General features: G+C 37.9%; 3 protein-coding genes and 1 long non-coding RNA gene across 12 annotated transcripts; 3 read left to right on the top strand and 1 right to left on the bottom strand.

Annotated features, from left to right (window-relative positions):
* Positions 1-10,198: 10,198 nt before the first annotated feature.
* Positions 10,199-17,729, top strand: LOC130745771 (uncharacterized). Of its 5 annotated transcripts, none has more exons than XR_009021874.1 (10): positions 10,199-10,446; positions 10,573-10,635; positions 11,671-11,866; positions 12,298-12,441; positions 12,693-14,965; positions 15,055-15,367; positions 15,448-15,553; positions 15,635-16,363; positions 16,528-16,564; positions 17,327-17,729. XR_009021874.1 is itself a non-coding variant. In XM_057598162.1 (9 exons), the coding sequence occupies exons 5-7, from the start codon at positions 15,132-15,134 to the stop codon at positions 16,358-16,360; spliced, it is 1,068 nt and encodes a 355-aa protein (XP_057454145.1). In that variant the 5' UTR covers positions 10,238-10,635; positions 11,788-11,866; positions 12,298-12,441; positions 14,846-14,965; positions 15,055-15,131; the 3' UTR covers positions 16,361-16,363; positions 16,528-16,564; positions 17,327-17,729. The 5 variants fall into 5 exon arrangements, 2 of the variants coding, with proteins under 2 accessions (XP_057454145.1, XP_057454141.1); XR_009021873.1 differs by having other exon boundaries at positions 10,201-10,446; positions 11,788-11,866; XR_009021872.1 differs by having other exon boundaries at positions 10,213-10,635; positions 11,788-11,866; positions 16,126-16,363.
* A 27,104-nt stretch (positions 17,730-44,833) lies between these two features.
* On the top strand, positions 44,834-45,934 carry LOC130745746 (glutathione S-transferase T3-like; the record flags this gene model as incomplete). Its single annotated transcript, XM_057598118.1, has 1 exon — positions 44,834-45,934. A coding segment is annotated over one exon (1,101 nt), but the record flags the coding sequence as incomplete, so codon positions are not given.
* A 541-nt stretch (positions 45,935-46,475) lies between these two features.
* On the top strand, positions 46,476-47,975 carry LOC130745736 (uncharacterized). The gene has a single exon (XM_057598107.1). The coding sequence runs from the start codon at positions 46,533-46,535 to the stop codon at positions 47,823-47,825; it is 1,293 nt and encodes a 430-aa protein (XP_057454090.1). The 5' UTR covers positions 46,476-46,532; the 3' UTR covers positions 47,826-47,975.
* Positions 47,976-58,674: 10,699 nt separating this feature from the next.
* Positions 58,675-61,635, bottom strand: LOC130745709 (uncharacterized). 5 transcript variants are annotated; one of them, XR_009021852.1, is made up of 4 exons: positions 61,155-61,635; positions 61,029-61,069; positions 60,560-60,700; positions 58,675-60,465 (listed from the first exon to the last, which is right to left on the bottom strand). It is a non-coding gene; the product is annotated as an uncharacterized LOC130745709 (long non-coding RNA). The 5 variants fall into 5 exon arrangements; XR_009021850.1 differs by having other exon boundaries at positions 58,676-60,039; positions 60,398-60,465; positions 60,560-61,069; positions 61,155-61,632; XR_009021848.1 differs by having other exon boundaries at positions 58,675-60,457; positions 60,560-61,069; positions 61,155-61,632.
* Between the last annotated feature and the right edge of the window lie 10,454 nt (positions 61,636-72,089).

Raw genomic sequence — 72,089 nt, 5'->3', positions numbered from 1 at the left:
AGCTCTCATGCTTCGATCTCGGTGTCTTGTGGACTTGTGGACTGGGCGAGACCCCTGGGTCCCTCGCCCAGGGGACTTGGCCTTGGGCGGGGGACGCACCATGACCTTGGGCTTCCTTTCCCGAGGCCCAACTGGCCCATTTATGCAGGTTAAAGGCGCCAAAGCCCAACCCCACTTCTATAAATAGGGGAAATACCAATTGTAAGGGACTCTTAGCTCATTTGAACATTTATAGCAGTGAAATTCAGTTACACTTTCTCTCTCTAAGCTTTCTCATCACCTTCCTCATACTTTGGGTACTACCTTCCCTTTCTATGTTCTAGCACGGAACAGGATCAACCCCTGAGGCCGTGACCTTAGTCGAGTGACCTTCATCCAAATACAGAGAAGTAGGGCCTATAACATAACTGTGTTTTCAAAAGAAAAGAAAAAAACTATTTTGCTTCCTTGGCCTACATATTATAAGTCGAATGGGCTCCATTATTATCTGCCGCTGTTCAATTGCATGTTATCGTTGTGAGGTTTAATTTCATGTTTCACAAAAAAATAAATGAATATGTGATGTTACTTTTATCTTCCTTTGAAGGTTTTAAAGGAAAAAACTCGACAATTCATCGGTGGCCTGTGGAAATCAAGCATTAGTGGAAATAAAGCATTATTTTCCTTTAGTCTGATGTTAATTTTCAAAACAGATATATATGGAAATGGAAAAATGAATATTATCAACTATTTCAAGGAACACAATAAAAGGTAAAAATGACAACACATAAAATTAGAAAAGCTTGGGGAGCCATGCTTCCCCAATCATAATTATGCCCAATCTTTGGTTTAGAAAAAAATACCCTGTCTTTGGTTTTGGGTAAAGGAAGGTGTTAGGGTTTTTAAAGCTTTTTCTTTGAGTAATTTTTTTTTGTTGAAAATATGAATGCCAATTAGCAATAGTTAACCATATTTTCCATTAGTAATTGGGCGGAGTATTACAATACCAATAGAAGAAGAGGGACTCCACTCGCACAATCACAACATATGAATGACAAAACATGTCATTAAACATGTTTTATTTTAAACAGAGACATTGACGTACAGACTCATAGGCTCATAACTTATTTTTCATGAATATACTTTCTAAATAATGAATTTTTCTAGTGTTAATGGGTTATTCCCTAACGCTTCTAGCTATAAGTATGCATCTGCTAGTCTCCTCAATATGACATTCATGATTCATGTCATGCTTATAGTTTAAGAGTGCTTTCTTTCTGTTGTACCAATTTTTTAATAAAAAAGTTTTTTGATACTTGATAAGCTTCATTTCCTGCATTATCACCGTACTGTCTTTTTTTTTGGTCAAGGGTTAAATATATTTCATTAAAACCAATAGGTAGGAAAATGGAGCTATGTGTCTCCAGACTGTACAAAGACAATAGTAAGCAAGCAAAAGAGCTAGACATGTCTAAAGAAAGCTAAGCCAAAGCAAATAGATCAATACAGTGCAGATCGGCTAGCACTAGACAAAGCAAATAAAAACTACGCTCTGTGCCTTACATGGCCAGGCAAGATGGTTAGAGAAGAAAGGAGCTAGGGTGGTACAAAAAACAAAAGCCACCTAGCTGCAAGAAAGCCTTCTAACCCATCACTAATAAATGGTAATGAAAGCTGGTTGGTGACATAAAAACAAAAGTCGACCAACCCCCATTAAGGCATACTTACAAGGCTCAAAGAGGAGACTAAAGCTACACAACAGTGAGATGGGAAAACTATCCATGGCTAGCATGATCTCCTGGTCTGGGAGGGGGACGAGTGCTAGGATGAATCGAAGAGGGTCGCTGCTCATCCTGGGGCAAGGGCTGTAAGGAAGGGATTAACAAGCATGGATCAGACAAGGATATACATCTATCTCTCTCCAGAGCTTCCCTAACCAGAGGCGGTGGGTTCCAAGGCCATGAATGGTGAAGCCTGTTATCGTTGCTCAACTTTGCCATAAGGTGAGCTACCTCATTCCCTTCCCTCGCGGTCCACGTGAGTCCAGTAACTCCTAGCTTGCGTTTCATCTCCAAGATGTCTTGCACAAGGTTCTTGATCTCTCCTTGTTCATAAATACCTCTGCAGGCTTGCACCAGTTGTAGAGAGTCGGACTCAAAGATTACTTTGGAGCATCCCAAGTTACCAACACAGGAAATCGCATCACGCAAGATGAGGGTTTCAGCCATAAGAGGAGATTTCGCAAAAAAGTGCTTAGTTTCTCCTGTCAACAAGTACCCTCTCTCATTTCTTAAAATAATACTGCCTGTAGCTTTTAAATCAGGACCCTTGAAGGCAGCATCCATGTTGCATTTAGTGAAACCTGCTGGAGGCCTTCTCCAGTGAAGGTTAGGATTCCTTTCTCTTCTTGGGTTAGGCATGGTATAAGAGTTACGCTTGGTTGTGGAGGCAAGGAGATATTCCTGTTGGGCATTGGCGGCAGAGGTAATGACCTGTAGGGGGTGCCAGAGGTGTACTAGAGAAGACTTCACTGTTTCTTGATTTCCAAATTCCCCCCAGTAAGAATCCCATCGAGGAGAAGGCATGGACCATGTTCTCTTTCTCTGGGCCAAAACGATCAATGACTTGGGAGAGCCAGGAGTGGATGCAGTGTGAGGGATTAGCAACTGGATCAAGAGGGAGTGAGCTACCAAAACAAACCGCTCTTGTCCAATCACACTGCAAGAGAGCATGAGCTATTGTTTCTTCATCAGAAAGACAGAGAAGGCAAACCGGGTCACGCACCATATTTCTCCTAAACAAGTTCCTCTTCACAGCAATAGCATTATTGGCTATAGACCACAGGAAATGATTACTTTTCTGTGGTAGTTTAGCTCCCCAAATTTGTTTCCAGAAAGAGGGGTCAGGGTAGGTAGAGGAAGGGCCTGCTGTATTGGCAAGAAGATATTCTTTTGCCACAAAATAGCCAAAATTTACAACATACATACCTTAGCTTTATAGGGCCAAAAAAGTTGGTCACCCTGCTGGGTCCAACTGATTGGTGTTCTTAGAATATTCATGATCCTATGCGAGAGGATGACATGTCTGATCTTGTCATAGTCCCATTCTTTCGTGTTGGGTTTCAATAAGTCTTTGACCATGAGCTTCTCATGAGTTTGGCTGTCTCCTAGTAGGCCACCATGGCTTACCCAATTATGGTTCCATACCTCAATGTTGCTTCCATCCCCCACAAGTCAAGAACCATGTTGCAATAGAAAGTCCCTGCCTAGTAGGATGCTCCCCCACACCCATGAGGAGTTTCTTCTGCGTTTGGCAGCAAAGAAAGACCCTCTGGGGAAGTAAAGTGCCTTTAGAGTTCTAACCCAAATTATTCCCGGGTTTTTTAAGGCCCTCCAGGCCTGTTTGGCTAACAGAGAAACATTCATCAGTTCAAAGTCGCGAAAACCCATTCCGCCAATAGACTTAGCTCTGGTCATCACTTCCCACTTTCTCCAATGTACACCTCTAACTTTGTTGTTCTTGCTCCACCAAAATTGGGCCACCTTAGCACAGAGGTTCTTGCAAAATCCTTTGGGGAAACGAACGATAGACATTGCGTACGAAGGGATGGCTTGTAAAACAACCTTGATTAAGACTTCTCTTCCCGCTGGGTTCAAGAGCTTTCCTTTCCACCCTGTTATCTTATGGAGCACTCTCTCCTTGATCCATTGTTGCGCTCCATTCTTGGATCTACCCCATTATGCAGGAAGGCCCAGGTATCTACCTAGTGTGCTCCAAACTTGCATGTGTAGAATCTCTGCTAGCCGAGAGAGAAGAGCTGGGTTCAGATTTTTTGCTCATAATTCACAGCGACTAACCCACATGAATAAAAGTATGATCTAAGCGTCATTATTGTTGCAGGCACCGTTTTTGAAATTCAAATCTCTCACTCTCTGATTGTTTACTAGCATCGTTTAGTATTTAGTCAAATAATGTCTTAATTAGACCCTTACCACCACTATGATCAGGGCAACAATTTTATGTTTTGCTGCAACTCTTTGTTTCTGCATCTTTTATCTGTAGTGTTGCTCTCTACATGACTGTTTTTGCATACTTAAGATCTAACCTTCTATTTTCATATTGCAGATTATCTCTTGCAGCTTATATTGAGCATATTTCCTATAGCTAAAAAGAAGAACTTAAGTTGAAAGTCTTGCATGAATGAATAGTTGAGAAGTATCTTTGTTCCCACAGTCAAATGTCAAATATAGCTGAAATCAAGGAACATTTAGAGAAGAGAGAACTAAGAGCAGACATCAAGTGAGTAAAGGTTGCAATTGATCTTAAAGTTGTTGTTAAAAAATATCAGTTGGAGGCGAAAGAGGAATTAATATCATATTAGGCTTTTTAAAATCTAAAACTTTTTTTCGAATGATGGCAAGTTAAATAATTATTAAGGTTAAATAATTAAACAATTATTAAAAGTTGAATTTTAAAATATATATAAGCATATCCAAGGGGTTATTGAACTCCACCAAATATTTTAACTCTCTAATGTTTAACAATTAAACCTATTAATGTTTTATTTCTTTTATATCTTCTCTTTTCAAATAGAATTTTTAGTTGTGAAATAATTAAAATATTTTGGAACGTGTTTCTTTTATATCTTCATCCTTATTATGATAGAGTTCTTTTTTTTTTTATAAGCATTGATTTTTTGATATCAGCAACACAATAAAAATCCTCGTCGTTGGGCAAAAAACTCTAACCAGCTATTCTATGATACCTAACTCACAAAGAGGGAATGAGAAGTTTGGCACCAAATGACATAACCATAATTCCGTCCATAAATTGACATCATTTTTTATCCAAATTTTCCTAGTGAAACCTTCAATTAGCTGACTTTCTTTCAAAGGAATTACTTAAAGATCATCATGGCTAACAATCTTGGTCAAATGTGTTATCAAACCCAGATAGTAGTCTATAGTGGTCAATGCAACATTAAGTAGTTTATGAAGTAACATATTATCTTACATGATAAGGATTATACCCTTCTTGCATCTTAGGATAACTACGATGACTTTTTGTGTTAGCAAATCCATCTGGCCTATATTTGCAAATGGGAGTGACAGGAAAGCTGGGAAAAAATTAGGAAATAAAGTAATTAGAAAGAAGAGAAGAACTCTTGAAGACTGCTTTTCCAAGGTAATGTCTCAGATTTGATCAAGTAAAGAAGTCATAAAGTAAATGTTGCAACGAATAAATTTTCAACACATAAATTGGGGTAAAAAACAGATCAGAAGTAACAAAAGGGAGTGCATAATAGACAAAGGGGAAGCCAATTTATAGCACACCAACAAAGGGAAGAGAGGATTAAAAGGTCATTACTTCACCTATAACCAACATCCACATGAAGAGTTCAAGAAGCTTCAATTGGACCTAGGCTTACACAGCAGCGCACAATCACAATAGTAATGACCTCCTTATTGAAAATCATGAACCCGACATCCAGCAAAGGGAATAAAACTGTAGTGTAATCTCAGAGAAAAAAAAGCCTAGAAATTTACAAAGCTCTAATTAAATGCATCATATCAACACAAAAACCATAGCAAGAATCATATATTCAAACTCACCAACACAATACCTAGTCGAAATAAGAACTGCATATTCATGAAGAGTCACCCTTCAAGCTCGAAATGTTTAAAATAGAATCCTCCAATGGAAGCATTGGTCCACCACGCAACCACGCCTAAGCAGGCAATCAAAGAAGATGCATGAGCCTCGAAAGTCTTTAATCATAGAAGGATTGATACATGTGTGTGGAATATCCTGCAAGTCTTTTTAACGCAATTTGACCTTAGATACATGCACTATGCCTAAGACATGTACATATGTACTTATGTTAAAATTGTGTATAATCAGAATAATTATTGGTGACACAAACTGCAAGATCACCGTGTGAAAAGTTAACAAAGAATTTAAGTAAAAAGGGAAAATCTAGAGTCAATTTATTACTAAGGAAATGATTAAAGTTCATACTGATTTTTCAGGGTCAATATCTGCCATGTTGGAGACCTTTTCAAACGATTGTCGATAAACTTTGTAAACAAACGGCCTTGGACGCCCAATATCAGGATCAGCCCTGCAAATGTATTCTCTTATGTGAGATCTACATGAGAACACCTCACAACACTATCAAAATTAGAGTTGCACATGACTGCGAAATGAGATGCAAAGATGCGTTTAAAAGAGAGTTCTTACCATTAATCTAGATCCCGATGATGAGTAGGACTTGTCTGTTGAAGACACAGGAAGGGAAAATGTGAGATAAAACAATATGTGGAAGTCAGAACATTGCCCATATCAGACAGCCGTTTTCGAATAAGAAATTCCAGAGAAATTCGTGTTTTCCAGATTTTACTAATTCACAGTTAAAGCATCGAGGAAGAGTTCCAGGGAGTGGTTGACATTAGAGCTTGTTGTCGTGGTCGCAGAGCCTCATCAGATAAGGTTGCCGCCGTCGCTGGTGAGACTGGGTCGCTAATCACGGTGGCCTGAGAACCGTTTTCTAATCGGGAATTCCAGAGAAACAATGGGGGAATCATCGCCGTTCTTATCTTCTCCATCTCGTACTTGCTTTTCCTTCTTTCCCTCTATTCTTCTTTCTTCGTTTCTTTTTCCTTTTATCTGGTGTGTGCGGCCCCCTATTTGTCTAATGAGAAACAGGACAGTTGCAAAGGAAGCTAACGGAAAACAAAATGGACGGAAAAAAATGAAAGAAAAGAAACGTAAGAAAGGAAGGGGAAAGGGCTGAAGGAAAATGGGATTAGATGTACGGCTGTGATGGATTCTTTAGGAAATAATTTGTACTTTTACTAAAATGTCCATGATAAAAATTAGATGGTAGTGCATGAATTGTTGAAGGACAAAGTTGCCCTTCAGGCTGCAAAAACTCTGCTTTTATATATATTATAGATAGATTATAGATGAGCTGGTCCCCACTCCCCAAAATCATTGACTGTTGTACATCGCCCCGGTTGGTTCAAAGGGGACGAAATTGCCTGAGCACATTAGACCTGTGCTGTGCACTCTTGTCATCGTTGTTGCTGCTTGTTTCCTGCTGTTTTTTGTAGCAACCACTCTAGCAGCATATCATTTTTATGCATAAGACCATTTACAATGGTTCAACACCCTCAACACCAGTTTTTCTCTTCCCAACACTCTATATCATTTTCTCTTTCTAATTCAACACTCATTCAACTTTTACCCACTCAAATGATTTTTCATTCAACACCAACACCCTACCCACCACTTTTTATTTAATTTTATATTTTTGTTTTTATGATTTACATAAAATTAGAATTATCGATTAAATTAAATTAAAACAATAAACACTTAACAATTTAATTTTTTTTTTAAATATAGACAATAATTTATTTTATTTCCTTAACTTATTTTATTTTATTGTTGTGATTCATTTCAAAACAAAGGCTAATAGAAAGATAATAAAAATAGTGAAAAACTTGGTTTTTTTTTTCTGTGTCCAAATCAAACGAACCAAGTCTCTATTTATAGAGGAAAAAAATCATGAATTTTGATTAAAAAAAATTTCCAGATAATTTTTTTTATAATGAAATAATTGAGTTCAAAATATTAAAATGACAAAAATCCAGACAACAAACCAGAACGCGCCACGTGGCACCGGTTACCCCCTCTCAACATGTTGAGAACTCTCAACACCTTGTCCTCTCCATCTTATCTTCAACACAACTCTCAACACCACTACACCCTCTCAACTACCCTCAACTCCTCACTCAACACCACCATTGCACTTGGTCTAACAGATAAATCCACTATTAGTGTGTTTGGTTTAATATTAATTATTGTAAAACGCTAAAGTGGTTTCAGGTATCTCTCAAAGTTCAAATAGAGAAATTAGAATTTGCAAGATTGAGTTTAATGCATGTGATTTGAAGATACAGTATTTTCCAAAGTCGAGTCATTCCTTCACGGTCATGCCCCAAAAAGCCACAATGAAAAGTGGTATATCATGTAGCCAAAATTGTTTTTTGATGCTGTTTAATTTCTTTCTTTTTCCCAATTTTTTTCTGCATGAATCAGATTTTCAATCACTCCCTGTCCCTGGCATTCCATATATCCACTCATTGTGCATTGTGCACCTGCTCCCTCCATCCACGCGAACTGCATGTGACAGCTGTAGCCTTGGTCTTCTTCAAATGAAATGATATATAGCTATAAAATCACCATCTTAGTGCTCAATGAAATCACCATCAATCCTTTGCAATCTCTCCTCAACTCTCTCTCAACCTCAGATTCAACCTACCTCTGCCCAAATCCCCTTCCTCAAATCGCACGAAGCAGCATAGCATATTAATTGTAGTGCTTATGGCCTGGACATCTGAGAAAGATCGTCGAAAGCATGTTAGAGCCAATGACATTATTAAGGGTCATCTTCACACCATCGCTTTTGGCTATCTTTTTCACCTCTCTAGGCTAACTAGGAAGCACTTGTTTAAACTGGATCATCTCACCTACATTCCTAAGGGGGCGTTTGTTAGAGGTTTTAGAAAATGATACCCAGGAATCTTAATCCTAGGAATATTTTGATGGGAATGTTATTCCCGGGCATCTTCTTAAAAAAGTGTTTGGTTAATAAATTTCATTCCCGGGTATGTTCTTAATAATTTCTTAATTAAAATATTCAAAAATATAAAATTTGAAGTAAAAAGAAAAGTTAGTGGGAAATAACTTCCATTCTCATGGAAATGTAAGATACCCATCCTTGAACTTGGGAATGAAGTTTGGAGAAAAACAATGTAAATGGCATGCCTGGGATTCTTTAATACCCGGGAATAATTTTTCTGAAACCTGTACCAAACATGGGAATGTTACATTCCCAACCTTAATTACCCGGGAATGTTTAAATTTCCCTTCTACCAAACGCCCCCTAATGTTTCTTCCCCATCCCTTTATGATTATTTTCCCCAGAATTTGATTGTTCTTACAGATTTTATATACTTGCAGCTTGTTGCATTAATTTATCATAATTTTGTGTCAATTGTTCAATATTCACTTGTGGTTTTGTTATCCCTTGACTTTACCACTTTAAATTAACCAGTATTTTTTTTACAAAAGGAAAGGTAAACCTAATTTAGCAAGCCATACTTAATTTTGATTAAATATCGGCACACACACACACATATATATATATATATGATTTATTACAATACTCTCACTACATTTTTAGAAGGAGTATTATAGCACTCTACACCTTTTTATTTTAGACAAACATATCTTCACTTATTCTTTTTAAAATAGTAAAGTTACGGTGGGGTTTTGGTAATTTTACTCAAACTTTATTTAAATTTAAAACTCATATTTCTCTCTCTTCACATTTATGATATTCTTTCTTTCTCTCTCCATGGGTGACCAGTCTTCTTCTCACTTTACTTTACCATTCTTCATCATCTGTATCTCAAACATCCGCTCTCCTCTCCTTTATCTCTCGTTCCTTTGAATCGTTTCATTGATTACCAAACCTTATGTTTTTTTAAGATAAGTAAAAGATTTACATTCAAAATTAGCACAAGGGATGCTAGACCCGAATAAAAAAGAAAAGGAAAAAAAAGAAACAGAAACAAAAGAGAACCAAACCTTATGTAACATTTTTTTTGTCAAATATGTAATATCTTTTACATTATTTATAGTTCATATTCATATATAATTCACAGGGCTATGACCTTCCAATTATATTGGTACGCAATTTGCCTGAATAAATTTTTTTTTTTCTAAAAATCATAGGTGAGTTTAATAAGAACTAGGACATGATTTAATTACAAAATATTTTAATTTTTTACGCCTTGTGCAGTTGTGCCTTACCCTAAGTGCATCAACTTCATATCAGTTTATATGCAACTTTGATTCAATTCACTTTCACTTAATTTTGTGTCTATAATATCTTTTTTTCCCATTTAATTTCTCTCTTTTTCTTCTTATCTCTCTCCACTCTCCACATCGTTTTTACTCTAAATGAGTTGTAAAGAAAACACTCTTACATGTTGTTTATACCAAACACTTCTAATTAAAATATGAAAATCAGGATAACTATCATATAATTTTTTTTAATAAAATGATATTCTAGTTATTATCACTACAAGAAAAAACACTTTTAGCGACACTTTTTTTTGAGGCAATAACACTATTGCCGCTACTTTAATAAAAAAATAAAAAAATTTGTGCTTAACAATGAGTAGTCGGTAATAATCTCATGTTTAACGGTAATTGGGGACTAAAGCCACCAATGAAAGACCCACTCTCACGAGCAGAATGAATAGCTCACATTTCCACTCGAAGCCACCACTGTCCCCTCTCACCGAAGCCACCACCGTCCCCTCTCTCACCGAAGCCACCACCGTCCCCTGAAACCTGTTCGTGTGAAGGCGAGAACGACAAGGAGATCGCACGAAGGTTCTCTCCCTTTCTCGATCTGGAATCTCCACTCGAAGCTTTGATTCTCTCCACAACATTGTTAGGCTGTGATTTTTCTTCTCATTCTGAGCTAGGGTTTTGAGTTTTGAACTGAATCTGAAACAGTGTGAAGTGAAGCTGTGGGATTATATGTTCAAGCTATGTTGATCAACGATTTGGGGATTATCGGTGAGAAATTTAACATGTTTTTTGATCCATTGCTTTTACTTGATTATCTGTGAGAAATTTAACATGTGTAGAAGCTTAATGCGTTTTGATTCTCATGAATTTGTTCATAGCAAATGCTCTTCTACTGATTTGTCTGATTTGAATTCTAGTTATTCGTTCATAATGGGTCATCAGAAGTATGCATCTCTTTTAGCCTCTGCAAGCTTGGGTGGTAATTCCTCTTTTATAAATTTGGGCTAAGGGTTCCTTTTAGTGATTTCAAGACTAACATTTTAGCCTTTGTCTGCATTTTAGCCTTTTTACTAGCCTTTGTCTGGCGCGGTTTGCATTATTTTTGTTAAGCTAGCTAGGGTAATATAGGTTGGTGTGAACTGTACTGAGATCAACAGTTCAGATACCGTTAAGTAACCTTTTTGCTGCATAGAGCTTTTTGGTAATGAAAGCTGAGTACTAAAAGTCATTTGAAGCCAACTGCTGAGTGTGCCATCATAGATATTAGCATATTTCAATTCATTCTGTTTGGTTGGCAAGCATATGAAAACTACATATTGAATTGCACAACCCCACTAGAAATACCAAATGGAAAGCAAAGTTTTCAAGGCCATGTTAACTTGCATGATGTCAAATTTATGGCCAACCCAACTAAAAAAATTTAAGTCAATTCAAAAGGTATGTAAAGCATTATCAATGTTATCTGCTTCCATAATGCAACTTGGCCTAAAATTTAAGCCATTCCAAAAAGAAAGACAGTGGCACTATTGAATGCAAAAGTGTAGTAAGTAAATATTGCTGAATATTAAAATAGTGAACTGCACTTTTGGTACAGTCTTTGAGTTCTAAAAATCGTTTGTAAGAGTGGTATACTGAACTTTACATACTAACTTTGACAGATATTAAGACTAACGAGTTTCATGAAAGAAATGGAGGTTGCTGGCAAGATAAAAATGCTAATTTAATCGCTTTCCGACCACTAATTGTTCTCCTAATTATAACTGCTTTGTGGTTGGCTGCAAGTTAAACCTTTAACTTTGGCAGGATACTTTCAGGGAGGAAATTTGTGGTTGGCTGCAAGTTTGTGAGGGCCCTGTCATGCTACATCATATATTTTCTAGTCACTCTTCTAAGTTCTAACTACATACTCTTGTTATGTAGGTCCTTAATGATAAAGGCTATGATGAGGCCACTGCATACTTGTGGTCTTGTAGGGTGATTCTCTTTGTATTGGTTGCAGGTTAGTTGTCTAATCTTTGTAAATGGAATTGTCTTGCAGATAATGATTAATGTGAGTACTGACCTTATAGTGTAAGCTACTGCTTAATCATGGTTGCAACTCTGATAAATTATGTATGATGTATGTTCAACCTCAGTTCTTACTTCTTACTAGGCATGGTTCTTTTAAATGCATTTTTTTAAACCAATCGCCAAATGATATTGTCCATGCTTGGATCTTTGTGAACGGGGCAAAAAAGGAGTGGGGTGTGATGGTTTCATATAACAACTTGCCATGCTTAGAAATGGCACTGTAAACAGGATAGGAATAGTAGGAAGCTTATAATCAATTTTCCTAAGTTGTTGCTGCTTTATTCCATTTATTCAATTTCAATGCTATCATTTTAGGTGCATTTTTATGTTCATTACTGCCTGACAGAATATGATCTGCAGGTGATTCGCTAGATAGAACACCATCAGGAACAGTCCATTAGAGCTTAATCTTAATACACCACAACCAAGTCTATTGCTTCCTATTCTTTCCCACAGCCAGATAAAAGTAGTAATTTGGAATCTTCTGGACTTTTAGAAGAGAAGGTTAGTTCTATACCCCTAAGCATGATGTTTGATTAATGATGAATGTGAACTTGAATGATGGGCTATGCAATAGTCAAGCTAATCTAAAACTTATTGATACTTGGTTTGTTTGTTCATGACCCAATATAGTTAAATATGTATGTATAACTTGAATGCTCTCTTGCTTGACTCAAGTTTAATTTAGTATTTTACATGTAATTTCTCTTGTAATATAAACTTTAGAACATGAATGCTCCCTTGCTTCTTGACAGACATATCATGGACAATCCTAGAAGTAGAATGTGGATGGGCTATGATAGAGTTAGTAAAGAATATTTAGATGGAGTGGAATCATTTTTAGACCATGCATTTCGGGAGAGCAATGGAGAAACAATTCCATGCCCTTGTAAGAAATGTGTGCTACACTATGTAGTTAATCGAGCAATGGCTTATGAACACCTAGTGGTTAATGGTATTATACCATCATATGACACTTGGTTTTGTCATGGGGAGTCAATTAATGTGCTAAATCGCAAAGAGGAAACTAATTGTAGAGAAGAAGCTTTTAGAGGTGATGATATGGTAGGGTTGATACATGATGCTTTTGAAGGCTTTAATCAATCCATGGGTAATAACATTAGTGATGGAGGTGATATTGAGTCAAACTTGGATGAAAATCTTACTCATACATCAAGAAATCAATCTCATCCAGAGGTGGAGAAGTTTGAACAGTTAATGAAAGATGCAAATGAAGAACTGTACAGTGGTTGCAAGAAATTCAGCAAACTTTCTTTTGTTTTACATCTTTACCATATAAAAAGATTGTTCAAATGGACAAATGAGTCTTTTGATGCTTTGCTTGGGCTATTGAAAGATGCATTGCCTGAGGGAGAAAAGTTACCTTCTTCTCATTATGAGACCAAAAAAATAGTTGGGAGGTTGGGCTTAAAGTATGAAAAAATCCATGCTTGTCCAAATGATTGCATGCTTTTCAGGAATGAATTGGCGGATAAGAATGTTAATAAATGCATAAAATGTGGGGCTTCTAGATGGAAAAATGATGAGAAAAAAGTTCCTGCCAAGGTCCTAAGATATTTCCCTCTAAAGTCAAGGTTGCAGAGATTGTTTATGTCTTCAGAAACTTCTAGACTGATGAGATGGCATGATAAGGGGCGCAATAAAGATGGGGATTTACGGCATCCTGCAGATTCTGAAGCCTGGAAAAAATTTGATGACCAACATCAGGAATTTGCTAAGGATTCTCGTAATGTCCGCTTGGGATTAGCTAGTGATGGCTTTAATCCATATAGTTCAATGAAAGTTTTTCATAGTACATGGCCAGTTATTTTAGTTCCGTATAATCTTCCACCATGGTTGTGCATGAAGCAAGACAATTTCATTCTGTCATTACTCATTCCGGGACCAGAGGGACCTGGAAATAACATTGATGTATTTTTGGAGCCTTTGATAGAAGAGTTGAAAGAATTGTGGGATGTGGGGATGGAAACTTATGATGCCTTCACTAAGGAAACCTTCCAAATGCGAGCAGCTCTTTTATGGACTATAAATGATTTTCCAGCATATAGTAATTTATCTGGATGGTCCACACATGGTCGATTTGCATGTCCTTCTTGCAACATAAACACTCAATCTAGATGGCTCAAACATGGTCAAAAGTTTTGCTATATGGGACATCGGCGTTTCCTAAAGCCAAGTCATAAGTTTCGAACTGATGCAAAGTCATTTGATGGGACAAAAGAATCAAGAGTTGCACCTTCTCCAACATCAGGGTCATTGGTCTTACATCAAGTTAGAAACATAAAGTTCACACTTACTAAGCTGCGTCGTCCCAAAGTGACTGGGTGATAAAAGGCACATGGAAAAAGAGGAGTATTTTTTTCAATTTGCCTTATTGGAAGTATAACTTGGTGCGCCATAACATCGATGTGATGCACACAGAAAAAAATGTGTGTGATAATGTTATTTCTACATTGTTGGGTCTTGGTAGAAAGTCAAAGGACAACTTGGAGGCACGAAAAGACTTGAAAGATATGAACATAAGGTCAAGCTTATGGCCTAAAAAACGTACTAATGGGAAGACATATCTACCTCCTACTTTATTTACAATGTCCTCAATGGAAAAAAAGTTGGTATATGAAGTATTAGAAAATGCCAAGTTTCCCCATGGTTATGCTTCTAATATTTCACGTTGCATTCGTAAAGGCAAAATGTCAGGGTTAAAAACTCATGATTTCCATGTTATAATGCAAGAACTGCTGCCTATTGCTTTGCGAGGAACATTAGATAAAAAGGCCAGTTCTGTTTTACTTGAACTATGCATGTTCTTTCGAATGCTTTGTAGCAAAGTGCTTAAAATGAAAGAGTTAGAGTTACTTGAAGAAAAAATTGCAATAACATTATGCAGTTTGGAGAAAGTCTTCCTCCCATCATTTTTTACAGTCATGGTACATTTGGTTTTCCACCTAGCAACTGAGGCTAAAACTGCAGGGCCGGTACATTATCGTTGGATGTACCCTATTGAGAGGTATGAAGAATCACATTAGTCTTTTTGAATATCATAAGTTGTATTTAATTAATGAAATAGTATATTAGTAACCTTAATTTATGTCGCAGGTACTTAGGTACTTTAAAATCATGGATTGGTAATCGTGCATGCCCAGAAGGTTCAATTGCAGAAGGATATCTTGCAAATGAGTGTGACATTTTGCTCTCGTTATATGGAAGGTGGACATTCAAGGTCTTATTGGTCAAGAAAAAATGAGAGTGAGATTGATTATTCCTTTGATAAAGAAGGAAGTCTTTTCCCTAATGTAGGGAATCCATATGGAAAAGTAGAAGCATTTTTAATGGATGATAAAACATGGGTGCAAGCACATCGATATGTGCTTTTCAACTGTGAATCTAATGTGGTTGAAAATTATAAAAGGTAAATGGTCAATCTTTATTTTACTGACTATATATAACTCAATTAAAATCATTATTAATTCATATTATTTACATGTGCAGGGAACACATTAATGACATCAAGAGATCATATCGTAAGCGTCGCCTTACACAACATCAACTTGATCGCTTGCATTTTGATTCATTTCATGAATGGTTCAAAGATCAAGTAAGTACTAGGAAGTATCTAATGTTAAACATATATAGTGCTTAGATTGTCTTTGATAATTGTTTAATCCTTAATGTTTAGGTTAATGATTTAGAGTCTACATTTGATATCTCAAAAGACCTAAAAGCCCTTGCACAAGGACCAAGCTACATAGCAAGAAGATTCAAAGCATTTGATGTAAATAATGGGTATCGATTTAGAACAAAAAAATATGAAGAGTTCAGGAAGACGCAAAATAGTGGCGTCATGGTTGTTTCTAAGACAGAAAGTTATGCAAGTACAAGTGATAATGCTCCAAAGTCAGCAAATGTAGTCTATTATGGAAGATTGAGTGATATAATAGAGTTAGATTACTTTGAAGAATTTAAGGTTGTCTTATTTAAATGTGATTGGGTTGATGTAACCCGAGGTAGAGGTCTTAAAGTAGATGAATGGGGTTTTACACTTGTGAACTTCTCTCACCTAATACATTCTGGAGATCGTGAAAGTCATGAACCTTTTGTATTTGCAAACCAAGCCCAACAAGTGATATTTGTGCAAGATCCTCATGATCATCATTGGTTTGTACCTAGGCTAATGAAACCTCGAGATACTTTTGATATGGGAGAAGTACACAAGATGCAATTTTCGGCATCATTGCAAAATGATACTATGATGGTAGAAAATATTTGTCAATCAGAAGATGACCACATTGATTGGGTAAGAAATGATGTGGATGGTGTAGAAATTGAAAACTCTTCTTCTAGTGGAGATGAAGCTGACAATGATGAAGGAAATGAAAATGAATATGGTAGTGATTCCGAATAACAGGTAATACTTAAAAAAAAGTGTACCTTTTCATTGCTTTATTCATTTTAACTAGTATGCTAGTACTATAAGCATTTTCTGAAGGTGTTCATAGTCGCTGGTGATTTGTGGCCTCATGATAAGTGTGACTACTGACTACATTTATTTCCTCTGGAATTGTTTTTCAGGACTTGTCTAATCCTTTCCTTGCCAAGGCAATCCAAGGTCTGTAATTAGACTTTGCATGTTCATATGATTTTAAATTAGTCAAGCTGATAGTACTCAACTGTTCTGTAAGCAGCAATTCATTTTTATTAGCAATATCACTTGTAGCAAGCCTGATGTTATTTTTCTGTTACAAATTATACTGTTTCAAAGGGATATAAAATTGATTCATGGGGTTTTGGTAAGACAGAAGACATAGCTATTTGCCAGGTTTATTTTTGATTCAGTGGAACTTATTCATGCATTGGTAATGAGTCGAGGTAACTCATGGCTATAATGCAATCTCTGAGCTGATCCATGTCCAAGTATTGAGGGGCATGTTGGTCTGGCAAGTTGACAAGTTCTATTTGCTGCCATATGCACAGGGGCCTCATGAACACACTGTTTAGTTACTGATGTGAAGGTAGCGAGTTTCGTTTTTCTATTAAGTAGAGATTTGACATTAGTGGGGTGGGGATAGTGGCCTTCCCCGTTTGATATTTTAGGAAATTTCTGAAACAAATTTGTTGTGTTGGGTCTGATGTATAAAAATGACTGCTGCAATTTACTGGTATGATCCACCAGAACCTTTTCTAAAAAAACAAGGTTATTTATTTGATATGGGGAAGACTCTAATTCTCTTTAAATAAGAGTTGTCCGTACATAAACCCCCGCTGCTATTCCTGATATTTAAGGGTGTTTTGATTGAGTGTTAAATTTCTGATTTGGTTGTGTCGTTACGCTGACTGATAACTCATTATTTCTGGTTCTTGGCTTGTGCAGGTGCTGATTTTTGTGATGTGTGTTGATTTGCTTTTAGGCTTGTTTGATGTTGCTGGAGTGGAATCTCACAAGATGAGGACGGGTCATGATCCTGATTTCTATGATGTGTGCTGCTTTGTTTTGCTTAATTTTTGCCTCTGAACTTATTGTTTCCCTTTGTATCCTCCTTGTTTTTCTTGTATGTTTCCTTTTTTTACCTATCTCTGAGTAGGTTGTTCTCAGACTAGTCTTTTTAAATACATTCTTCTCTTTTCGGGGAAAAAAAACTCATGAGCTGTATCACTTAGATGTACTTGATATTTTAGTAGGGATTTAAGACCTACAATGGTTTATTTGTAAAAAAATTCAATTAAAATTTTATTTCCATAATAATAGAAAATGCCAATGAAATGAGATCTTGATATATTGTATGTTGTCTATCTATAAGAAATCAAGCTTGTGATAACTATAAGAACCTTAGAAAACTGTGTGAAATTTGTCAAATGGGACAAATATCCAACATACCTTTAGCGGCAATAACTACAGCCAGTGAAGTGGGTTGAATGAGACAATAAAATTATGTCATAGTGGCAATAACTAAAGCCGGCAATTATTGCTGCTAAAAACTGATAATATTTCCCGGCAATTCTTATGGTCTTTACCGGCGCCCGTAACAAAGGCTGGTAAAGCTTTTACCGACCCCCGATATAGCAGCTCAAGTGTGACAGCCGGTAATACCTTTAGCGGTCATTTTTATTGCCGCTAAAGATAATATTTATTGCCGGTAAAAACGCTTTTTCCTGTAGTGTATTAAATTCACGATGGTCGACATTTACTATTGTAGAAACTTGATTGTGTAGTAGTATAATAGGAAGGCCAAAGACCGTGTATGTAAATAATGTAGAGGAAGTCATACCAGCAACTTGCTCCACATTATTCACATTACACGATCTATGACCTTCCAATTAAACTGGTATGCAATTTGCAAGGATAAATATCAACCATACCCGATTTCAATAATAACTAGACTATGATTTAATTACAATAGATTTTATTTTTTTATCTAATAGTTATTTTAATTTTCATATTTTAATTAGCTTAGTAGTTATTCTTATAAGAAGTTGTCTGAATAGAGTAATATGAGAATGATGAATGGTTTCTTCTTTTGATTGTTCCTCTTTGGAAGGACTTCATCTTCTTATGTTCTAACAATTAGGTGGCATCGGGGATGAGCACCTACAAATGTACTTTGATGCTCAAGTCAATAAATTGAAGAAGAAATAATTATTAGAGTTAGTAGAAAGTGCAAACCATATTGTTTTAGGGCCGTTTTGTTTTTTGGGTCAATAAGGCTGTTAAACAATACTTTAGATTATTTCAATTTTTTGTCAACATGACACTACAAACAATAAAAAGAGCAAAGTTCAACAACGAAAGACCAAGTCTATTTCAACAAATTAAAAAAAAGACCAAGTCTAATGGTCATGGCAACAACGTTTATAATTGTACTGGCCCAATCAATCTCGGCCCTTTGCAATCTTTAATATTATAAATGACCAAAAAACAAAAACAAAAAATGGAGAGGTTTGCTTGCCACTCACACTTGATTTTATGAAAGAATGAGTTAAAATTTAACACGTTTTTACTAGAATTAAAAACTCCTAACTCCCTTTTACTGCCAAATTATAAGGTTTACTAGTACTTTTACCCGTGCGATGCACGGGGATATTCATAATTTTTTGTGTCATATTTTTAAATATATTTTATGGATTAAAAGAAAAAGTTATATATAAGAAATTATAAATTTTTAAGTTTTTTGTATTGAATGTTTGCTTTTAGTTTTTTGAGTTGCTATTTTTTGTTTATTGTCATTGTTTTCCTAAATGCTTGATTGATAGTTATTTTTTATGTATTAAATAGTTTATTGTAGAGAGTTGAAGTAACATGTATGTGCTAGACACTAAATTAATTTTTCTTTTTTTCAATTGGAATAATTGAGAATAAAACTAAGAACGGATCAGTCCACATTTCATGTAAAAAGACTACATTTGTAGTACTATGAGAATTGTTGTAATTACTATCACAAATGAGGATTTTTTTATCCTTTACGATGCGTGACTCTAGAGAATGCTACATATAGTTGACAATGTGAAAACACTGATTTTGCAAATATAACCACACATTATAATGATTGTCCTTGTCTTATATTTATTGTCATGGCAAAATAGAGTGCTATAGGAAATTGTCTCCTTTGAAATTTGAAAGGAATTCTCCTATCTGATGGAGTTGATGTTAATTTTGTCATCGGCACTCTTTGTCCGACATTTGTTCCAAATATAACCTTTACTTCCAAAATATATGTCCTCATTCGAGTAATAATCAGATGTGTACCATTACACAATCCAGTTGATTGGTCGAGGTTTCTTAGAAGCATTATTGGAGCTCCAATTTTGAGCCTTAATTGATGATTAGGTAATCCTGAAGAGTTTATTGTGTTAAAAATTCTACTGTATGGATATCATCTGGCTGTCAAATTTGATGTCTAATGAACATATGTCATCTGCAATGCAATAAATTTTATCTTCTCCGAGAAACAATGACATCATTTATTCATTCAATTATCAACAATCTCATCAGTATGAGCAAAAATAGCACGTTATTGTAAAAATTGTGGATCTTTTTAATTTTGAAGGAAAGATGGATAAGTAGACTGGACTATAGAAATCATTGGATCACCTGAATCTGGGATCAAAAATTCACGAGGGATGTCCAGAGTAGTCTCATCTTCTTTTTGCTTACCTGTTTTCATCTCCTATGTTTAATATCCACTATGAAAAAAAAAATTAGCTCAACAATCAACAAACTCTGCATCTGATGTTTCAGTTTGTAGCCTCATATTTTTAACTTGGTTATTTTTTTTTTGTGATGCATGTGTGATATTTATAATTATTAAGTTGTGTTATTTTTTTCTTGGTTTATTTGAATAGTGTATTTTTTAATTTGATTTTTTCTAGTTTAGTGACTCGTACACGGGGAGTTATTCTATATAATTTTGAGTATACAATATAAATATTTATTATTAAAATTACTTAAAATATTATAAATTTTTACAATTTAAAAATTATCAATAACAATTTCATAAAATTGTAAATTTCCATGTAGCAATTTAAATTTAAATGTTTTGCACGAAAATAATTGAAATGTTTAAACAATTTACAGTAAAATGTTTATTCACTTGTTATTTGTTAGGTTTTTAATAAACTTAGAAGTTAATAAAATTTTCAAACGTGTGTGAAATATTTCAACTATAAGTCTATAAGTGCAAATATTATAAAAACATAAAATATAACAAAATAATATTAATATATTGTTCTAAATTGAAGTTAATTTTAATAATTTTAGAAATAATAAAAGGAATTGTAAAAAATATTAGGAAACAATCCTCTTTCCACCATTTCATCACACAGCCTGATTGCAGACATCCTTCAAACTCCCCCACCTAGCATATTCATATATTAAAGTAGCATATGACGTATCACTTGCTCAAAACCCTCCTTAACCATTTCACCAACCACTCCTTCTGCAACCAATAATCTTTCTTTCTTACAGAACCCATTTATAGAGTTGTAACATATAGAATTAGGCCAAACAAAATTTCCATTAAGAATGTTTATATTAAGTTGTGTTATTTTTTGTTTATCATTAGAATGGAGCATCATTTTATTTGATTCTTAATTGAATAATTTGATAGTATATTGCAAAGTTGAAGAAACATATATAAGTTTAAAAAAAAAGACACTTTGAAAGTATACATACAAAATGATGAAAATCAAATACAACATATAAGAATTTATAATTGAGAATAAATTTTAAAATCACTACAACTCTTCTAGTTTCCTTCCCATCCCGATTCCTTGCCATAAAACCTTGTAAGCATGACTTGTAAATTATCATTGAGCATAACAAAGTTGAGTGGATTGGCGGAGCAATTGCTATCTAACGCAGACAAAAGGATAATGAAAACTCAATAAAGGAAGACCCAGATACTAATTGGTAGGATTGAGTTTGTAGAGCAAATTATGTCTTCTAAGTGAGCGATGAGAGCCAAGGAAACGTAAAGCAAGTGAAATAAATGGATGAAAGGTAGTGAAAGAATTATGAACATCATACCTCAGTACTAACATTTAACATCTAAAGGAGGTAATGTTAATTTAAAGAGAGAAATAAAAAGATGTCAGCAAGCCTACCTGGCAGGAGCCCATTTTTCTTATTGAATAGAGACTCCCTCATCTCCTTAATTTCATCTTCGGTTCTGTAAGATCAAGTTTTGATCTAGTAGTACAACTCTATGTTTTGATGATTACAAGTTAACCTTTTGATGTGAACAATTGTGGTACTCTAACGTGTTTTTCTGAGTGTGCTATTTACAGGCTCTGACCTCAACTCAATCTCACACAAATCAGAAGCACTGTGTATAAAGGGTAACCCAAGCAACGCTTTCGCATTCACCATGTTCAGTATGAACAGTGGAAAAGCTTCAGAAGTTCTGAAGCAATACAAACTCTGATGTGGACTCAGTTGCTAGAAGCTCTGAAGATCCAGAAGTTCTGATAACCAAGAAACACTGAAGGTTCAGATGTTCTGATGGTGTAGAAGACTCTGAAGATCCAGAAGCTGAATAGTGGAAACTCTGAAGTCCAGAAGCAAGAAACTCTGAAGGCCATGTTCTTCCCTCTGAGTTCAGAATCAGAAGATACAATGGTCAGAGGATCTGTGCTTTCCCTCTGACTCTGATCAACCGGCTTCACAAGTTCCAATATGAAGTATTCCCCTGATCAGAAGTCTCCTAGGTTAAAAGGTCAAGTCGCTATCCAAGTACAAAAGCAAGTGTACCTTCCTGACGACCTACCTAACGTTCTCAGCCACAGCAGAAGCTGGATTTTCCAGAACTGCCCTCCAACGGTAGCATTTCCCATGCAACGCTCAACCCTAATCCTTGGAGTATATATAGAGGCTGAAGATTGAAAGAAGCGGCTAGACAAGAAAAAAAAGAAAGAAACACATATACGCGCAAGACATATTCAAAATATTCTAAGCTTTCTTTCATCTGAAATTCATTGTGTTTACTATTAGCTTTTTAGAAGCAAATCTCTTGTAAACAATCCTTTGATAAACAGTTTGTTTAGTTCCTTTAGGAGATCAAGGTTGATCGGATCCTAGAGAAGACTAAGAGAGTGAATCTTAGTGTGAGCTAAGTCAGTGTAATTGTTAGTCACTTGTAGGTTTCAAGTGCAGTTGTAACTCTTACCTGATTAGTGGATTGCCTTCATTCTAAGAAGGAAGAAATCACCTTAACGGGTGGACTGGAGTAGCTTGAGTGATTTATCAAGTGAACCAGGATAAAATCCTTGTGTGCTTTTCTATCTCTTATCTTTAGCACTTAAGTTCTCGAAAGATTTGTCAAAATCTTTAAGGTGGAAGTTTTGTTCTGAAAACGTTATTCAAACCCCCCCTTTCTACCGTTTTTCATACCTTCAATTGGTATCAGAGCGCAAGTTCTGATTACCACACCTAACAGTGTTCAGTGATCCGGGCCGGTGTGAAAAACAATGGCTGCCACCACCAGTGAAACTCAAAGAGATGGTTACAACGCAAAGCCTCCTATGTTCGATGGTCAAAGGTTCGAATATTGGAAAGATAGACTGGAAAGTTTCTTTCTGGGTTTCGATGCAGATCTCTGGGATATTATTGTGGATGGCTATGAGCATCCAGTTGATGCAGATGGCAAGAAGATCCCAAGGTCAGAGATGACTGCAGATCAAAAGAAGCTATACTCACAACATCACAAAGCAAGAGCAATTCTTCTAAGTGCTATTTCCTATGAGGAGTACCAGAAGATTACAGATCGTGAGTTTGCTAAAGACATTTTTGAATCTCTGAAGATGTCTCATGAAGGAAACAAGAAAGTCAAAGAATCAAAGGCATTGTCTTTGATCCAAAAGTATGAATCCTTCATCATGGAGCCAAATGAGTCCATTGAAGAAATGTTCTCCAGATTTCAATTGCTTGTAGCTGGCATACGACCTCTCAACAAGAGCTACACAATAAAAGATCATGTCATAAGGGTCATCAGGTGTCTTCCTGAAAGTTGGATGCCTTTGGTGACTTCAATAGAGCTCACAAGAGACGTTGAGAATATGAGTTTAGAAGAACTCATCAGGATTTTGAAATGCCATGAGCTGAAGCGCTCAGAGATGCAAGATCTGAGGAAAAAGTCCATAGCCTTGAAATCCAAATCTGAAAAGGCTAAGGTTGAGAAGTCAAAAGCTCTTCAAGCTGAAGAAGAAGAATCTGAAGAAGCATCAGAAGATTCTGATGAAGATGAGCTGACTCTGATCTCCAAGAGACTCAATCGCATCTGGAAGCACAGGCAGAGCAAGTTCAAAGGCTCTGGAAAGGCAAAAGGAAAGTATGAGTCCTCAGGCCAGAAGAAGTCTTCAATCAAGGAAGTCACATGTTTTGAGTGCAAAGAATCTGGGCACTACAAAAGTGATTGTCCAAAGTTGAAGAAAGACAAGAAGCCAAAGAAGCACTTCAAGACGAAGAAGAGTCTGATGGTGACATTTGATGAATCAGAGTCAGAGGATGTTGACTCTGATGGTGAAGTCCAAGGACTCATGGCCATTGTCAAAGACAAAGGAGCAGAGTCAAAGGAAGCTGTTGACTCTGACTCAGAATCAGAAAGAGATCCTAACTCAGACGATGAAAATGAGGTATTCTCTTCTTTCTCTACCTCTGAACTGAAACATGCTTTGTCTGATATCATGGATAAGTATAACTCTTTATTGTCTAAGCATAAAAAGTTGAAAAAGAACTTATCTGTTGTTTCCAAGACTCCTTCTGAACATGAGAAAATTATTTCTGATTTGAAAAATGAAAATCATGCTTTGGTAAATTCTAACTCTGTGCTTAAGAACCAGATTGCTAAGTTAGAAGAAATTGTTGCCTGTGATGCCTCTGATTGTAGAAATGAATCTAAGTATGAAAAGTCTTTTCAAAGATTCCTAGCTAAAAGCGTGGATAGAAGCTTAATGGCTTCAATGATCTATGGCGTAAGCAGAAATGGAATGCATGGCATTGGCTATTCTAAACCAATTAGAAATGAGCCTTCTGTGTCTAAAGCTAAATCCTTGTATGAATGCTTTGTTCCCTCTGGTACCATATTGCCTGATCCTGTACCTGCTAAAGTTGCTAAAAACCCTCTTAAAAAGGGATCTTTCTCTATGACTAAATATCATGCAAACATTCCTTTAAAATATTATGTTGAGACACCCAAGGTGATCAGAACCTCTGGGGTAACTAACAAAAGAGGACCCAGAAAGTGGGTACCTAAGGACAAGATTATCTATGTTGCAGATATCCTTGATAGCTCCACTGAAACACCAATCATGGTATCTGGACAGTGGATGCTCGCGTCACATGACGGGAGAAAAGCGTATGTTCCGAGAGCTGAAACTTAAGCCTGGAGGCGAAGTTGGCTTCGGAGGAAATGAAAAGGGTAAAATTATTGGTACTGGCACTATTTGTGTAGATAGTAGTCCATGCATTGATAATGTTTTATTGGTAGACGGCTTAACACATAACTTATTGTCTATAAGTCAATTAGCTGACAAGGGTTATGATGTTATATTCAATCAAAAGTCCTGCCGGGCTGTAAGTCAGATCGATGGCTCTGTTCTGTTTAACAGCAAGAGGAAGAACAACATTTATAAGATCAGATTATCTGAGTTGGAGGCTCAGAATGTGAAGTGCCTTCTGTCTGTTAATGAAGAGCAGTGGGTATGGCATAGACGGTTAGGGCATGCCAGTATGAGAAAGATTTCTCAGCTGAGCAAGCTAAACCTTGTCAGGGGCTTACCCAATCTGATGTTCGCTTCAGACGCTCTTTGTGAAGCATGTCAGAAAGGCAAATTCACAAAAGTCCATTTCAAGGCAAAGAATGTTGTCTCAACCTCAAGGCCGTTGGAACTTCTGCATATAGACCTTTTTGGACCAGTGAAAACTGAGTCTATAGGTGGCAAGAGATATGGGATGGTTATCGTTGATGACTATAGCCGCTGGACATGGGTAAAGTTTCTAACCCGCAAGGATGAGTCTCATGCTGTGTTCTCTACCTTCATTGCTCAAGTGCAAAACGAGAAGGCTTGTAGGATTGTGCGTGTCCGAAGTGACCATGGTGGAGAGTTTGAGAATGACAAGTTTGAGAGTCTGTTTGATTCCTATGGAATTGCACATGATTTCTCTTGTCCCAGAACTCCTCAACAAAATGGTGTTGTTGAGAGGAAGAACAGAACTCTTCAGGAGATGGCTAGAACCATGCTCCAAGAAACTGGCATGGCTAAGCACTTTTGGGCAGAGGCAGTAAATACAGCATGTTACATTCAGAACAGAATCTCTGTGAGACCAATTCTGAATAAGACTCCTTATGAATTGTGGAAGAACATAAAACCCAACATTTCTTATTTTCATCCTTTTGGCTGTGTTTGTTATGTTCTCAATACTAAGGATAAATTGCATAAATTTGATGCTAAGTCTTCTAAGTGTCTATTACTTGGTTATTCTGATAGATCTAAAGGTTTTAGATTTTATAATACTGATGCCAAGACTATTGAAGAATCTATTCATGTTAGATTTGATGATAAGCTTGACTCTGACCAGTCAAAGCTAGTTGAAAAGTTTGCAGATTTAAGCATTAATGTTTCTGACAAAGGCAAAGCTCCAGAGGAAGTTGAGCCAGAGGAAGATGAACCAGAGGAAGAAGCTGGTCCCTCTAACTCACAAACTCTGAAGAAGAGCAGAATCACTGCAGCTCACCCTAAGGAATTGATTCTGGGCAACAAAGATGAACCAGTCAGAACCAGATCTGCCTTCAGACCCTCTGAAGAGACCTTGCTGAGTCTGAAAGGATTGGTGTCCTTAATTGAACCCAAGTCCATAGATGAAGCTCTTCAGGACAAGGATTGGATTCTGGCCATGGAAGAAGAATTAAATCAATTCTCCAAGAACGATGTTTGGAGCTTAGTGAAGAAGCCTGAGAATGTCCATGTTATTGGAACGAAATGGGTATTCAGAAACAAGCTAAATGAGAAAGGAGATGTAGTCAGAAACAAGGCAAGGCTAGTTGCTCAAGGCTACAGCCAGCAGGAAGGAATAGACTACACTGAAACATTTGCTCCGGTAGCAAGACTGGAGGCAATCAGACTGTTGATCTCCTTCTCAGTAAATCACAACATAGTTCTACATCAGATGGACGTAAAGAGTGCCTTCCTAAATGGTTATATTTCAGAGGAAGTCTATGTTCATCAACCCCCAGGTTTTGAAGATGAGAAGAAACCAGACCATGTGTTCAAATTGAAGAAATCACTCTACGGTCTGAAGCAAGCTCCCAGAGCATGGTATGAGAGACTTAGCTCATTCCTTCTGGAAAATGAGTTTGTAAGGGGTAAAGTAGATACAACTCTCTTTTGCAAGACTTATAAAGATGATATCTTAATTGTGCAAATTTATGTTGATGATATTATATTTGGTTCTGCTAATCAATCTCTATGCAAAGAATTTTCTGAGATGATGCAGGCTGAATTTGAGATGAGTATGATGGGAGAATTAAAGTACTTTATGGGAATACAAGTTGATCAAACACCAGAAGGAACATATATCCATCAGAGCAAGTACACTAAAGAACTTCTGAAGAAGTTCAATATGCTGGAATCTACAGTGGCCAAGACTCCAATGCATCCTACATGCATTTTGGAGAAAGAAGATAAAAGTGGTAAAGTATGTCAGAAGCTCTATCGTGGAATGATAGGTTCACTTCTATACTTAACTGCATCTAGGCCAGACATATTATTTAGTGTTCACTTATGTGCTCGTTTCCAATCAGATCCAAGGGAAACCCACTTAACTGCTGTTAAGAGGATCCTAAGGTATCTGAAAGGCACCACTAACCTTGGCTTGATGTATAAGAAAACATCAGAGTATAAGCTTTCAGGTTATTGTGATGCTGATTATGCTGGAGATAGAACAGAGAGAAAAAGTACTTCTGGAAATTGTCAATTTCTGGGAAGCAATCTAGTCTCATGGGCAAGCAAGAGGCAATCAACCATTGCACTATCAACTGCAGAGGCAGAATATATCTCAGCAGCAATATGCAGCACTCAGATGCTCTGGATGAAACATCAGCTGGAGGATTATCAGATCCTTGAGAGCAATATCCCAATCTATTGTGATAACACTGCTGCAATCTCATTGAGTAAGAATCCTATCTTGCATTCAAGGGCAAAGCACATTGAGGTAAAGTATCACTTTATTAGAGATTATGCACAGAAGGGCGTACTTCTTCTGAAGTTTGTTGATACTGACCATCAATGGGCAGATATCTTTACAAAGCCCTTAGCAGAGGATAGATTTAATTTTATTATGAAAAATCTAAACATGGACTTTTGTCTAGAGTGAAGATGGATCAGAACCTCTGACTATGATACTTCTTGATCAGAAGATGTCTAGTCCAGAAGGTAACTCAATCAGAGTGTGTGTGCCCACTGGTACTGACTCTGAAGCTGAGACAACAACACGTGTGTCAGAATTTCTGATGCATAATTCCTTGTGCCCGTGTGACAGTCTGTTATGATTGCGTGTAGATATGCTTATCTCCTGTGTGTGATTGTGTATTTTACTGTTACTATCTATCTTTAATTTTCAACCGTTGATCTTAAAGTGCTTTTTGAATCAACAACGGTTATTTGATAAAACCCACTATACACACACGTTCTCGTTCACTTCCGGTTTTCACTCTCGCACTCTCTGCTTTTCAAAACCGCCTCTTTCTTGATTTCTCTCTCGATCTCTCTTCATCTTTCAACCTTCATCTTCTACCTCAAACCTTCAACCACTTCAAAATGGTGAGACAAACCAGAAGATCTACTGCAGATGCACCTCAGTTCCCTCACATGGTAGTTGGTTTGGCAACGGGTCAAAGGGGCTCTGAGAATCCGACACAAGAACAAGTTCAAGCTCAAGAGCAGATCGTTCCAATTGCAGAACGGGGCTGTGCCGTTCACTGCGTATTTGCTCCTGAGGAACTTCAAGTCCTGGAAGAATGGAGATTCGACCTCGACAACCTGGCTGCAAATGGGTATGATCTTCGTCCTGAAGTCCAAGCTCAAGGTTGGGGAAACTACTTCAACCGACTTCGAGGACCGGTGTATGAGAAGTTGGTCAAGGAATTCTGGAAGCACGCCGACTGCGATGATACTCAAGTGGTATCTCATATTCTTGGCAGGAAGATCATCATCACGGAGAAGTCATTCGTGAATCTGCTAGGTGCAGACACTGCTTATGGGTTTCGATTCCAATTCACTGAGTCGAAGCTGAAACCCAGCACCAAAGACAAAACCAACCAGGCCCTGTACACCACTTTCAAACCGGGCAAGACAAGTTACAAGGTGATGGACCTTCACCCCAAACTCAGGATCTGGCACAAGATCCTGCTCAACTGCATCAATCAGAGACCGAAGGGCAGTTCCCCAGATTACATCAACTTCAACCAGAAGGCGATGCTGTTTTTCATTCAAGACAAGAGGAAGATCTGCCTTCCCTACTTCCTGTTCTCCTACTTGAAGGAGTGTATCCGGAAGTCTAGGACTACTGCCTCAATCAAGTCAGCAATCAAGTATATCCCCTTTGGGAGACTGCTGTCTGATCTCTTCATTGAGAGTGGCCTCATTCAAGACCTGATCAATGCTGGTTGCACAGAGGACTTGAGCACAATGGTCAGCGATGTCTTCACTGCCAACTCTCTGAAGAAGATGGGTTTGGTCCAGAAGAAGATTGCCCCTGCTCGTGAAGACACATCCTCTGAGATCAGAAGCAGACGGATGCCTCTGAATGACTACCCACTGTGGACTCAGGCAGACAATCCTGAAGCCATCCGGTGCTATGTCGAAGACCTAAGGGCTCAAGGCTTCGAAATTGATCTTGATGATTTCTTCAGCAGACTGCCTCCAGCTCCAGAGTTTCCTTCTCCTCCCAAGAAGAAAGCTCAGAGGAAGATGGTTCTGGAAGAATCCTCTGAAGAATCTGATGTCCCTCTGGTCAAGAAGACGAAGAGAAAGCCGGATGATGGTGATGATAGTGATAGTGAGGATGGTCCTCCTAAGAAGAAGCAGAAGAAGGTCAGAATCGTGGTGAAGCCTACTCGGGTGGAACCAGCTGCTGAAGTAGTCAGAAGGACTGAACCTCCTGCCAGAGTGACTAGATCATCAGCACATTCAAGTAAGCCTGCACTTGCTTCTGATGATGATTTGAATTTATTTGATGCACTTCCTATTTCTGCCTTGCTTCAACACTCCTCAAATCCCCTCACTCCTATTCCTGAATCCCAGCCAGCCGCACAAACCACCACTCCACCACATTCCCCAAGATCTTCCTTCTTTCAACCTTCCCCTACTGAAGCACCTCTCTGGAATTTGCTTCAGAACCAACCCTCTAGGTCAGAAGATCCAACCTCTCTCATTACCATTCCATACGACCCATTATCTTCTGAACCCATCATCCATGACCAACCCGAGCCAAACCAAACAGAACCACAACCCAGAACGTCTGATCACTATGTTCCCAGAGCATCAGAACGTCCTGCTATCAGAACCACGGATACAGACTCTTCAACAGCCTTTACACCTGTATCCTTTCCAACCAATGTTGCTGATTCTTCTCCCTCCAATAACTCTGAATCAATTAGAAAATTCATGGAGGTTAGAAAAGAAAAGGTGTCTACCTTAGAGGAATATTACCTTACTTGTCCAAGCCCTAGGAGATATCCTGGCCCTAGACCTGAACGTCTAGTTGACCCAGATGAACCTATCTTGGCCAATCCTATCCAAGAGGCAGACCCCTTAGTTCAACAAGCTCACCCTGTCCCTGACCAACAAGAGCCCATTCAACCAGACCCTGAACCCGAACAATTAGTGTCTAACCAATCTTCGGTTAGATCACCTCACCCTCTGGTTGAAACTTCAGACCCTCACCTTGGAACCTCTGAACCCAATGCTCCCATGATTCACATTGGTTCTCCACAAGGTGCCTCTGAAGCTCATAGCAGCAATCACCCAGCCTCTCCTGAAACCAACCTCTCCATCATTCCCTATACTCACCTCCAACCCACATCTCTCTCTGAGTGCATCAATATTTTCTATCATGAAGCCTCCTTGAGGCTCCGCAATGTGCACGGTCAGACTGATCTCAGTGAGAATGCTGAAAATGTGGCTGATGAGTGGAACAATCTGAGCACTTGGCTAGTGGCTCAAGTTCCGATTATGATGCAGCTCCTGCATGCAGAGGGCAGTCAGAGCATTGAGGCTGCAAAGCAAAGGTTTGCTAGAAGGGTGGCTCTTCATGAACTAGAACAGAGAAATAAGCTTCTTGAAGCTATTGAAGAAGCCAAGAGAAAGAAAGAACAAGCAGAAGAAGCTGCACATCAAGCAGCAGCTCAAGCTGAACAAGCCAGACTTGAGGCAGAGCGACTTGAAGCTGAGGCTGAAGCTCTTAGATGCCAAGCACTTGCACCAGTTGTGTTTACTTCTGCTGCTTCTGCTTCCATTCCAGATCCTCAAGCTGCTCAGAATGTTCCTTCCAGTTCTACTCAGACAAGCTCATCCAGACTCGACATCATGGAACAACGTTTTGACACTCATGAATCCATGCTGATTGAGATGAAGCACATGATGATGGAACTTCTGCGACGCACTGACAAACCTTAGTTTTAGGATCTCTTCTTTTTCTTCTTTTTCGTTACCTTTGTTTTCCTTTGTTAAACTCTGTTTCTTTTTATTTATTTATTCTCTTTTGTCCGTTTGTGATTATATATGCATAACTATATACTTATGTCACATATGTTTGCTAAACTCGTTTTATTCATAATTGTTTTGTGTTTACATCATATTTCTTTCCATCATATAATCTAGAATGGAGGATCTCTCCTCATTCTTCTGCACTCCTGGCGCTGCTCTGACCTATCCTTCTCCACACGCTCCAGTACATGCTGGATGTTGCTGAGCCTGATCTTTAGCTCATCCCTCTCCAGAATCTCTTCTGAAGTCTTGAGCTTCTCTTCCCAACTCTCCTTCTCTTCCAGCAGCTTGAGTTCAAGCCGGCTGAGTTCTTGCACCTCCTCCACGAAGGCAAGAAATTCCCTCAGGTCTCTCTTCAACTCTGGACGCAGGTCCTCTTCCAGCAGTGTCCGTGTCAGCTCCACGATGGTCGTTGTACCCTCTTGATGCCTGATGTTCAGGAACAAGTCCTCTTCAAAGGCCTTCTTCCTCAGCTCTTCTAGTGCTACGTTGTATGATGCCATTTTTCACTACAAATTGTTCACGGTGTGAAGCTTACCTTCTCTCCAACGCTTTATATAGGCTTCACTTTCTCTCTGAAAGTTAATGCTCTTACAGTTTCTCGAGGTTAAGTTCTTGGTAACTGACCCTTCTATTTACTCCCTTGACCGGTGGTAAACGTACTTCTCTTGCATTAACTCCTTTATCTATTTCGCCTACCTCTGATTCTTACATCGTTTTCATTTTCTTTAAACTTAGACCTTCTCTAAGGGGGAGTACCTTGTACTTCAAGCTAAGTTTTTCACACCCCAAGTTTTTTGCTTATGACAAAAAGGGGGAGTAAACCCAGTTTTTGATGTGTAAGATGTGTTAGTGTGATCTATTTTTCTTTTGGAGATTTTAAGAGTTCCACCTTCATGACCATAGATGTGTCACTGGGCAAATACAAGGAATACATTTCACTTCTTCTGAAGTGATTCTAAGTTGACTCTGATACCCAAGACTCTGATACCTTGTCCATGACTCTGATTACTTATGCGCTCTGATTATTCGTTTTTCATCTATGTCATAAGTTTTTCACTCTGAACTCTTATATCATTTAGCTCAGAATCTAGACTTTACTAACGTTTTCATCAAGTATTAGATTCAGGGGGAGCTAAGCTCAGAATCAAGCAGTGACTTGAATTCAGAATGAGCAAGATAAATTATTCACATCAGGATAAGTCTTATTATATATCTCTAAACTCTGAGTGAATTCAGTTTAATGTTTAAGAATTGTTCATCAAAAATCTTAGTTTTGTCATCATCAAAAAGGGGGAGATTGTAAGATCAAGTTTTGATCTAGTAGTACAACTCTATGTTTTGATGATTACAAGTTAACCTTTTGATGTGAACAATTGTGGTACTCTAACGTGTTTTTCTGAGTGTGCTATTTACAGGCTCTGACCTCAACTCAATCTCACACAAATCAGAAGCACTGTGTATAAAGGGTAACCCAAGCAACGCTTTCGCATTCACCATGTTCAGTATGAACAGTGGAAAAGCTTCAGAAGTTCTGAAGCAATACAAACTCTGATGTGGACTCAGTCGCTAGAAGCTCTGAAGATCCAGAAGTTCTGATAACCAAGAAACACTGAAGGTTCAGATGTTCTGATGGTGTAGAAGACTCTGAAGATCCAGAAGCTGAATAGTGGAAACTCTGAAGTTCAGAAGCAAGAAACTCTGAAGGCCATGTTCTTCCCTCTGAGTTCAGAATCAGAAGATACAATGGTCAGAGGATCTGTGCTTTCCCTCTGACTCTGATCAACCGGCTTCACAAGTTCCAATATGAAGTATTCCCCTGATCAGAAGTCTCCTAGGTTAAAAGGTCAAGTCGCTATCCAAGTACAAAAGCAAGTGTACCTTCCTGACGACCTACCTAACGTTCTCAGCCACAGCAGAAGCTGGATTTTCCAGAACTGCCCTCCAACGGTAGCATTTCCCATGCAACGCTCAACCCTAATCCTTGGAGTATATATAGAGGCTGAAGATTGAAAGAAGCGGCTAGACAAGAAAAAAAAGAAAGAAACACATATACGCGCAAGACATATTCAAAATATTCTAAGCTTTCTTTCATCTGAAATTCATCGTGTTTACTATTAGCTTTTTAGAAGCAAATCTCTTGTAAACAATCCTTTGATAAACAGTTTGTTTAGTTCCTTTAGGAGATCAAGGTTGATCGGATCCTAGAGAAGACTAAGAGAGTGAATCTTAGTGTGAGCTAAGTCAGTGTAATTGTTAGTCACTTGTAGGTTTCAAGTGCAGTTGTAACTCTTACCTGATTAGTGGATTGCCTTCATTCTAAGAAGGAAGAAATCACCTTAACGGGTGGACTGGAGTAGCTTGAGTGATTTATCAAGTGAACCAGGATAAAATCCTTGTGTGCTTTTCTATCTCTTATCTTTAGCACTTAAGTTCTCGAAAGATTTGTCAAAATCTTTAAGGTGGAAGTTTTGTTCTGAAAACGTTATTCAAACCCCCCCTTTCTACCGTTTTTCATACCTTCAGGTTCCTACACTTCAGCAGGTTGCAACATATCAGGACTGCTCTGTTCCAAAGGAGTAGCTTCCATAAGCCTCCCATAAGCGTCGTTGCCACCAAGTTGTCAACCTCCATATCAGAAAAAATAAAATGAAACTAAAATAACAATAAAGGAAAAGTATCTGACATTCAGCATGTTAGGCAAGCTAAGATGATATCAACTTCAAATCTAGACCTCAAAAGAACAAACTGTCAAAGCCTTGCCTTGTAGTGAAATTAAAGAGTGATAGAAAAGTATCTTACATTCAGAATCCAAGAATTATAAGTGTTTACTCAAATAGTTTCTCCCAATGAGTAAGGCCCTTTAAGTTCACAAAGGCAAGCTTACCATGTAGGAATCTGAATATGTATGTTATATTAGATAGACACTCAAAACCGACCAACAGGTAATAATCTTTGGTAACTTTAATCTATGGATCATATACATTGCAATTATAACACTCTTTGAACATTCTTTTCATGTCTTAGCTTCCTCTTCAACTTATCAACCTACAAAGAGTTTGCAAATATTAACTACAATTTTGTTCAAAACATAAACTTATTTGAGCTATCAAAACCAAAAGGCCAAAACTACTTTAGGAAGAAGAAAAAACTGTGTGGTGTGGTTCACTCATGTTGGTTGAGGCTTAAAATTTTTTTTTTTTGATATTGGTTGAGGCTTCAAAGTTGCACCCCAAGAAGTTGAAATTAAATACTGAAAAATTGATTTTGGAGCATATAAGAAGTGATAAGAGTTCAGTATGGAGAATGGATAGGGCAAAGCTTCAAGTTTTATAGAGGAGAAAGACATTTAGTCAAGAACTACAAACCTCTACACGTCATCTACCATGGTAACTGAAAAATACTTTTAAAGCCACTCGGTTGGAATATAATCTACAGAGTTTGTCATAGTTTAATTAGTTGATAATTTTACCATCTAACTGCATTTTCAGATAGTAGAAAGCATAGCCCAAAAAAGACTACTACTTACCAATGTAAGTTAAAAAAAAACCAAAGTCTGGCCCTCTGACCTAAAAAATGCACTGCCAAGATATCTTGGCTCTGAAATAATTTTAATGTAGTCTTTAGTCTTTCCCAAAATCAGCACTATAGTGAGTGCATGATTCAAGTTTCTTTTCCTCGTTAAGTTTATAATCCCAATCATAAAATCTTCATGGATCACATGATCATGTTCTCCACAAATTGCTGCAATTGCGAATTCGGTGCAGACATTTGAAAGATCAGCCAATTAAATGCCACAGCAATGCTTAGCAATCCCAGTTTCAAAATTGATAGATTTAGAAAAAGCTTCAAGGGTCACACCAATAAAACAACAACAAAAAAAACCCATTAGTGAACCCAAAATTTGTATCAAACTAAAATAGAAAATGAAAAAACAATCGTAATTAGCAAAAACAAAAAGGGGGATGTAAATTAGAAGAAAGAAACATAGAAGAGAAAATGAGGTAGAAAGAGTGTTGCCCTCTGTAGAAAATTGTAGAAGAAGAAGAAATAGATGCTCCATCCGCAATTCGTGACCATTTACTCCTTTTTCGTCCTTGATGGTTTCGTTACGCTCTTCTCTCCTCTTCTTCGTTGTCCTCTTCTTCTGATTCCAAACCCTACCTCACTTTCACTCTTCATTCCATTCTCCTCCCTAGGTTCTGCAGAGCACAATATCCAGAATGCTAAATATAGTCCAAGAATGAAAGATCTAGAACCACGAAAAGGGGTTTGAAAGAGAAACCGGCGAAATAAAATTAAGGAAAATGGTGGAGAAGAAGGTGCTCACCGGATGCGTAGTGAAGGAATTCAAATCCTTGGTTTACCAGAGCGGAGACTTGTATAGGTGATACGATGTGCGTACATCAAAGCCGAGCTTCTATGCAGAGAACATTCTCCAACTTTGAATATATGTGGTTCCTTGGAATGGGTAGGAAGAAAGAAAGACGCAACCGTTGTCAATTTTACTACGGAGAAGAAACGATGAGGGAGTTACAAAAGGAGGAAATGTGAAAGTCAGAAGAATGAAACAATGTAATAAAGAAGAACATATGTCACAAAGTTATGAACGACTACGATTGAATCTTAGGAAATTAATGTGGGTTTTTACTAAAATATCCATCCATAAAATTTGATTGTAGTGCAATGAACAATTAAATTCCTGATTTACCCCTAAAGCTTCCAAAACTCTCCCTTTATATAGTTTATAGATAGATAGATTTCCATAATACGTTTTTAATTTTTAAAATCCCCATTTCTCTCATCATTTAAGGTCGGGTGTTTGCGGTTTGAATTGATTCGGTTTTAAGGGAAAAATCAATCTGATCCAATCTTTTAGTTTTGTCACTTTTTTATCCAATTGATTTATTTTATAAAAATATCAAATCAACCCGCCTAATTTTATCGGTTTGGATTAGATTGGATTTTGGTTTTTAAAAGAGGTTGTAAATTAAATATCAAAATATACTATGAAGTATCTATATCACATTCTGTCAATCTAAGAAAAAACTCATGAGCAGCAATTCTTTCATCTTCATTTGAGTCTTTCCACAACATGGCCAACAGGTAATGTCAGATTTGAGCTTCCATCTCCGTTTAGGAGTCACAGCTGCTGCTGCAAACATCACTGCAAAGGGTCTTGTTGGAAATTGAATGACACCATATGAATTGTAAGATGGTGAAAGAAAATTTATTTAAGAGCATAGCAATTTCATGAAATATGCAAACAAAAAGAAATTGAACAAGGAAAAGAAATCATCGATCAGCTAACTCATAGGAAGCTCTTCCCAAATTGCAATGATACCATAGAAAATGTCAATCAAAGAACATATATTGAACTTGATCCAATTCTAATCAAATTGTGCATCAAAATCACCAGTACTATAAATTTATAGGCCAAACAATCAAAAAGCAAAATTAACACATTTCTCGGACTTACATGAGAAATCGTAATTTTCTCATTATCTCAATCCTTAATATTTAGCCTTTTACTAACAATGATTTCAAGCTGCAATAACATGATAAGAGATAATGGCATCATACCACATTATGAACTAGTATGAAAATTTACCTGTGTTGCAATCAGCCACATGCAAGGAACTCCCATAATTCTTTCCATGTACAGATTCAAAGATAGCATGCGGCTAGGGTTTTACTAGGGGGGTAAGCTGGTACAATCCGATCTGTGAATCCAATCAAATTGACCCGAGCCAAACACATTATGATGGGTTGAATTGGGTCATTGGTTCAATTCGAATTTTTTACTGAATCCAATCACCATCAGTTTATGTATCAGATTTAGAGATTGAATATTCGATAAATCTGAACTAAGCCAATGACATTAGGGATAGGAAGGAAGGGGCAATTTTTTATTCGAGGAAAGTAAGAAATACTTTGTTATTTATTGTTTTATTTTAAGAGTTTTGTTATTGAGTGCTAGACCTGTCGAATTCAAGTTATATATGGTGAATTCTATTTGATATGTTGTGTTATTTTGGAATTATGTTGAACATGTTTATTTTTGGTATTTTTTTCGAAAAGTAATTTTATTAAAATAGTTCTATTGGAATAAATCTTGTCAGGTTAGGGTGGAAGCTTGTGCGCTAGTTACGTCACAAGATTTTGGGTTGTGACAAAGTTGACGCTAAGACGCACGCATTAATAACGTTGGCTGACATACACTAAAGAAAATCCAATAGTGTTGGTCCTCTCGTTAACTGTGTAGCATCAACTTTCACGGCAATGTCGTGCGCTAGTTACTTGTTTGATTGATGCTCTGACATTAAATTCAACTAGTTTAACATGTGCCACGACGAAGACATTTAAATAATTGTATCCACCATAAAGTAGTTGAGGCTTAGTGATCGGACAAACCCAGTCAAATCACTTTTGTACTCCAGGAAAAGAGATTTAGGACGTGATGGTGTTATGATAGCTCCATCATCTGGACGACCCCGGATCGAGGGTACCCTTCAAAGACACTCGGATGCCTAATACTTCTCTGTCAAGAGTGAACCAAAACTAATTCCTACACTCTTTCCTTTTACTTATTTAGTAGATTAATTTCCCCCAATAGGGTTTGATTAACTACTATTGATATGGTTAGTTAAGCCATATAGAATTAAAAACACAAAAGGAAACACAATTTAAAGTGAATTAAATATATAACATATATAATAAACGAATTTCAAATCATATATTACATTGAAACCTCGAGATAGGGGATTTAGATATTCATATTATAAGATAAAAGCAAACCAATCCTAGTATCTTATATCATCTTATAGAAACAAAGAAGAACCTTTACTACTTTAGCCTCTCTTCATCTCCTTTTTAGAGTGAATCATGTTCTTTGTACTTCTCTCTCTCTCTCTCTCTGAACGTACTCTGCGAACTCACTGTTTCATTCTCTAGAAAACACTATTTTTTTTTTCAATAATATGCCCTAGCCTCTCATTAAGTAGAGATCATTAGGTCAAATCTCAAGGCTGCAGGCTGCGCAAGGAAACGCTATCGTGGCTCAAGAAGCACGTTCATGACATCATTAAAACTTTAGCCGCACGTCCACGGTTATGGAGCTTTATTAATTAAGCATAGACGTGGACTCTACCGAGCACGGTTGTTAGCACGTGTAACTCCACTTGAAACGTTAGTTTTTAAGTTTTAAAATATTAGTTTTAATAATCCTATCCGTTTTAAAACATAATATGAAGGGAAAGCGAGCAAATACCTACCTTCCAATATTTAAATTTCTTGTACAAATCATTGACCTCATCATGCGTACATATTTTTCCGTAACTGCTAATTGAATTTTGTACATATTTCAAATGAAACAACAATCTCATTATTGTTTCGGTCATCAGTAATAACAACCTCATCATTACTCCCATCATTAGCATTAGTTTCTATCAAACTATCATGAATCAAAATTGAACTATCATTATTTGTTGCCTCCACTTCAGTAACATTCTCTTCCTCCACGACATCCAGTGCATTGAATCTGAAACCGAATAATTCCAAATTTGTAATGAAATCACAGGCGCCAAATTTTGAGATTTTGTCCCCCGCCAGCATCGCATTCTTTCTCGGATTCCTGCTAGCAGTCATCCAAGGCTTGAAAGGAGTAACCACCCCTTCTCTACATCCCACCTCTACATGTACCATCGTATGACCTATTGGAGCAGCAACCACCTGGTTTCCTAGAGGACATGCTTCCATTCTTTTACCAAACTGGTCAGACTGGTAACAAATGAGATTAACTGATTCACACAATCACAACCCACCTAATAATTTGCGTTATTCAAAGAGAACTTCAAGACTAAATATTTACGTAAATCAAATATGCACACAAGCATGCAAATTTCCCCTTTCTATAGGTGCTCCCGTATGATTGTTTTCAGTTCCATGTCTCAACGCATGGTCATCAATTCTCACAAAACGCTCAAAGACATTTCCTATTATGAGAAACACATGTTGATCATAATATTCAATAGAAAGTCCACAGATTCTGATTCAAATCACAACTAGTTTTAACACTCCCTCCATGGGAATAAACTCTGACTGACGTTTTTGAATCTCGAGGTAACGACCATGGATAACCCATGGACCACCATCTAACACTCCAATTGAATACTATGATTAGTTATCGAAAAAAATCGGACAAATAAATCTGGAGAGTGTTGGTTGAGGAGGAACGACGTACTTCCGGGAAAAATATTGAGGATGTGATGGCGTCGTGCTCCGTCAGATGGGTGACCCCGAATCTAAGAGACGCTTCAAAGACACTCTGATTTCTAATACCTCCGTCAAGAGCGCACCAAAACTAATTCCTTGCGCTCTTTCCCCTTTATTTATTTCATATATTAATTCTGTCCTTTAAGCCATGTAGAATTAAAAATACAAAATGAAAACACAATATAAATTGAATTAAATAATAACATATATAATAAACGGGGTTAAAATCATATCTCACATTGCAACCTTGAGAGGGAGAATTTAGCTACTTATATTACAAGTTAAAAGCAATTCAATCTCAATATCTTACATTATCTTATAGAAACAAAGAAGGATCTTCACTACTTCAGCATCTCTTCTTCTTCTTTAGAGTCGGTCACGTTCTATGTATTTCTCTCTCTTTTTGTCTTAGAATGTACTCTACAAACTCATGGTTTCATTCTCTAGAAAAAAAAAAACATTATTTTCTTCAATAATATGTGCAACCTCTCTTTAAATAGAGATCATTAGGTCAAATTACCAAGCATCTGGTTGCGCAAGGCAGCACAACCGTGGCTCAACAAACATGACTATGACATCTTTAAAATTGCAGCTGTAGGCAAGCTAGAGGGATGGACGACCATGGAACTTTATTAATTAAGCACAAATGTGGGCTTTTGCAAGCACGACCGTGCTGCTCTGTCAACTCGTGAAACTCCACTTGAAACACTAATTTTTAATATTCCTATCCATTTTTAAAATCACATATTTTGGTTTCAAAGTAAGCCACACAACTGATAGAGTGTCTTTGAACATGATCATTTAAAATGTGAGGAGCGCCCTTAGAAGTTTCTCCTCTAATGTTCCAACTAAAGACGTTAAACATTAAAAACAAATAATTAGGGGAAACGAGCCATCAAGAGCTCTTATGGCACCTAGGAGACAAGCTCCTTTCTTTGTCTCCAACTTATGGGAAGATGGTATGTCCGAAGAACGAGTTATGGGAAGATGGTATGTCCGAAGAACGAGTTAAACCATATCTCAGTATTCGATCAACCAAATGGAATTCATATTGATTAGTTTTGTAAGAATTTCCAACCTAAAAACTCTCAAGAATAGAGTCCCCAAAATTCCAATAAATGGGTTCCACGGGTTCCTTGACTAGGACCCCCTTCATTTCTAGATCATCGATCGTTCTATATGATTCCTTAGCCCTAATTTTCCTCTTCAAATTCAAAACAACCTGATGGTTCGACCCAACACTCTTCAAACTTGGTTCTTCACCCATTACATGGGGCCCACTTGTGCTTTATTGAGCAACATAGCAATACCTATTTTCCGGTTAATTGAGGGAATATCCACCTCAATCAATTCTTTGTGAAAATCATTGACCTCTTCATGCAAACATGATATGGCTATAATCGCCCAATTGAATTTTGTACTTATTTCAACAGAAACAACAACCTCATTATTGCTCTGATCATTAGCAATAACAACCTCATTATTACTCCCATCATTAGCATTTATTTCCATCAAGTTACAATGGTTCAAAATTGAACTATCATTATTTGTTGCCTCCACTTCCGTAACATTATCTTCCTCCACGTCATGTAGTGTGTTGAATCTGGAAATGAATACTTCCGAATTGGTAACGAAATTACAAGCCCCAAATTTCAGGATATTTTCCTCCGCCAACATAGCATTCTTTCTCGGATTCCTTCTAGCAATCGTCCAAGGTTTGAATAGAGTGATCACCACTTCTCTACATCCCACATGTACCGCTGTATGACCTATTGGAGGAGCAGCCACCCGGTGCCCTAGAGGTCATGCTTCCATTCTATGACCAAACCGACCACACTGAAAACAAATGAGATTAATTCCTTCATACTCCACCTTGTAATTTGAGTTATTAAAAAAGAACTTCAAGACCAAAAATTTACGTAAACCAAATCCATACACAAGCATGCAAACATGCCTTTTCTGTAGTCGCTCACGAATCATCACTGTCTCCAATTCTATCTCTCAACATATGGTCATCAATTCTCACAAAACGCTCGTACAATGACATATCCTATTATGAGCAACACATCTTGATCATGGTATTCAATACGAAGTCCAGCGATCATGATCTAAACCACAACCCGTTTTGAGTCTCCCTCCAAGGGAATAAACTCTGGCGACCATTGGCCACCATCTAACACTCTCTAATAATAATCCCAGTTAGATAATCTTATCGAAAAAAGCCATATTCAAGATCAATAATTTCCAGGTCTCTCGTTGGGTGCCAAAGTATGGATAAATGGGTTCTCTAGAAGTTGAGACCCACTCTCTAACCCAACAACTTGACACTGATTGACTTACATGGAGGCTTACACATTTCCTTCCTTTTTAAATATGATATGAAAGAATCATGTAAGGCCTCTTCCTCCTCCATATTTTCACCAAACTCTTTTTATCGATGTACTTTAATTTTATACAACTGATATGCCTATCACTAAAATAACACTCTCATGAAAGTTATTGTTTACATGAATTGAAAATTTCAAGTCCCTAATAACCGTCCTTATCATACTACATAAATTTGATTTCGTACTGAAATCTAACATTGACACTTTGTCCCATTTCATTTTTGATACTATATCAGTTGGCAATTGATTTTTTATTTTTTGAATGCAGAACATGAACTAACTATAAAACCGAATCGAATCGAATATGGTTTTTTATAATATAACGAATGTTATATATATTTTTTACATCGAAATGATAAATAACACGCTCTAAATCAGTAAACAAACTAAATCAGTAAACGAACGAATAAAAATAAGGAAAAAACAATAACACCAGAAAACCTAGGTCCATAAATTATAACTAAAAATTAAAAGAAAAAAGGTTCAGATTAAATTACAGAATTAGAGAGAGAGAGAGAGAAAAAACGTCAATGTTTTTTTTTTTCCATAATAAAAAACTTTACATGCGCCCCACCACGTGCACACAAAGCGTGCATAGGATGACCAAAAAATCCCTCATCAACATAACCAAATTACCATCCTACCCTCCCTCTAGACAAACCCTTCGCCGACGGCGCGGTGATCCTCCGTCTTCCCCGGCGGCAGCGACTTCCTTTTGGGCTCTCGAGGCACCCATTTGCAAGAGTTTCCACCAGCGGCCAACGCGTCCGAGATAGGCTTAATCACAAGAATTCCCTCGCCTGTGACAGCACAACAAAACGCGCCGAGAAACACCGCGAGCGAAACGACGCCGTAAACCTCATCCTTGGGGGTCCACAGCGCCGTGAAACCGAGCGCCATCACCTGGATTGGAATACCCACAAGCACAACAACCGCCAAAGCGCAAATCCTCACCCTCAATCCCTTATTGATCACCAGCGACAACACCCTCCAACATGACAACATGAACCACACCGAGTACCCGATCCCGAACGCCGCAAAAACCACGGCGTTCAGGAACGGGTACGCGCAGAGTACCACCACCCCCTCACCGAGAATCACGGAAGCCTGCCGAAACGCCCCGGGGACGCGATCCCCGAGGGGGTCGAGAAAGAGGAGGATTCCGTGAACCGCGACGAGGGGGAGGCACGTGATGCTAGTGATGGCAAGGGCTTCTTTCGGCGTCTTCTTCTTGATCGATGCGTTGAGGAGGAAGAGGAGCGTGACGAGGAACGCGGGTTCGAAGAGGCCCAGATTCAAGATGATGTGGATTCTGCAGAGATTGGTTTGATCGGAGACGGCGGAGAGGTACCTGCGGCGGAAGACGGGTAGCCGGAGGAGTTCGGTGATGGCCCAGAGGAAGATGAAGAGGACGAGGACGAAACGGACGGTCCAGAGGCAGTTGAAGCCTTGGAGATAGGTGAAGGATTTGGATTTGAAACGAAGGTGGAAGATGAAACAGAGGGAGAGAACAGAGAGGATGATGAGGGTGGAGATGAAGGTCACGGTGGCGAGGTCGAAAGCTGAATTGAGGACTGGTAATGCAGGCATGAACAACAACATCGATTGAATCGAAACTCTTGGCTTTGTCTTTGTTTTTTGTTTGCTTGATCAATTGAATTTAATCAATCACCCCACCAAGAGGTTTATAAGTAATATTTTTTTTGAATGGTGGGGTTGTGGTGAGGGTGATGACTCTGGTGGCGGCGGCGGGAGGGGCGGAGGAGAGAGAGTGAGGTAAAGCATGGAGGCATATAGGGCGGTGGTGGTGATTTTGGCCGGAGGGGGACAACGGGGATAGAAAGATTTTTGCTCTCTCTCTTTCTTGTTGTTTGTCTCTCCCCACTATTCCCAACCGGTGAGAGGAACAGGGTGAAAGAGATTTGGGTTTTGAAAGAGAGAGACAAGAGAGGAGAGTAGCAGGTTGGGGTGGAGAGAGAGAGAGAGAGAGAGAGAGAGAGAGCTGACCTTTTCTTTTTTGGAACAGGCAGGGGAAGGCAAAAGGCTTGCTGGCTTTGTGGTGTGATGAGGAGGATCCTTTATTTTAGGCCCTGTACGGTTACAAATATCACCCTGCTTTGTCTTTTCCTTTTTGGTCCTCATCATATTAATGAATATTAAATGCACTTGCCTTGTATAAATATATGTATTCATCTTTATCCGGACAGATACAGTCAGCAATTATGAAATTGATTTACAAAATTTTGAGATTAAGTCAAGTGGTAATTACTCTTATCAAATTCTTCTCCATATACATGCATATGGGTTGAAACCTTGAATAAGATACTTAAAGATGTCAATTATCTATTAATTTCTTTGTTGGTAATGTGTTTATCTTTGTTTTCCATATTTACAACCTTAGACCATATACAATGGTTGTTTAATTTTGATGTTGAAGAGTGTTGAACATTGTTGAAGTGATGCAATGGTTGTTGAGGAGTGTTTAGAGGAGAGAGAACCGGCTGAATTGTTGAAGAAATTCAACAATGTTGAGAGGAGAGAGGGACGCCACGTGGCGCCCTCTGAATGGCTCGGTCAGGCGCGTGTAATACACGCGCCGACAGGGCGTGTGAGTGGCAGGTCCGGAGAGAGAAAATGTGATGGTGGATGATGGGCCTGACACGTGTCATTCTCTGATTGGTTTCCCGGATTTTCTTTTACCCTTATCTTTTGAGCTCAATTATCTGATAAAAAGAAATAATCTGGAAAAAAAAAAATTATACCAAAATTCGTGATATTTTTTTCTCTATAAATAGAGACTTGGTTTGTTTGATTTGGACACAGAAAAAAAAATCAAGTTTTCACCATCTTATTATCTCTCTCACCATCTTATTTATCTATCAATTAGCATTTGTTTTGAAATGGATCCCAACAATCCCCATTTCAACACCCAGAATTCTTCAAACAACCCATTTTACAACCAAAATCCCAACAACTATAAAGATCCAAATCAAATTTCTTACCAATGTCCTCAAAATCCAAACTATTATCAAGTCCCACATCAAATCTCCAACCAACGTCCTCAAAATCCAAACTATTATCAAGTCCCACATCAAATCTCCAACCAACGTCCTCAAAATCCAAACTATTATCCAGATCCAAATCAATATTCGTACCAACCTCCTCAAAACATACAAAATTTTAACCAGTCATCAATTGCTCCAAACTCTCATCCATCTTATGGATCTGTGAGATATTCATCTCAAACACCCCAGTCTAGTGGTTATATGCCAGTGGTTCCTGAAAATTTTCCGAGTGTTGATGTGTCGGAATTTCCGGAATTTTCAACACAAGTCAATCTTGGTGGCGGGTCAGCTGATAATGAAGTCAATGAAGTCACTCCTAAGAGCAAAAAAACCGTTTCACCCGCATGGAACACTGCACAAAATCTAGTGCTAATTAGTGGGTGGATTAATTGTGGAACAAGCAGTGTTGTCGGAAGAAACCAGAAAGGAGAAACATTTTGGAGAGATATTGCTGAGTATTGTAATGAGCATTGCTCATTCGATCCTCCGCGCGATTGGGTTGCCTGCCGAAACCGTTGGAATTATATGAACGCAAGACTGGGTAAATGGATTGGCGCTTATGATAGCGCTAAGCGTGAGCAACGAAGCGGTTGGTCGGAGGATGATGTTATCGCAAAAGCGCAGGAATTATTCGCAAGTGGGAAGATTGGTCAATTTACTTTCATGGAAGAATGGCGCGCTCTCCGTGATCAACCACGTTTTTGTAGTCAGGTAGGAGGAAATAGTGGCTCGAGAAGTAGTGGATCTAAGAGATCACACGACAGTGATGCAAGTGGCTCAAACTCTATAGGATCAATTCCTCGTCCAATGGGTAGGGAGGCAGCTAAAAAAAAGAGTAAAAAGAAAATTAGAGAAGATGCTGACGAGGTGGTGGACAAAGAGTGGGATTCTTATATCCATTTCAAGGAGAAAGAGCTTGAAAAATTGGAAAAGATAGCATCGGTGCAAGCAGAGACTAACGAATTGATGAAAGAGAAGACTAATGCGATGAAAGAGAAGACTAATGCTAAGAAAATTAGTATGTATCTAAAGCTAACTTCGGAAGAGCATCTCAGTGACCGTAAGAAAGAGTTGTTAGAGCAGTTGTCCAAAGAGCTATTTGGAAATTAATTTCAAGCGAGTCTTTGTCTGTAATCGGTCAAACTTGTCAGTGGTGTGAAGTCTGTAGTGTTTGCTTTAATGTTTGCTTTAATAATTTTCAAGTGGTGACAGCTATGTAATGTTTGCTTTAATGTATGGGTAACTGTGTTTGAATATGTGCCACTCAATTCGAATCTTGTCCTTTTCCGATAATTAACTCTGGTTGATAACTTATTTCAAATCCACCAGTGGTGTCAAGTCTGTAGTGTTTGCTTTAATAATTTGCCCGTGGTGTTAGGTCAGTAGTGTTTGGCTTTTATGATTCTCGGGTAACTGTGTTTGAATATGTGCCACTCAATTCGAATCTTGTCCTTTTCCGATAATTAACTCTGGTTGATAACTTATTTCAAATCCGGCACTCAACCACCATTCAATGTACCTACTTATATGGACTCATAGCTCCATTGATGTACCAATATCCCAAATCTCTTCCAATCTACTTCAAATTTCACAAAAAATGGATCCATCTGAGTGTCCTTTTGATCTTGCAGCATACATTCAAAATAGTCAAATTGAAGAAGCTTATGTACTCAACCGATTTAGAGAGCGTCGAAGAAAAATTCGAGAAGATGCTGCACCTCGTAGTAGAAAATATCTCGGTAGAGATCATACAGCGGCAAACCAGATGCTAATTGGCGACTACTTTGCCAATGAGCCTACATATGACGATGCAATGTTTCGTCGTCGGTACCGGATGCAAAAGCATCTTTTCCTTCGAATCGTTGATGACCTTTCAAGTAGTGATAACTACTTCACCCAACGCGTTGATGCAGCCAATAAACAAGGTATATCACCCTTAGCAAAATGTACCACAGCAATGCGAATGTTAGCATATGGTGTGGCAGCAGACGCGGTCGATGAGTACATCAAAATTGGAGGTACTACAGCATTGGAGTGTTTACGTAGATTCTGTAAAGGAATCATACGATTGTATGAGCAACAGTACCTGAGAGCACCAACCCAAGAAGACCTGCAAAGGATATTACATGCTAATGACATGCGGGGGTTCCCAGGCATGATCGGGAGTATTGACTGCATGCACTGGGAGTGGAAAAATTGTCCTAAAGCATGGGAAGGTCAATTTACTAGAGGGGATAAGGGAACCACAACAGTTATTCTTGAAGCAGTTGCAACTTATGACCTATGGATCTGGCATGCCTTTTTTGGATGTCCTGGAACGTTGAACGACATAAACGTTCTAGATCGGTCACCAGTGTTTGATGACGTGGAACAGGGAAAGACTCCAGCCGTGAATTTCGTTGTGAATCAACGTCCCTATAATATGGCATACTATCTAGCCGATGGTATCTATCCTTCTTATCCAACTTTCGTCAAAACGATTAGACTTCCTCAAAGTGAACCCGATAAGTTATTTGCAAAAGTTCAGGAGGGATGTCGGAAGGACATCGAACGTGCATTTGGAGTTCTTCAAGCTCGTTTTAAAATCATCCGTGAACCAGCTCGCTTGTGGGACATAGATGACTTGAGTATCATTATGAGGTCATGCATCATATTACATAATATGATTGTCGAGGATGAACGAGATACATATGCTCAACGTTGGACCGATTTTGAGCAATCTGGGGAAGGTGGATCTAGTACACAGCAACCATACTCGACCGAGGTTTTACCCGCTTTTGCAAATCATGTGCGTGCTAGATCCGAGTTGCGTGATTCAAATGTTCATCATGAACTGCAAGCAGATCTAGTGAAGCACATCTGGGCAAAGTTTGGAATGTCTCAGGATTGAAGATGATTTGTATCGTACTATTTACGTTATTTGTGTGTTGTGTGCTTAGTTTTTCCTTGTCTTGCATTTTAAGATATTGTGTGCTTAGTTTGTTGTCTTGCATTTTATTTTAAGAAAATAAAATAAATTCTTGTATGCTTAGTTTGTTGTCTTGCGTTTTAAGTTAAGAAAAAAAAAATTACAGTCTATATTTTAAAAAAAAAGTCTATATTTAAAAAAAATAAAATCGTTAAGTGTTTATTGTTTTAATTTAATTTAAATCGATAATTGTAATTTTATGTAATTATAAAAACAAAAATATAAAATTAAATAAAAATGTGAAATAAAAAAGTGGTGGGGTAGGGTGAGTGGTGAGTGGTGGGGTAGGGTGTTGAGAGTTAAACAAAACCATTGGAGTGGGTAATTGTTGAAAGTTTGTTGAATTGGAGAGAGAAGATGATGTGGAGTGTTGGGAAGAGAAAAAGTGGGGTAGAAAAGGGTTAAACAAAACATTTTTTGTTTAACCATTGTGGATGGTCTTAAATTAGGCAATAGAATAACTTACTAGGGTGAGATATTATTCATATTGCTATGGTTTATGTAGTTTTATTTTCTTCCATATATAAGGTGATATTTGCTTTATTTTCATTATTAATGGCTTTGTTGATCTTGTATATCCGGATTGTATTTATTATAATTCTACATGCGCCCACAGAATTATACGATAGTTGTTGTGCTTGTGCGATTCCAGTTGTTGAAATTATGAGATGTCATCCAAGTGAATTGTATGTTGAGTCTGTTAAGTTCAAACGCATCATAACGTTTTTAAATTCAAACGCATCATAACGTTTTTAAATCTTATTTTGATCATAACAATTTTATATAAGAAGTTTCACTGGAAATTAAACTATTGATAACGTTTCTGATTTCAGGAGAAACTCAAAAGGATACTACACGCTTCAACGTTCTATCACTTCTCTAAAGGAAAAATATCTCAGAAAGAAGAAGAGTCTTGTTGCTACTGAACAGTTTTGTAAAGTAGAATCAATCTCGCTCTTCAGCCTCAAGTCTCTGACCGTTCAATGCAACGTCATCAGTCAGATCTAACAAAGATAAATTTTGAGCGCCAAAGTCTTAGTTTGATTACAACCGGTTGTCCCACATTCAAATCAAATGACAACTATTTGTTTTGCATTCAAACTAGATCACATGAAGACAAGTTTGCTTCAGCAAAAGGCACGCAGACCAACAAGGAAAAGTACAAGCCGTCAACATCAAATTGTCAAATTGTCTCATGTCTGAAAAGTAGCCCAAAGTCTATCACCACCTACTAGCTGACAAATATTATCTTTTTAGCTAAAGGATAGACTTGCTTCTGAAGCAACATTTAATGAAGCTACCAACCGAGCCTTTTGAATCAACGGCTCGATCTCATTTTACAACGACTATCTCAACGGTTGGATATTGTCTCACAACGGCTACAACACTAGCAAACAAGTATTTAAGCCACTCTTGAAGATCTGAAGAAAAGAAGAATTAACTCCGAGAATACAAGCATTCAAGCATTCATTTCAAACTTCTCAACAGCATTCAAAGCTCAAGCAGAAATTCCTAAGTGTCAAACACAAGCCATTAAATTCTGCAAGTGAAAGAGAAAACACCGTACCTTAAAAGAGTCATATCTCTTTATTCTCTTTACACTTTTGTTAGAACTCTTAAGTTATCCAAAGTCAAATCTGAAACCAAACACTTAGAGTTCCAGTGCCATAAATTCTCTACCCCTACTCTTCAAAGAAGAGAATACCTGTAGAGTGATTTAAATCTTTGTAAGATTTTGGAGAAGTCCTGAACAATACTTGTAGGAAGAGTCCTGTAGAATACCTTGAGAAGTCCGTGATAATACTTGGAGAAGTCCTGTCGAAATACTTGTATTGGAGAAGTCCTTGATACTTGCTAGTGAAAATCTTGGTGGTGGCCAAGTACTAGACGTAGCCTAATTGTTTAGGGTGAACCAGTATAAATCTCTGTGTGCTGATCGTTCTGTCCTATTTACTGTTTTACTTCCGCTGCACTAAACAGTTTGTGAAAAGTCATACTTAAACGTTTTTACAAAAAGAACTTATATCCTTTTCTTAAAACAAAGTTTAAAAAGTAAATTTCAAGTACGCAATTCAAACCCCCCTTCTTGTGATACTTATTTGCGTCTCAGAGTCTATAGTTGCGTGGCTTCAAATGAGTTAATAGTGGTATTAAATGGCTGAGGAAAGGTGAAGTGATGACAACTAATGTCAGCAAAAGATGTAAATGCCACACCCTGGATCAGGCTATGTTCAAAAAAGCTAAGGATCAGATTCAGTTTTATGTCTGTTTGAATTTTATTGAGGATAATAAATAGGTCAGATTTCGTGTTTTGCACGTGTTTTTGTCAAATATTTTGTATTTAGAAGAATAAATCCATATTTATGTGTTTCATAGATAAAATTATCACTGTCCTATGAAAAGTTGCATTATTATTTCTCTTTTTTCATTAAGTCATGCATTGCATAAGATATGTTTAGTTACTAGTTATTTTATAAACATTTAATTTGAAATTTACATGGTGAGTTGTATTATCTTCTATGACGGCGTCTAATGGGGGCCTTCGTTCGGGATGGTTTTGAGATGCAACGGGATTTGGTATCCAAAGGAAACCCTTGTCGTACAATGACATATGTATGAGGATCAATGGTTCTGACTACATGAGGGATCGGACGAGGTGTTGCACGACTGCTTTGATGGTGGCCTTGGGTGATCCTAGGGTATTGCTTAGTGATTCAAAGTGAAGACCAGAGTTTATCCTAGCAAAAGGTCTCATGGGAAGAGTTGCAGTTTACGTGCAGGTTCTTAGCCTCCCGCTTGAATTTTACGAGAAATAAAGTCTCTAGAGGGTAGGGAGTTCGCTGGGAAGGATTGTTATGATTGATGAGCTTACTTTGAAGGAGAGAAAAGGTGAAGGCCACCAGCGTGCGGGATTTGATGGGCGAAGGTTCGTGAGATCATGCATGGAAGTGGTCCATCAGGAAACCTTATCAGCAACATTCTCATTGAATGACAAGGTGTACAAGGTGGAATATGAGGGGCTAAAATTGATTTGCTTCTATTCTGGTGGGTTTAGGCATAGATCGGAGGAGTGCTCGATGGTCAACCAGGAGGCAAGTAAGGATAAGCAGGCTATCCCACCGTTGCAGCAACAACAATAACACGTTCCAACAGTGGCGGGACTCTTTGGAAAGTTGATGATCTCCAAGTACGATTTCGGGAAGTCTAAGAGGAATAATTAGGTTGGGGCGAAAGTTACAGGTAACTTAAATGGACAAAAATTAGGTGCCCATTCACGTCAAGATCACGTTCCCAAATCTTGCATGGCAATGAGATGACGTCGAAGATCATGCATGCTCCGGAAGATCACATGAATGTTTTGGCATATGTTACTAATGATGGGACCCCTGATAATCAAGAAGTTGTTTCGAGGTGCCCATGTACGTCTAGATCGCGTTCCCAAATCTTGCATGGCAAGGAGATGACGTCGAAGATCCTGCATGCCCAAGACGATCACGTGAATGTTTTGGAATATGTTACTAATGATGGGATTCCTGATAATCAGGAAATTTTTTCGGCAGTTGTGAAAGTGGTGGTCCCACATAATCATGAGAGAATCATGGAAGATGTGGTTGTGGGTGAAAAAAAATAATGTGGTTGTTGAGGATACCCCATTAAAAGACAATGATTTGAATTTAATGCAGAACATTTATGTAAAGATAGTTTCTGTACTGGAGCAGAGTCAAGGGACCACACCTAACCCTCACGTGCGTGTAGATATAACCCTCAAAGAGATGAAAAGCTTGGGCGATGACTCGCACATAAAGGAGACATATGAGGTTTCTATCAACAACTAGTAAAAACTGGTAAAACCACTTTTGTGTTGAAAGATCTCCACTTACCTCATGGGCAATTTGGTCAAACAGTTGACCCCAAGGTGCAATTCCAGTTATGCCCTCATCTTCCCTTAGTCTGCGCACGTGAATGCTCATTGCCACATAACTAATCACATCCAACAGCTTGAAAATCAGACCGCCACCATCGCTCAAGTCCGGTAGCTTCGCCGGTGGTGGAAGTGGTCGCGCCACCCACCTACAACTCCGAAAGGGACACATCTCTACCTCCTCCCGCTTTGCCATTTCCAGCGCACTACAAGATGGGTTCGGTGGCTTCGCCGGCGGACGGTTCACCTTCTCCGGCCGCGTGGTGAATCGTCGGAATCCAGTACCTTTTTGGAGGCGCAGGTTCTGGCTTCTCCTCTTCCCCAATTTTGGAACAATTTCATCGAACCCTAAATCGATGGTTTGGGGCCAAACGGTGAATCCTTTCTCTTTTTCCCATCGAAGGTTCTGTTCTTGGATTTCCACCATTGACTGAATGAGGACGACCTTCCCCATTCCTTCTTCCTCCTGCTTCTCCGGCGTCGTGAGATTCAATAACAAGGGTTCACCCTCTGTTTCACGATCGACTAGCTGAATCGCCGCCGCCGTGGCTTTCTCTGTCTCCCTCACGGTTTCTGAATTCGCCGGCGATACCTCCGCCACTACTCGCTCTTCCTCCGCCACTTCAAGATTGGATTTCTGCCTCTCCTCATAGATCAAGTCTTTCTCTGCTTCAAAAGCTTTCCCAGCCATCGCTGCGACTTGCTCCTCTTCGGCTGCAGTCTCAGTTCCCTTCAACAACAACGCCGTTGTCGCCGTTCGCTCCGCCTGGATCGCCGCCTCTGATTCTTGCCTTTCTTGTTCCATCTTCTGCCTCCTCTCTTCAAGTTCCCTCCACTGAATCTTCATTGACTCTAGTTCCCTTATGCTCTCAGAAAACTCCTTCTGCAATTCCTTGACAAGAGCAAATATCTCCCTCCTTTCCTCACGAGAAAGTGAATCCACGAATCCTCTAGCCATAGATGTTGTTGCGGTTGAATCTTCTTGGCCAGGGCACCTGAATCGGTGCTATGATACCAATGATAGAACTCAGAAAATCAGCAGTAGTTTATTGATAGAACCCTAATTCCCAATTGGGGATTAGGGGAAAGATACATGAGAGAGATGCCAAACACCCTCTCTAACCCTAGAAAGAGAACCACTTCTCTCTCTAAACCCAATTCCTAACTGAATACCAAGATACCCCTAATGTTCACTCACCTCTCTTATTTATAGGCAACATGCCTTATAACTGTCTAACTAACTTCCTAACAACTAACTATTCCTAACTAACCCTGCATTCCTATCAATTGTTTGCGGAGAAAGGTATATAAGCTTATCTCCAAGGTCCTCTACAAGGCATAATGGAAGAAGCATGCTCATTTACCCTATGTTTGTTTAATGATGTTAAATATTATAAGTTGGAATATCAAAGGGAAACAATGAAAGGGGTGTCCTCCGTGGTAAAGAACTTGGTGATTAGGCATCAAGCGAGGAGTACAGCTTTGTGTGAGACCTATGTTAGTGGTCCTCGAGCCTCTAAATCATTTGGTCTCTAGGGTTTCATTAGTCCTTTGTTGTAGAAGAGGAAGGTTGGGATAGCCAAGAAGTTAAATTGGAGGTACTAGATTATCATCGTCAATTTGTGCATGCTAGATTGACGCTTCATGGGAATCAAAGAGAGTTTCATTGTCACTTTTATTTATGGGAACCAAAATATGGCTAGTAAAGGCATCCTTTGGGAGAGCCTCTGTTACCTTGTGAGGTCTATCACTTCTTTGTGGGTGGTAATGGGAAATTTTAATGCTATTTAAGTGCGAAAAAGAAGTATTAGAGTGCTACTCCAAATTACTTGTCTATACAAAGATTCATGAGCTGTCTTGACATGTAAAAGATTTGGGCTTGAAAGGTGGTAATTGAGGGGACTGAAGGAAATGCTTAATAGAGGAATCTGTAATACCACATAGTTAGAGAACTTTCTGGACTATTTGATTCACCACCTGCCCCAGTTGAAATCAGATCATAAGCCTGTTGGTATGTTTGTTTGCTCAGGTCAGGTAAGAAACCTTTTCATTTTATGTCATGTTTGTTAATTAATAAAATATTTCCTTATATTGTGAAGGATGCTTGGGCTTAGAGAGCAGATTGATTTACAACTTCTGAAACCTTCTGAGTGAATGTTTCTAAATGGAATCGAAATGTTTTTGGGGATGTTTTCAGGAAGAATAGGAAGCTTATGAAAAGGCTTGAGGGAATTAATAACGAGCTTAGTATACAGTGTTCTGCTAGGGGGGCATATTCACGTGGTGCCCTCCTTTATCTCCAATACTATATCAGTGAATCTGTAATGCTTTGTGTGTTTGCTTGGAGTGGAGTGATATGTTAGTACCCTTGGAGGATTTCTTTTGTATTGGATCATGCATTTGGAAGACTTGCACGCTGGCAATATCTGATGCTCGTGTGGAAGGAATTGGTTAATTAACCATGTGATGGAGGGATGGGATTTGCTCTTAGAGACTTTATGAGATGGACCTCTTTAGATTATGGGCAAAGTGGAGATTATGTTTTGTATTGGGTTGGGTTTGTAATTCTCCTTGGAAATTACCTCTTGACTCTTGAAGAGGGTACTCTTTTTTCTTCACTAGGTTTTCCCAAGAGGGTTTTTAATTTCCTAGTAAGGTTTTAATGAGGCCCATCTTTTTGAGTTTTTTTCCAAGGAGGGGCGGGTAGGTTTAGTAGTACAAGGATTCTTCTGCCTTGTCATTTTAGTTGCTGTTACATTTCGCTTTTGTTTTTTCTTTCTTTGCTCTTTATATGTATTGAGTTGAAGTACCCCTTGTACTTCACTTCAATATATTTTTTTGCCTATAAAAAAAAATTTCAAAACTTTTACTAAGATTAATATGTTACTTATCCCCAATTCTTCAACAGGTTTTAACGTTTCTTTTATAATAATAACTAGTATTTTTTACCCGTGCGATGCACGGGGATATCCACTTTTGTTTTTTTTATAATTTTTAAAAATATGTTATTTTTTTAAAGATATTTTATGGATTAAAAGAAAAAAAAATTATTTTAGATACAAGAAACATAAATTTGTATGTTTTTTTATTTGTATTGAATAATTATTTTTGTTTTACCCGTGCACATATTATATTTTTTTTATAGAAAAATGTTAGTTGTTAATAAGGTTAGTAATTAGTTCCTTAACCAGGGTTTGAACCTAGACCTCACCCTTCATTCTCGGGATCCTTATGTCCCTAACTCTTAACACTTGAGCTAACCCTCAAGGACATTCGCGTGAAATTTTTCAAAGTCAGGGTGATTTTTTTTTTTATGTTTAGTAAAAGAAAGTTTATGAACCAAACCCACCAGGTTGAGGGTTCAATCCTTAGGAGACGCATTCTTTGAGAGGTCTTTAGCTTTCACCACATCTATTCGAAATTGCGAGCGTAATATAATACACCAAAAATAAAATTTTACAAATTTAAAGCATAAATTCATTTTATATATAGTAAAATATAAATTTGGAAGTTTTATTTTGGAATTAATTTATCATGTCCCGCTGCCATCACATTATCACCACAGTTGCCTTCGTCGCCACCATCAGTGAAGGAGGCGCCAGCGACTATGACATTGGTGGTTGTGGTGATAGTGAAGGTTGGAACGCATTGATGGTGGCAGCGGCAGAGACGACGACAGTGAAAATAAAAACAAAAAGTTAAAAAATATATGTTTACTATATTTGAAGAATTTTAAAATGAATAATAAAAAATGAAAACAAAAAATGTTTTTACAAACCATATTTTCATTAAACTGTTTTCTAATTCCAATGTTTCTCCTCAAATTTAATTTTGATTAGATAATAGAAAGCGATATGAAATATATTAATTTGAATACAATTACATTTCAAAGAAATTTGAATACAATTATAATTATTTTCAAAAAAAAAGAATACAATTAAAATTGATAATTTCTATTAATTATATCCTGTAATTGATATTTTTATTACTAAACAGTAAAAAAACTAAGTGTAGGTGAAAAGTTTTTTTTTTTTTTGAAATAAATAGGTGAAAAGGTTAGTAGAAAGTTTATTTCTCATTTCAAAAAAAGAATATATTGATGGGCTCTTCACCTCCCAATAACAAAAAAATAATATATGGATTATTTTGATTTTAATTACAATTTAAATTAATTATGTCAAAATATACTTTTTTTAAAGGGAATATATAGATTATTTCTTATTCAAGTGCTGGGAGTCATATAGGTTCAGAGGGGGAAGGTCCATGAATCAATCTCTGAGGGTATAATTTATCTTTTCGATGTACCAAAAATTATAATGTATTTGTCTCCGAAGGATAGCTAAGTGGTAACACCAGGGACATATGGGTTGGTGAGGGGAACATCTAGGGATCAATTCTTGGAGGGTGTAATTTATCGTTCCAATGTACCAAATAAAAAATTCTAAAGTCAGCACCCTAGAAAATGCTTCTTTTCATTTGCAAATAATTATCAATTTTGTATTATTCCTGTAGTAGTAGTGCAAAACAATATTTGAATATCACCAATAAGGATCAATACACTTTTCTAATTAATCTGGTACCACCCGTTATACAACGCAAAAGTCTTTATGAAGGATCATTACACTTTCTATTATACAACATTGGTTAAGTTTCAACCAATAGATATACAAAAAAGAAAAGCTCAACACTTTCTATCACACAACAGGTAACCACGATGATACTACACACTAACATTCCAATCCTTTCTTGATGGTAATAGTCAAATCCATATCCCGCGGTGATGCTGCTCTCTCCTTGTATCCAAGCTCTGGAATTTTTTTTGTGGCTCACCTCAGTCCTGTCAAATTGAAATCTCACCAGTTTATAGCATCCAAGATCTACCCATTTTGAAAATCCTCTTTATCTCTTACTTGAGAGGCTTGGATATTCTCAGAGCCTCAAAGGGATGCATTGGTGTTGTTCCTAATTTAGAACTTATTACTAATGAGTCCCCTGGTTCCTGCATAATGGCTGCTCCTTGAGACATCAATTTATAACAGCTAAACACATTTTTCATGTTCAGTAAAATTATCAAATGATGCTAAGTTTTAGGAATGATTTTTTTAAGTTTGGACATGGAGAAGAGAAATATGAGTGACATAAAATCTTCATAACTTATGGCCATGCTTTATAATGAAAATAAAATTTTGATTAGTTGTTAACTTTGGCTTGGAGACTTTGCATGCATTATATAGAAGAATGTGTGGAGTTTCAAGTTTTCAAGAATATTTGATAAAATAATTTCTCAAGGAATGACTTAAGTGTAGACTTTGAAGTTTGCACACAAATAGAAAAAGATCCGGAAAAGTCATAAAGAAGCAAAATAAAAGAAGAGTTTATACCGCTGTTTAAGAAGATGATTGCACGCCTCTCAAAAAACACTCTATTTCTCTTTCCTTCTCTTTCAATCTTCCACATTCTAGTCCAAAATCAAAAGAGAAATGCAAATTAAAATAAAAGTGGAAACCATAATAAGAAGTGAAATTAAATAAAAGAAACCGACAAAAATCACATTTTCAGCCTAGTTTATCTGAAGAACTAATAACAAATCTTGTTACACAAATTTCATAATTTATCTGAAGAAAATTTCACAAAAACAACTTTTTTAATCAAACTCTTCCTTTGTTGAGCAATAAAAACATGACAAACATCCACCAACACTTGAATTACTTTATCCCGAGCATTGAGTTTTTTAGCAGCCACACCAACATTTTTTAATTGTCATTGAAATTGCAACGATTAAAATCAAAATTAGATTTTCAACCAAAAAAAAGAGATCAAAATTAAAACTGAGAAAATTAAACAATCTTAATGGGGAAACTGCAAAGCTATAACTGATAGATAAAAATGTCTTAACTATGGAAATCAGAAATCAATGTTCAAAACGTTACAATTAATGTTATTATAAGGCAAAATGGCTGATATTTTTTATTGCTTATAGAATCTGTATATTCCTAACCATTTTACGTTGTAACTGCATCTGAAGAGAAATTGAATAATCAAAAACTGAAATTACCTCAATCAATAACAATAAATAGAATTATTGATGATATTATGATTAAAATAATAATTCCTTATGATAAGTGATTTTTTGTGAAAAAAATTTGTTCTTATAAGTCACTTTCTACTATCTACGAAGTATTAATTTAATTTTTTCAAATTTACCTTCATATTTAATATGAAAGAAATTGTGGAATTTTGAAATATTAACTTGAAGAGAGAAATTCATAAGAAATTTAATAAGGATAATTTATGAAAGCTAATTATTTTTTTACAAATTTATTGCTAATAACTATTTTTCTTAATCTAAGAGAACTGGGTAAAAGACTTATAAATAAGAATAGAGGGAGTGTCAAATCAATGTCAATTTTTGTCCTCAAGATTGGGAATGTGAGCTACCTGGACTGATAGCATCTAGTATTTGTTCATTGAGTTTTCTTTTATAAGTCCTTTATTTTTAGTCATCCAACGAAGCTATGATTTTATTCACAAAAATTCACGCATCATGTTAGATCCATTGAAACAAATCCTACAATCATAAGACCTAATACATATTTTTTAAATAAAAAAATTAGTTAATAAAATATGAACAAAGTTATTAAACCAATCAGCTTGGAAATCGATTAAACAAAGTTAAATGGGAGAAATATTAAATTTGATCATTATCTGATATTTTAAAGGCCTTTGCAATTTGTCAAAGTTAACAGTATTAATTAAATCCTTAAACTCTGACTGCTTTAGAATTTATAAGAAACTTCGATAACCGATATGAATTCGTAAGAAGTAACCAATAAATTGTACTTCATTTTGATGGCAAATTACCGAAATGCTAAAACCAATCAAGATATAATTGACAATAACATCATTCAAATTCTGAGTAGGATAACCAATATCAATCTCATTCGCATACCAAATTCTTATGTCAGATCAGATAGATCCTTTATACATAAATTGAATAATATGGTTCCCAACTCAATGGTAAAAAGCCACAAAATCAAGCAATCCATCAACAAAGGCAGGTTTTGCAGCTTTATCCGCCACCTATCTGAGGAGAACATTACTCAATGAGTGTCTCTGCTCAACATCTCGATCACCTAGGATTTAATCTATTAATAGACAACGTATTAAAAGACACAAATCAGAATTCTTATTAATCAGTAATGCCTATTTTCCATAAACAATAATGCCAAACTGAAAAAGGATAGGTAAAGTACCTTTTGCAAATACAAAATTTAGATTATTCAAGTATGTCCATTTTCCAATCAACTGAGCAATAGTGAACATAATTAAATTTGAATTATATAAGGGAATGACAGGTATGAAATGTATGTTCCTTGAGGTATGAAATTAAATCATGAAAAGCCTCATGAACTATCTTGCTATAGACAGTAAATTAAAAGAACTGGGTTACTAAATAAGAGATAATGTGTAATACCTTAGTTTTAGTTGATCTCATCCTTGATTACTGTAGAAAGTAGCAACCATGATGGGGTAGCCCTTAGACCAAACTGGGTAACTAAACTAAAGCGCTTAAGCCCCTTTAAGGCACCTGTTGGTCTAGGAAGAACTAAATCATTATAATACTTGACCAAAACCTGAATATTAATGGAAGATTAAGTCTGTTTCCAACGCCTTGCGAGCAACAATGGCCCTTAAAGACTGTTCGGCAAATAACTACGGACACATGAAGTTCTTTATAGTTAATACGCTTTCTTAGCTTCATATCTGCCAATGTTGTTTTTAATTTTAATAGCAGCAGCTTCACTTCTCACTTTATCAGAGTTTGCATGCAAGTCTTCCAACAGATAAAGCATAATGCAAATTAAACATATAGAAAATAGAGTGATTAAGCAAAAAGCAATATATGATGATTTCGGTGGGTTGATATGATGGTTTTTCATCAAAGAAACTTCTGTACACTGAGGCATAAATGCATAATATTAACTACACAAATTTGAAGATTAGAATAGCATGAAAGGTCAGTCAAAAAAATAAAGCAAACATATCACTTAGCAGCATTTTATTTTTCCCACTGAAGAATCCATACTTATTTGCCCCCTACAAACTGATGGTGCAGTTCAGCAAAACAAAATAAAGGTCAAATGGCTACACAATCACTTAATAGTAAAAATTCAAGAACTTACCTAGCTTGGACGAGTATAGCATTGAACCTAGCTGTCAACTCAAAACAAATAATTGCATTAAAACTTTGGAACAAACATAAATATATATAGTATAGAAAAAATGGATAACCTAACTGCAAAGTTCACATTAAAAACTGAAAAATGGTAGAAGAAAAAATAGAGCGCAAAAACTTAGGCACATGCAATCTTTCATAAAAAATAAGAATACTACTTTGAAGGAATATGTAGAAGAGAGAAAACTGTGCATTAATGAAAACACAAATAAAATAATATTGGTTCACCTAGTCTGAAGACACCAAGGTATATGCAAAGATGATTGAGTTATCAAAATCCAATTAGGAGAAAATTGACCATTGATGAAAAGACAAAAAAGAGAAAATTTTCCTTACCGTTTTTGAAGATTGAACCCAAAATCGAAACTGTAACTATAACCTAATCTGCTCATGCGACTGAAAACCTTGCAAAACACAGTGCACATAACATCACATAGAATAAGAACAATGATCATAAAAACTAAGAAAATAAAAGTCGTAAAGAGTCGTTGTACTCACCAAAATGGCGCAGCGGAGATCATGTGTCTGAAACCCCAGTGGAACACACGGCACCCAAACCATGAAGAAGAAGAAGAAGAAGAACATATAATGACTCAACGGCAGCAGATCGCAAATCATATCAAAGGATGATTCTGAATCCTAGCAGATTACAAACAAAGTCAGAGAATTGATTCCTAAATTAATAGTACAATCCCACCTGAAATCAAATACCGACTACTTGTTTTGGCTGTCTGTAATAACCCTTTTTTTCTCATAGTGAAAACAATCAACAATGATCAAAAGAGAAGAGTTAGAAGTGCTCACCAAGTAATTTTAAACAAAGCAAAACCTGATTTAAGAGAAAACATTGAACACATACTAAAACAATGAAAGACAAAAAGAAACTAAGATGGACAGGACATACACAGCAGAAAAAATTAAGGCAAAACCATAAACAAAGCCATCAACGAAAGGATTGAAGATTTACACGAACTGACCGAACGGTGTAAATCTTGGACCCTCAAAACCCTGCTTTCAAAGAAATCAAAACCCAGTCATCAACAATTTTGGAAACAATCAATTGTGAGGGAGAGAACATCAGCAAGTTACTTACCGAAAGGTAGGATGCATGCATGCAGCTTCATCATCAAGTGGAAGAAGAAGAAGGGCGTGGCAATGGGATCAACACCAGCAAAATCGTTCCTAGCAACGATTTCAAACTGGTTTGTCCACTCGCAGCTTCCAATTACAATTTCGCCCCAGTTTGGGTGTCGCATTTTCCATACCTTTCCAACTCCAACCCTCCCATCACCAATGTATTGATTCATGTAATGATGCTAATGTTGAAACCAAAATCCCCAAGGGAAGCAACAATTAAAACAGCGCACAAAAAATGGAAGAGGAAGAGAGTATAGAAAACAGGTGATGAGAAAGAAAGGTCGTCTGAGTGAAAGAAACAGAGGTGAAAGAAAGGGGTGAGGGAAAACGAGAAGCCGAGAAATTACAAAGGAAGCACAAGGGGAACAAAACAAAAGGTTGTGGGAACGGAAAAAACCAAAAATAAACGTAAGAAAGAAAGGGGAAACGGCTGAAGGAAAATGGGATTGAGGATGTACGGCTGTAATTGATTGTTTAGGAAATAATAAGTATAGTATAGTATAGTATAGATAGATAGATAGATAGATAGATAGGTGTCTCTTTACTATCCAATTGTAAGTTTCACCCAATTCCATGTAAATGATATTGTTTCAAATTACATGACACTAAGATTTATCAGTTAGTTATAAGGTATGAAAAGTATTATTTATATTTATATGTCTTGACCTGCTATTATTTTTTTGTACTATTAACATATAAAAGTTTCCATCAACATCTCTATAATATTCTTTAACTCATTAAGTTATCAATTTTAGGCTTAAATTTTTATTATGTTAATAAATAGATATTATTATGCAAATTTTTTACTATTATAATTTACTAATAATATAAATAAAAATAAGTAATGTACCAATGAACTTGAACATTCTTCTATCAAATTTAAGTAAATTTTCTAGATTTAACATTGGTTTGGAGTAATTTAAGTCGATGCAAGAACATAATGATTTCAAGGAACCTACAAAACATTGATGAGCAAGTTTGGGTTCTTTAACCGTTGTCTTTTTCATTTTTCTTCAACCCATGCCTCTAAAGATGTATGTGTCTCTATTAAAGTTGGATATCTCTCCTTCTTTTCTGGTACCGATAGAACAAATCATTTGAAATATTTAACTCAAACTCTTGTCAAGTATAGAAGAATATATGAATGGGACAAAATGATATTAATATTTAAGGATAAAAAAAGTATAAGAAGAGTAAAACTGGAATAGATACAACTAAAGATAACAATCATGATTTGGAAGCTTGATCATCCTCATCACACGTATCATTATTGTTGCAACAACTACCCTTCAAGGGTGCATTTTCCTAGTCAATACAGTTTGCCTTCCAAATTGTTCAACTATGGAAGCAAGAATCCTTCATCTTGGTTATTTAAACCAAATTGCAAACATAAATTCTTATTTTTATGTTTCAAACCCATGCAAAAAATGGTGCAAGTTGAGTCCTCGTCCAACAAAATGCAAAAAAAGGTGTAAGTTGAGTCTTTTCCCAACAAAATAGCAATTTGTAAATTCAAGCATGAATGTTTAAGGAAAACTACATTTTAAAGAAAAAAATACAAACATATTAGTTATTTCTTTACACAATTGTCTCGCTTTGCTTGTTTCCTCATAACACACTCATTTGTCCTCTTCTCCACTCGCACAATTGAAACCTGAAATTAAGAAAAACCAAACGATAATATTCGAAATTAGAAGCTCAAGCCTTTGTAGACCCACTCACTTTTTTTGAAAATGAGAAAACATAAAAAAAAATGATAAAATAGAAGGGAAAAGCAAAAAATACATGGAAGAACATTCACCATTTGGAAGCTTGATCAAGCTTGAAGGGTCAATGATTGATCTACTTTAAACCATTAAGAAGCAAAATAAAGGTAAGAAAACCACAAAAAAATAGGAGCAAATGGGTATTTATACTCGTAGTTTAAGGTTTAAAGAAGATTGAAGGTCTAAAAAACTGAAGAAGATTGAAGGTCTCTTCAAGGTTCTAAAAAATTGAGCTTAGTGAATTCATTTTGGAATGCCAAAAGACAATGAGATTACTATGAAACTGACTTTTCTCCTGAAGCTGAAGAGTTGCCACAAAGTTATCAACGACCAGGATTGAAACTTTGAAAAATTATGTGAATTTTTACTAAAATACCCATGCTGAAAATTAGGTTGTAGTGCAATGGATTATTGAATGACCAGTTTGCCCTCAAGGCTGCAGAAACTCTGCTTTTATAAATAGATAGATAGATAGATAGATAGATAGATTTAATGATTATGAATATGTTAAAGATTATGCTTCTATATAACCGTTTCATCCTATTTTAATTGCACATCTATTTTCCTTTGTGCATAAATTCAATCGGTTACCTTTTATTTTTGAAACCGTTGATACCTTTACTTTTAATGGAAATAATTTGTTGAGCTTTTTCCTCCCTGCACACACGGTTCAGTTTTTTTGATTGTATATATGCTTGTTGATATGGCAGGTGGTAGAGGCACAGAAAATAATCTCCTGGGTTCATATCCTAGTGTTTCTTCTTAGTTCTGAGTCCTAACAATTGGTTAGAAGAGTTTGTTGTATCCTGAGGAGTTATCGCATCTTGAGCGAATAAACTCTTGAAGACAGTGTCATGTGACACGCCCCAAACTATTGTGATTACATTTGTAATATCTGATTCGAGACCATTATAATTTTATTGTGTTCTCACTGAAATATTTCCAACAATCTCAAGAGTTTATTCGTGGCAGTGGGATGAACGTTGGTGGGTCTTAGTGCGGCACAAGTCTCTTCTACTTTCATCCAGGTGATACCTTTTATTTTTTTAATTCAATGAACTTATACTATATAATTAAGAGTTTAGTGAATCGTTCTATTAAGGTCACAACCTATCCAAAGGTTTGCGGTAAATGACTTCGTGTACATTTCTTGTACTGTGTGAGATAAAACCACATGAGGAGGGTGACACGGTATGACAATAGGAGGAAAGACCTTCTATTATATATATCCTATTTGACTTGCAAAGGGTTGCTATGATATATCTTAATTTCATATCTTCTTTAGTGGCTATTGTCCTCAATAAAATTAGAAAAAGGAAAAATTATTAGAAAAGATAGACTTCTATCTTTCCACCAATTTCTATAGTTGCTTGTTGGCTGATTTCATATGTTCATTTTGCACGTAAAAATGAAGCCGAAAGAGTAACAAGAATTAGGAAGCTATTCATGGCTCATTTGTGATCATTTTATTATAGAATATATAATTCTAAAGCTTAAATGTGACTCAATTTTTTGAGACTAGGTGTTGATGCTCCGTGGTTTATGAAATTTATATCGTTGATTCATTGTTCTTGTTTATGATGATAAACTTGAAAGAGAATAAAAGAAACTGGTAGAGCATTCAGAATTTTAAGAAGATTTGTAAGAGTGCTTCAATTTCAATCTTGAGTATTTACCTGAAATTGTGGGGGTTAGAATTTTCAGTATTAGATTGAATGTGAGATTTAAAGTTTGCTTTAAAAATATTAATTTTATTAAGAATTATTTGGTCTTTATTTGTTTATTTGTTTACTGAGTTTTAATGATTAAATTAGACATGAGAAATTTATGAGCTCTTGTCTACTAATGAGTTGGAGAAAAAGAGCACTATGATAGCCAAGAAGACAATGACTTGCCCTTGGAAGCCTTTGAAGGTAGACGACGTCCCCTCCATAATGAAGGAGAGTTCCAACAATGAGTTAGCCTCATGAAAAATTGAGATGTACCGTGTGTTATGATATTGTTTAGGGTGGATATCCACTCTATGGAAATAATAGAGTGATGCTCATGACACTTGTGGTTTGAATGAGAGCTAAAATAAATCTACACCACAAGTAGATTCACTTTAGTTTTGATTGAGATGAGGTCACTTGGAAGTATCCAAGTAGACGTGCACAATTGCATATTTTGCATATTGTGATTGTCAAATGGAAATAGAGAAAGCAATAAATAAAGTTTATTCTGAAAAATTGAGACAATTACGTACGTAATATTTTTGAGGTCGCTCCTCAATGATGAGATTATAGGAATGAGACTTAAGCCAATAACGACAGTGATGGTAACCCAACCTTTGTGATTGGAGATCCCATGAAGAAGGTTCATATGGGTAAAAACAAGTCACTTGTTAGTTCTGCAAGCACGATTAAATTGTCTATTCCTAAATGTGAAGTGTGAGATGTGTGTGACTGTATTGTGCTGATGATAAAGCTCAAAGCTTTTAAATTTCATAACCCTTATGGATGGTGTATGAAGTGCAGTATACACTTGATGAAAATCATCTATATGAGTGTCAAGTGGGTCGTCGCTTGTATGAGATTTTGGCAAGTCTTTAGAGCACTCATGAACAACCAGGCACGCGCATGGCTGAAATAGCGCAATACAGCATTAATAAGAAGAATGTGGGGGTGTAATGTGATTGTAGACCTATGATATACATAAAGTGTTTCGGTTCATAGAGCATTGCTCCACCAATTCACTTGTATGTTTAAGTCTATAAGTTTAGCGTCTGGTTCATAATCCAAAAGACACCAAATTTGGTGCAATACACGCAAAAGATGAAGTCATAGATATTATGTTTTTTTTTTCAAAAAGGTTTTGAAATATGTGAGGATTGTTGTATATTTTAAAGTATTTCAAAACTTTTACTAAGTTATATCATTTTATTACCATTTAAGATTAATATGTTACTTATCCTCAATTCTTCAACAGCTTTTAACGTTTCTTTTATAATAATAATTTAATGATTATAATGAATATGTTAAAAGATTATGCTGCTATATAACCGTTTCATCCTATTTTAAATGCACATCTATTTTCCTTTGTGCATAAATTCAATCGGTTACCTTTTATTTTTGAAAGGGGTTGTCTAAATAACTCATGCTAAAATTTGGGTTAAATAACCCATGGTCTATGTGGACCAATCACATTTAAGATAAATTTATTAAATTTTATATTTCATTTATTAATTTATTTAGAATTAAATATGTTTTTAGTCACTGACTTATACACATGAATATAAAATAGTATCTGAAAATAAAATACAAAGGTTTTAGTCCTTGAAAAATTTTATTTGATTTAAAAATGGTCCTTACGATGTCATAAAGCTTACGTGACAATTTATTTTCCTAGTCATTGGTCCACGTAGGCTTCCACGTGGACTTTTCACATTATTTTGGTCCCTCCAAAATTTCATCCATCAAATTTAGTCGTTCTCTCTACAAAACCATTTTAGAACCATCTTCATCCTAAATTCATCTAAAAAAACCCAGAAACCCTTACATCTTTGAAACCCAGAAACAGGAGATGAAACCCAGAAAAAGGAGAAGAAACAAAACTGTATCAGAAACGCACTTAGTTGCAAATTCATTTTGAAACGAAAACTAAACGTAACTATTGAAATTATAATTTCAAAAGCAAAGTGGAGAAGAAATTCATAAAGTACGTAAGTGAAAGCCATAGAAGTAACTTCAATAATCATTCATTACAAAGTTCAAGATAATCAATACATGACAATTCAGCACAAATTGAGAACATAACCCAAAACATAAGTCATTCAATTTACAAATAACCACACAAACCAAATCCCAAAACTCAGCACGTACTGGAACATTGGATACCTATAGAAAATTTCAACCACCGAATTCCCTTGATCTAGCCTGGTCACAACCCCAACCCCACAAGCTCCACCACCCACCAACCCGACCCTGAGCCTCGTGTCGCCCTCCGCCGTTTCTTAGAAACCCTAAACCCCAAGCTCGATCCAGCAAACCAAGAGTAGGGAAATTCAATGAGGTTTCATCCAGCAATCTAGTCCAAAATAATTTCCTTTCCAAGGGAGATCTGCATCTACGGTGAATGATAGCTTAGAGTCTACTTCTATGGTGTTCGGTGCGAAGACGAAGGTTGGTGGTGGAGTTGAGTGAGGGGGAGAGGGGCGTGTTCAGGGGTGGTGGTTCTGGGTGGTGATGGTAGTGTTGGGTGGAGGAGGGAGGAGGAGGAAGAAGATGAAGGGAATTTCTGGGTTTTGAAGATGAAGAAGATGGAGGGGTTTTGAGATGAATTATGAAAGGAGAGGGACTAAATTTGAAGGAAGAAATTTTGGAGGGACCGATATAGATGTGAAAAGTCCACATAGAAGTCTATGTGGACCGATGACTAGGATAATAAATTGCCATGTAAGCTTTATGACATCGTTTGGACCATTTTAAGTCAAATAAAAATTTTCAAGGATTAAAACCTTTGCAGCTTTTTTTCAGGTATCATTTATATTCATTTGTATAAGTCAGGGACCAAAAACATATTTAACCCTAAATAAATTAATAAAAAATATAAAAATTCAATAAATTTATCTTAAATGTGATTGGTCCACATAGATCATGGGTTATTTAATCCAAATTTTAGCATGGGTAATTTAGACAACCCCTTTTTAAAACCGTTGATACCTTTACTTTTAATGGAAATAATTTGTTGAGGTTTTTCCTCCTTGCACACACGGTTCACTTTTTGTGATTGTATATATACTTGTTGATATGGCAGGTGGTAGAGGCACAGAAAAATAATATCTCCTGGGTGCCTATCTTAGTGTTTCTTCTTAGTTCTGAGTCCTAACAATTGGTTAGAAGAGTTTGCTGTATCCTGGGGAGTTATCGCAAGCGAATAAAATCTTGAGAACAGTGTCATGTGACACGCCCCAATCTATTGTGATTACATTTGTAATATCTGGTTCGAGACCATTATAATTTTATTGTGTTTTCATTGTAATATTTCCAACAATAACAATAATGACATTCTCCATCATCTTTAGAGGAAGTTTTGGAAGGAGTACCACTGTAACTTGCTCCAAGAGGAGATGATTTGGTGGCAATATCAAGATGCAGTTATGCGAAGCATGGGGATATAAAAAAGATATTTTTTCATGCCTCTACTAAAATTTGAAGGAAGCTTAACAAAATTGAAACTCTATCTACAAATGGCGGGGAAGTGGTGGTAAATGTGAAGTCCCCTTGTTTGATGTTGATGACTTTCTTTAAGAGTTTGCATGTCTCTACAAGTGGTGACACTACTTTCCCATTAATGGGAGTTTCCCGCGTTTGAATGAGATGGGACTAGACCGTATTCGTGAGCTACTTTCTGCATAGGAGATTAAGCAAGCAATGTTTATCATGGGGGCACTTAAAGCACTAGGTCTGAATGGTCTTTGTTCTGGTAAGGGCTGGCAGGAACCGACCGGAATGACGGAGGGACGCTCACGTGAACCTTACTTAAAGCTCCTAGCCCACTACTTTAGTGGGCTAGAGCTGGGGGACTACTGTTCTGGGACGGGCGGACCACGCATGGGGACGACCACTATTGTTCTAACGCCCGATCATGATCACCCGAGGGGGACCCAATGGGGACAACCAGGGTAGTATGTCCGGTCCCTGACCACGAGCAGGACGACACTCTCCCTTGGCCCTGGGACCTGGACCCCACCACCTAGGGGTTGACCTAGGCCAACCACCCTACGGAACTATGGTGGTTGGAAGGTGGGTCCCTAGGCAATCTAAGTCGTTGGATCACTGGCAACCACAGAAAGAGCAGAAGGATCCAACGGCCCTTGACCCGCCGGTACGGACCATGCATGACGTTGCATGGCTCCAACCCTAATGCTCCAACGTGTATATAAAGGGGGCAACTCACCCACTCTAAGGTACGTTATTCTCTTCACTTCATTACCCACTTACTCGATTCCCCCTACTTACTTTGGCATTGGAGTCCCTTGCAGGAGCCCCTCCCGGGATCACCCAGCACACCAGCACACCGGTTCCACCCCTTCACTTGGCTGCCCCAGCATCCCGTGATCCTCCCGATCATTTGGCGCCGTCTGTGGGGATCGAGTAAACTCTTCCTTCACCACGTGCCGTCACAGACAAGAGCAGCAGCAACGCGCAATGGTAGAGACACGACAGACTTCTCGCCGTTTCAACCGAACTCCCGAGGGCCATGTGGAAACTCTGGACGAATCCGCGAACTGCCAACACTCCCCCCGACCCCAGAGGACTACCCCACCAACTCCGCCTCGGGGACGATCCCCGGAACCAGGGATCCTCACCCCCCACGCAGCGCACGAAGCCCTGTGTAGGCTTGAGGCCCGAGTTAGGGCGATGGAGGAGAAGCACCCTCCGGAGGTAGGGCAGGAATGCAATGTCCAGGCCCGCAACACTCGGGACGAGATCCACGCCCTCCGAGTGCGCCTCCGCCAACTGGAGGAACTGGAAGAACGCCCTAGACAGGATCCGACGTTCTCTCAAGAGGGGGAGACGGGAAGGAGACCCCTACCCCCCTCAAACTACCAAGACGACCATGACCAAGAACAAACTACAGAAAGAGCCGTGAATCAACCCTCCCATCACCGCAGGTACCACTCCCCGCGCAGGAGTTACTCCGGGCGGAGGAGCCCCATTTCCACCAGGGAGCCGCTCAGGGACCCGACCCGCCCACACGGCACCCTGGTTACCCTACCGCAGACTATCAACGGCCCCCTCTCTGCGGACATCATGGCGACCCCTTTCCCCCCAGGATGGTCGAGACCTAAAATGAAACTCTACGAGGGTGACTCCGACCCGACTGAGCACATCAACTTCTTCGTGGGAGTCATGCAGTATGCCGGGGCTACCGACCCGATCTACTGCCGCTGCTTCCCGATGAGCTTGGGAAAAGGCCCAATGAACTGGTTCCAAAACCTCCCCAAAAACTCCATTCACAACTGGGAAGGAGTCATGTCGAGCTTCTTAGCCCAGTACTCCTCGGTGAGGAACATCCCGAAGTCAGAAGAGACCCTGGCCCTAATCAAGCAGGGCGAGAAGGAATCCCTGAAGACTTTCCTTAACCGCTTCAACAAAGAAGCGGGAGACATTCCGGACCTCCTCCCTCAAGTCCGCCTGATCTTGGTACGACAGGCGCTCAGGCCAGGTCCGTTTTTAACCTCCTTGGACGGGAAGAAAGCCAGGACACTGGAGGAGTTTCAAACCCGATCAGAGAAATATATTAACATCGAGGAAGCGGCGACATTGAGGTTAACCAATCAAAACCCAGACCATAGACCCTCTGAGAAAACCCGAGACCCCGGCGAAACTAAGCGCGATCGCGAACCTCGACAGAAGGGCCCGGATGACAAAAAGCAAAAACGGAAGAAGTTCGATAGTTACACCCCCCTGAACTCTTCCCTCTATTGCATTTTGCGGGAGAGAGCCTCCACCGACCTCAGGGACAAACCCCCCCCCCCCACTACTCACGCGGGGGGATAAGCTGGATTCCAAAAGGTTCTACGAATTTCACGATAGCCCCGACCATAACACGGACGAATGCCTGAACCTGAAAGACAAGGTAGAAGAACTAGTCAGAATCGGGAGATTGTCAAAGTACGTCGCCCTCTCCTCGGGCGACCTCCCTCGCCCGCGTTCGCCACCTCCTAGAAGGTCACCCACCCCGCCCAGGGCCCGTGCCCGGACCCCTCCCAGGAACCGAGCCCGCACACCCCCTCGAGCAAGGAGCCCCCGTCATCGCCGCAGTCCCGACCGACGCAGAAGCCCCGACCGTCGTAGAAGTCCGGATCGACGCCGATCTCTAGATCGGCGGGACCACGATGACGTACGAAGGCGCCACGGGACCAATCTGGTCAGTGTCGGATCGATTGTTGGAGGATGGGCCGCCGGCGGACCATCAAACAACAGTCGGAAGAAGAGCACTCGAGTCATCATGTCAGCCGCTGGACGGCCTCGTCCCGGCTCCCTCCGCCCACCGCAGCAGAAAGTTCCCATCACCTTCACGGAAGACGACTACGGCACGGACACCGGTGAGGAGGACGACCCGATTGTCGTGGAGGCCCTCATCGCAAACGGTAAGGTACGGCGGGTGCTCATCGACACCGGTAGTTCTGCTGATATTATGTTTTACGATGCTTATAAAACCCTAGGCTTATCTGTGAAAGACCTGATCCCCTATGACCAATACTTGATCGGGTTCACTGGGGACAGAGTTCTGCCCTTAGAATATTTTGATGCATACCTCTCCCTAGGAGACCCTGATGTTTGCAGGATTGTCAAGGCTCGGTTCTTGGTGGTGAAATGCCCAACAGCTTACAACGTCATCATCGGCAGACCGAGCCTCAATGTCTACCGGGCCATCGTCTCCACCCACCACCTGATGTTGAAGTACCCATGAGCCGGAAGGGCGGTTTTCGTACGCGGAAACCTAACCATGGCCAGGGGGTGTTATAACTCCAGCAGAAGATTGGCGCGAGAGGATCGCAAGAGGAAAGATCCCGACCACGGGAAAATAGTCGAAAGCTTCCACCTCCGAGCAGGAGCATGCTTGACCGACATCGACCCACGAGTGGACCAATCCAGAGAGGATCAACGCCTTAAGCCGGATGGGGAAGCATGGTCTGTTCAGATCGGCCGTGGCCCCGAGCAAACCACCAAGCTGGCACTAGACCTCCCACAGGATCTCTCAAACCGACTGGAAGCCCTTCTGAAAAGTAACGGGCACTTATTTGCCTGGTCATCCGCGGATATGCCGGGCATCGACCCAACGTTCTGCAGTCACAAACTATCAGTAGACCGAAAATTCAAGCCAGTGGCCCAGAAGAAGAGACAGATGAGAGCAGAGAAGCAAGAAGCGATCAGGGAACAAACGACTGAACTCCTAAGGGCGGGATCATTCGCGTAGTCAAGTACACCACTTGGCTTTTGAACGTGGTCCTGGTCAAAAAATCCAATGGGAAGTGGAGGATGTGCGTTGATTACACGGACCTGAACAAGGCCCGCCCTAAGGATCCCTTCCCCCTCCCCAGCATCGATGCCTTGGTGGACGCGTATTCCGGGTAC

This window comes from Lotus japonicus, chromosome 1 (genome assembly GCF_012489685.1).
Source record: "Lotus japonicus ecotype B-129 chromosome 1, LjGifu_v1.2".
Classification (NCBI taxonomy): domain Eukaryota; kingdom Viridiplantae; phylum Streptophyta; class Magnoliopsida; order Fabales; family Fabaceae; genus Lotus; species Lotus japonicus.
Note: the sequence above shows the minus strand (reverse complement) of the source record. Positions and strands in the feature narration are given on the sequence as shown.

Coding starts and splice junctions, on each gene's coding strand:
- LOC130745771 (XM_057598162.1), top strand. CDS start 15,132: ATGAGTGTGACATTTTGCTCTCGTTATATGGAAGGTGGACATTCAAGG. Junction 15,368..15,447: donor GTGGTTGAAAATTATAAAAG/GTAAATGGTCAA, acceptor TTACATGTGCAG/GGAACACATTAATGACATCA. Junction 15,554..15,634: donor ATGAATGGTTCAAAGATCAA/GTAAGTACTAGG, acceptor CTTAATGTTTAG/GTTAATGATTTAGAGTCTAC.
- LOC130745736 (XM_057598107.1), top strand. CDS start 46,533: ATGGATCCATCTGAGTGTCCTTTTGATCTTGCAGCATACATTCAAAAT.